The 72,089-nt window shown below is 45.9% G+C and overlaps 1 protein-coding gene across 1 annotated transcript; it reads right to left on the minus strand.

Moving 5' to 3' along the window:
* Positions 1 to 45,948: 45,948 nt before the first annotated feature.
* Positions 45,949 to 48,134, minus strand: LOC123100113 (uncharacterized protein At1g01500). The gene is made up of 3 exons (XM_044522093.1): positions 47,950 to 48,134; positions 46,557 to 47,311; positions 45,949 to 46,459 (listed from the first exon to the last, which is right to left on the minus strand). The coding sequence occupies exons 2-3, from the start codon at positions 47,211 to 47,213 to the stop codon at positions 46,208 to 46,210; spliced, it is 909 nt and encodes a 302-aa protein (XP_044378028.1). The 5' UTR covers positions 47,214 to 47,311; positions 47,950 to 48,134; the 3' UTR covers positions 45,949 to 46,207.
* Between the last annotated feature and the right edge of the window lie 23,955 nt (positions 48,135 to 72,089).

Here is a 72,089-nt window from a genome sequence, read left to right on the forward strand (position 1 = left end):
CTGCTGCAGGCCCTCCCACTCCTCCTGTTGGCGCCTGTACTCCCGCTCAGAGTCCTCCATGACGGCCTGCAGGAGCCGCTCCTCCTCCTCGTCCGTAATGGCGGGAGGCTGCGGGGGTGGCGCCAACGGGGAGGGAGGTGGCGTCGGCATCAGGCCGCGCACTCTTGGCGGGCTCGGTGCGCGCACACGGGGCGCACTCTGGGACACACGGGGCGGGCTACGACCACAACCGGCAAAAAAGGTTTGCCGACGCATGTCGTGCTGGTTCTGGAACCATGTGTCCCAGAAGGGCGAGTTGACGTCATACCTGCGGTCGGCGAGGAGCTAGTGCGGAATCCTGGTGCGACGACGGGCGATCTCCTGTAGGTGGGCACGGCCGCTCGCCGGGACGAGGGGAATGGGCACCAGATCCGGGCTCAGATGCCACCCATTGGGGAGGTGGGCATCTGACCACGGTAATGGGGTGCCGGTCTCCTAATACCGGCAGCAGACTTCGACCTTCACATACGGCCTGTAGCGTGGCACGACCGCCAGAGGGGAGATGGAGAAAGACGCCGGCGAGGTGGAGTGGCTGGCCGCACTTCCAGACGAGGCGGACAACAACCTCGCCTCGTGGTCGTGCTTGGTCTTCTTGCCGGGATGCCACTTGCAGAAGCCCATGGCCGGCGGGGAGCAAGGTCGACGGCAGCTAGGGTTTGGTGTCTCTGATGGAGGGGCAATGGTGGGGAAGTGGATGGGGATGGGAAAGTGAAAGTGACAGTGAAAGTCCACGGCTTCCCCATAAAAAAGGATGTGACCGGGGGCCTTCTAGGTGGCTGACTTGTGGGCCCAACCATCCGTGCTTATTGAATAGGGCCGGTGGGAGGTGGTTGGACGACCGGCACGCGGATTCGAGGCGGACACCGAGACACCACATGCAGGTCTGATTTTTGTCCGTGTAACCGTAAAGCTCGCTCAACTTTGTTCCTAAAATGGATCGAGCTGGACAAAAAACGTACACAAATTAAGAATGAGAATGCGGGTTGGGCAGGCTCGTCTGTCCGTTTGAGCCTAAACGGACGCGGCCGGCCTACTCGAGGGTCTGAGTTGGAGTTGGCCCTACTCCGGCGATCTTTCCTCTCCCGCGCATCAGGACGGTTTGACGGAGCGGTAAAACAGAGTGACAGATAACATATCAGGCCCCTGTGCATGCAAAGTTTGCTCTTGCTCTGTCGCTCTGCCTGTCTGGCAGCACACAAGAACAAGATGCATGTCTTTCGGAAGGGGGTTGCCATTGCTGGCTTATTTCTGCCGCCGGATCGATCTCTGACTCCTGTGCGCGCACGAAGACACACGTCTTTGCCGAAGACTCGAAGCAGCATCGTACGTGCATTAAAAGCGTCACGCGAGACTCGGATCAAGCGCACATGCATGGCATATCAGCCATGGCGGATGGCGCCGTCTCATCTGTTTACATGAGGATGGGGCGCGGCCTACTCCTGTATCAATTATCTGTCGTCCGTTCGTGTACGCACTCACTGTTCACACTGTCATCACCTTAAGCTTTGGAGTGCACAGAATGATATGTGCTCACTCCGTACTTATTTTGCTCCGTATGTAGTTCATATTGAAATATCTAAAAAGACTTATATTTAAGAACGAAGAGAGTAGATGAGTAGTAGCTTCAAGGTCAAGGCGAGGAGAGAGATTCCTGAATCCATCTTTTGGGGACATGTAACTCCCGGTTCTTGTTTTGTGGTCAAAATTCGGAGACCAATAAAGCCGCTTGTCGGGTCCAAGAAAAGCATTTGTAGAAGCCGTACTGGCATGATCAATTGATGAACTGCACCCGCCATGATCATTCGGTTGTTGTTGTTGTTTGCCTGCCCAACTAGCAAATAAATAGTGCTCAATCTGAGGCGTACAAGATACAACGTACAGCACGATGGACTAGGATCGTATCAATGGAGCTGTCGTTTCTCCTGGTCCATTAGATTAGATATATGGTACTATGTCTGTAGATGTATACTCATGCTCCTCGACCCCAAATAAGCAGAAGGACATCAACAGCTGTGCGTTAATTAAACCCTCATCTACCGTCCGAAAATAAAGTAGCCACGAGTCTAATCATGTTTCCTTTTTTCCGTTCAAATAGACCCATGTAGTTAAATGCGCCGTTAGATCTCGTGCTCCTAGCTTTGTCTACTTAATTAGCTGTAGCTAGCACTGCGTATGTACGCTTGCCCGTGATTGGATCCTTCTTTGCCCTAGCTTGGGATCCATGGCAAGCTATGCTGTTGAGATGTCGGTTTCAGATGTGCCTTTGCCTGGCTTGTCCAGATTGAGAACGGAGACATTCTCTGATGCGCACCACGTACTAGGGGCTTAATCTCCATCATTAATCAATTACAACGATTTATTTGGTGGCTGGGTAGTCATGATTGCTACTAGTTGTTTCTTAATTTTTTTCTCCTGATGTTTCTTTAGTATACCTAGTTTCCCTGGGGATGTCGCTGAGAGTGCAATAGTGGCAGCCCATCTAAATATAGCATTGGAATGTTTTTAGTAGGTATGAATGAAACATTCTTATCTCATACGACTGATACTGGCCTGGTTATGTCTTTATCTCATGCGATTGATATTGGCCTGGTTATGTATATCCTGCCAGAGGGAATGCATAGTTCGTATTATAAGGACCTATCCCGTTTCTTCTCGCAAGCGATGAAGGGCCGATAGAAATACCACATGGTGAAGTGGGCCGACATTTGCCTTCCCAAGGAAATGGGTGAGTTGGGTATTCTGGCCTCCAGTTGGATGAACGCCGCCCTCATGCTTAGGTGGGTCTGGCGGATCATTCGCGGGGAGGGGTGATTATGGCTGTTGCTTCTTCAGGCAAAGTACCTTTGGGGAGTGCCGCGTCTAGCTTGTGACCGCATGGAGGGCTCCTGGTTTTGGCTGTCAATCCGGAAGATCAAGCATGAAATTCACCTGGGGTTGTCCTTCTCGATTGGTAATGGCTGAGGGGGCATGTTTTGGTTAGATCGTTGGGTGGACGGAACTCCTCTTTGCACGGGTTCCCAGACTTGTTTGCCATATGTGTGAATCCGTTGCTATTGGTCTCTGAGGTTGTCCAAAATGGTCAATGGAACGTCTTGTTTCGTCGCTCGTTTGGCCCAGCGGAGGTGTTGGAGTGGTCCAATTTACAGGCAACCCTACCTCCCGTGCTCGCGAATGACCTGGATTCTGCGCAATGGATTCTTTCTCCCTCGGGAGAATTTTCGGTGGCTTCAGCATACCGTGCGTTGTGACGTAGGATGACGGTTGAGTGGATGATGCCCCTTTGGAAGGCGCCTCTCCCCTTGAAGATTATTTTTTTTGTTTGCCGACTGCTAAGGATCGCCTCCCTTCGAAGATGGAGGTGCTCAAGAGGCATGGCCCGGGTAATGGGTTGTGCCCATTGTGTGGTGTTCTACAAACTCGAACCCACATCCTCTTCTCCTGCACGACAGCTAGGTCGCTTTGGATCTTTGTCCGGGAGGCCCTCAGGCATGAGTAGGAAGTTGCGGATCTTGCCAGCTTCCTCCAGGCCAAAGCGGTGCGGACCGGAAGGCAAAGACGCCTCTTCTGGCTGATCTTTGTTGCGCTTACTCGGACGCTATGGACGAAGTGTAATAAGATGGTGATCGAGAGGGTCTTTCTGCAACGAGCCTATGGCTCTTTCGTCGAATTTCTTGTGTTCATGCAGCACTGGACCTGCTGGCTAGGCAACGGGACCAGGTGCGCCTGTGGTGGATGTTGGACGCACTACATTCCTTGGCGCGTGGACTAGCTTCTCCGAAAACCCCTTGATGTGATGCCACTTGGTGGCCTTTTTTCTTCCTTTTCTGTTATGTTTTTTGGGCTTGCTTGTGATGTGGCCCTAGCAGACTCTTTATGTCGGTATGTTGCTACTCGCTTTGTGAACGGGGTTGTTGCTTTATTTATAAAGTGGGACGAAAGTCTGTTTCGAGATATTGGCCTGGTTCAAAGGATAACAGTACATGAACGATCTAGTCCAAAACATAAAACTGGACCTCTTACCATGTCACCTAATGCTAATACTGCTTGGGATATAAAACAGGTTGCTAAACAACAAGTAGCAAAAGACGGTTACTGCTAGAGCATCTCCAACATTGCTCGAAAAATCTTTCTCAATAAGTGTTTATTAGAGGGGTCCCACTTGTCAATGAGATCTCTCTCTATCTCTATCTCTATCTTACTCTCTCTCTCTCTCTCTCTCTCCCATAATGGAAAACAACAGTGTGAGTGGTGGGCGGCGGTGGCGTGATGGTCTGACAGGCGGCTACGATGATGGCATGTGGTCATCAATTGAGTTGCTCAGGCGGCGGCGATGGCATGTTGGGCATTGGCAACGACGCGATGACATGACATGTATTGGGAAAGGTAGTAGGATAAGGCCAAATCTTCCTAAATATTGGGGAAGACGGGATGTTCTATTGGGACGTCCGAATGATTTATTGGAAATTGTGGAACTGTTGGAGCACGTGTTTTGGCCCAACTCCCCCAATACATGAATTTAATTGGAGATTGGGAATTTCAAGATGCTCTTAGAATTATCCCCATTTGGCAATCCATATGTTATTTGGGGTGTGCCATATGTGATTTTGGCCCATTCTAAATTCATGCCCCTGTTTTATTTTCTAAGTTTTTGAGGGAGAGGAATGAGTAGTTTTCTATTCCTCTTGTAATGGCTACAATCAAATAAAACAATTCTATTTCAAAAGCTCCAAAAATCCCAAAGAAAAAGGGGATCAAATAAATAAAGTTCAAGGAGCAATATTCCAAAAAGTAGCCATTAGAAGAAGAATGGGGATAAACATGTCTTCTTGTTCTTCAAATTCGGAAAAATAGCCTTCCAAAATACGGCGTCACAAGTTTTTGCCTGTTATCTAAATTAAACGCATGACAATCCCTGCTACCCTCTGTGAAGGGCCTTTCTATTTACTTTTGTGTTGTGTCGTCACCTTCCTAGAGCAAGTTTAACATGTATTCAGTCTAACATTATGTGATGCATGAGTAATGTGATGCCTTGTACTAAATCATAATAGCTAGTCCTTCTTCAACTTCTTTGGTGTCTTGCATTTATGTTTTGCTTCACAAAAAGACTGGCGGGATACCATGTTGTCATATTTGCATCATGTCCATTTTGATCATCTTGATGTTTGAGATGATTTATTATAACTTACTAATTGGTTGGAATCATACCATAGGAAGCATAGTTACTAAGTTTTTGTTATCTTGCGGTTATTTTTATCAGACATTTGAAAAGTGGTCACAGACTAAATTTTTGTGCATACACATAACAAAAAAAGGTAATCATAAAAGTTTTTCTTTGTTGCATCAGTTTGTCAACTAAAATGCTTGAGGGCATGCAATAAGCTGCTCAGGGAGCTGAAACGTCTCAAACGTATCTACTTTTGCTATGTTGTTGGCCTCTAATTTGTATAATCTGAATAAAACTAATCCAGATTGACATTGTTTTCAATAGAATTTTACCATGATGTTTTTTTTGCGCATAATTAGAGTTGTCTGAAAGCTCCCCAAATTTTTATTGAATTGTTTCCCGGAAGAAAGAGCCACGGAGCTAGAAGGGGGGGCGGAGGGGGGCATCAGGTGGCCACGCGGCCTAGGGGACATTGGGCCCTAGTTACCACCTTACGCCCTCCTTTAGACGATAAATATCTTTCGCCTCGAAACCCTCATGAAATTAATCTCCGAAGTTTTCGTGACATGGAGCCACCGCCACCTCTGTTCTTCTTTCGGAGGGCTAATCTGGAGGTTGATCTTGGCCTCTGGAGAGGGTATTGAGCACCATCGTCATCACCACCATCATGATTTCTCAATTCATGTGTGAGTAATATCCCATTCTCCGTGTAGGTACATAGGGTGGATGGGAATTGGATGAGATATATTATGTAATAGATGCCAGATTTGTTAGGGTTTGATGCTAGTACCCTGTATGTTATGAGATTGATATTGTCATGTCTTTGCTATTCTTAATGCTTGACACTAGGGCCCAGGTGTCATGATTTCCGACCTAAACTCTTTATGTTTCCATGAATATGTATATACGTGTTTTGGATCTTATTTGCAAGTTATGTGCATCTATTATGGTTCTGAACAATAGACCTTGAAGTGGCAATAATTAGGGTTATCGAAGGGGATGGCTGTGATTTGAGAATTACATGTGTTCAAAAATTGTTAATATTTGGCTCAGTGCTTTGTAAAAGTAGTGCTTTAATTACCATTAATTTCTATTAGGATCCTTTCGAAATGGGAGTGTAGGACAAAAGATATAGTGCAAATTCTTATTGTAAGCACATACAACTACACAACGAATACATGCTTACATATGATTGATGAATTGAGCCTGATTTGTTGTCACCTTGTGTTACAGTACAACTATTACATATTTTATTTCATCCTTGCAACGTCCATTATCCACTCCCATGCCTACCCGTTTCATACTTGTTGCTCTTTTTACATTACTTTAGTCTTGGCAACTGTTGGGAATCACTCTTTTGTTACCACAACTACGTTCACTACATCGTTTTTGCTACTAATAAATTCTGTCTAGCAAGTATTGTTTTCCACGTGTGGTTGAATTGACAATTCACCGGCTAAGGCTTATAAGTATTCTTTGACTCCCATCGTTTTGAATCAATAAATTTTGGTTGTAATACTTCTATTGAAGACTATTGCGATCTCCTACACTTGTGGGTTATCAAGCCCAAATCTTGCCGCCGCTGCTAGAGTGCTCTCACATGCCATCGCATTGCTCCCCCTCCTCTTTCCCGGCTGGTGGCCTCACCGTTTACAAGGGAGTGGGGACCCGTTTTTTCTTCTCAGGTTTTTGTTTCCCTCATGTTGGAATAAGGTCTTCGGGTCTTTCCTTACCTCGACAATGTGAGCGGTAGCGACCTGGGAGTTTGTCTCCTCGGATCTATGGGCTCTCTTCAGATCTCGGTAGTTGTTGTGTGATTCCTTTGCAAGATGGTTAATGCTCGTCTTTCTTCCTAACGGTTGCGGGCCAATGGATATCTCGTTGATCTAAATACTTTGCCATCACAATCAAGGTGTGTTCAGATCCCGGATAGCTCGAGTGGCTCAAGCAGCATAAAAAACCTCAAGTAGGATTCCCTTGGTGGAGTCCTTGTAGCGGCGCAGATGGTTCCTTGCTACAACGACGCGGCGCTCTTCTCGGTTTGGGTGATTCTCGTTAATGACAACTCTTTGATGTTAAGGGTTGTTATTTTTCTGTCTTAGAAAGTCCATTTATGTAAAAATTACAGTTGTCTCATTCTTATCTAAATAAAGTAGTTTATGTTCTAAAAATAACTTACTGATATCGCTTGAGAACACTATGAGGTGTCATATTCCAGGGGAGAGCCTATTTGGTGCAACAACGCATAGGGTCATTGCCCAGTTGGACCTTGGCCTAGTAAACCGCTCTCGGTCCCTGTTCACAGTTTTTTTTCTTCGATGGTCTACCGTTTTAGAAATAAAACGCTGCTTTCTAAGGCTAAAATTTAAACATTTGGTAAAATCAACAAATTTTGAAAAAAAAACACGAATTTGAAAAATGTTCATGCATTTGAAAAAAGGTTCACAATTTTTGAATTTTTTTGAATTTGAAAACGTTCATGATTAAAAAAATGTTCATGAATATGAAAAAGGCCCATGAGTTAAAAAATCACAAAATGAAAAAAGTATCGGGATTTGAAAAAAGTTCACATTTTGAGAATTAAAAAAAGTTCATGAATTTGAAAAAAAAAGTGTTCATGATTTTTCTTAAAAAGAAACCAAAATAAAAAAGTTAAAACCAAAACAAAAAAGAAGGAATACAGCCAAAAAATACAGATAAAACCCACATGAAAAACAAAAGAAAACCCGGTTGAAGCTTCTAGTAGCTTTCAAAAATTGATTTCTACATTGAGCTGTTTTGGGCCAGCATGTTTAACACTGCTCACTAGGTCTATATGCGCCACACACGACAAGAGTAATTTGGCTCGTTGAGGGCCAAATAGGAAATTCCAAGTTCCACGTCTGCATCTCATCAATTCAAATTGCTTGCATGTGAATGTGATTGAACCACGCCTTGGCCCAGTAAACATCTCACTTCATATTTTCTTTCGATGGTTTACTGTTTTAGGAAAAAACCACCACTTTTTTCGGCTAAGTTTATACATTTGGTAAAATCAACAAATGTGTATAGATTTTGAAAAAGTTCATGAATTTGAAAAATCTACATGAATTTAAAAAAGGTTCAAACATTCCAAAATAAGATTGTGAATTCTGCAAAAATATTCATGAATTTTACAAAAAGAAGAATATGTTAAAATCTTGTGAATTCGGAAAAAAGCATGGAACCCAAGAAAAGTTTGGGGATTTGAAAAATGTCATGAATACAAAAAGAAGTGAGCAAATTTTTAAAATTTTCATAGATTTTCAAATGATCATGTTCTTTTTTGTAAAAAAGAAAAGCAAAACATAAAAATAAAGAAAAAAGGTCAAAAACACAGTAAAAACACATAAAAAATAAAAGAAAACCATACGAAAGCTTCTAGAAGCTTTCCAAAAGCAATTCGCACATGAAACTGTTTTGGGCCAGCCCATTTAACAAATGGTCAGTAGGTCTGTGTGCGCCACATACTATTCGGCGTCTAGCAAATCCTATATGGTGCCATAAGCGTCGGATTTAGTATGTTTTACAAACCGATGCACACCCCCTCCACTCCACTAGTCGGTCCAAGTAGCTTTTTTTCACACAGGTTTGGATTCCGCGGTGATTTTCTAGGCGTTTTTTCATTTCGGTTTTTCATGCATGCTTTTCGCGTGGATTTTTATTATTCTATTTTTTATTTTCCATTTCTTTTGATGTTTCCTTTTTTATTTGTATTTTCTTTTTTACTTCTTTTTTATTTTATTTTCAAATACATTAGCTTTTTCAAATTTGTGAACCTTTTCTCAAATTTCATGAACACTTTCAGTTCTTGCTCGCTTTTTTAGTAAACTTTTTTCAAATTCATGAAATTTTTCGCTTTTCTTAACTATTTAGTGACATTTTTAGAATTCTGGCAAACATTTACTAAAATGTGTGAACTTTTTTCACAAAATTCTTGAAGTTTTTTTTCAAATCCGTGAACTTTTACAGTTTCGATAACTTTTTTAGTGATTATATTTCAAATTTTCGTGAACTTTTTTCTTAAATTCACGAAATTTATTTTCAAGTCCGTGAACTGTTTTTCCAAATCCATGAGCTCTTTTCAACTTTTATGAACTTTTTCCAAAACCTAATTTTTTTTTCCAAATTTGTGTTTTTTCCCTAAATCGATGAACCTTTTCCAATATTGTGAACTATTTTTTTTCCAAAATTGATGAAATTTCTCCAAAATCAATGATTTTTTTTCAAATTTGCGAAGTTTCTTTTTTCAAAATCGATGATTTTTTTCCCAAATTCATGAACCTTTAAAAAAATGATAAACTGTTTTTTACCAAATCGATGAACTTTTTCAAATTCGTGATTTTTTTTCACTTTCATGAAATGCACTGACTTTTCAAATCCATGTATGTTTTTCAATCTGCGACCTTTTTAAACTCGGGAGCTTCTTTCAAATCGTTATTTGTTTTGAAATTTGTAGTTTTTTTAGATCCATATTTAATTTTGAAAGGCAACCAGTCACTGGTTGAACGTTGGACGGTGAATCGAGCGTAGGACAGTCATTTGCGCGAGGCCGTGAGCAATGGAAAAGGGTGGAGTGAGCGAACGAAAGAGAGGGGAGAGCGACCAACTCGCTTGCTGGTCCGGCTCACGCGAGACGGCTGCGTGAGCGACAGCTTAGCGAGTTGCACAACGCCTATATCTCGCATTAAGCGAGTCGCTAAAGAACAGGAAAGGCGAGAACCAAGGATCAATCCCTGGTCGACAGGTATATCAAGCGCGCTGCTAGCCAATCAATCCAAGTCCCATTCATGGTTTGTACTACGGGCATGCCCTACTTAATGCCATTTAAGTCGTTTTTTTTTCTTTTTTCATATTCTTTTATTTCTATTTTTTTCTTCTCCTTTTTTTCATTCTTCTGCATTTTGTTTCTTGCGGTTTACTTTTCATATTTTTTCGGTTTATTTTGTTTCTTTTTGGGTTTTTCTTTGTCATTCCGGTTTTTATTTTACACTTTTTGTATATGGCAACAACAAATTTCTAATACACGTCTAACATTTTTCCAATACAAATTTAACATTTTGTAATACATGGCCAACATTTTTTCTATACACATTTTCAACATTTTTCAAATAAAAGATTGACATTTTTTGAATACATGGCCACCATTTTATCTATAATATATGAATATCAAGGTTTGAAATTGCTGACCATTGCAATTGAAAACTCCAACAGAGCTCTATTTGAACTTGAAAATAAAAGGCGCCTCACCACCCCTGAAGCAAACTTTCGCCGAATACTCAAAAAGCACATTCTGCGACTTCTGGCTTATCAGAAAGAATATTGGAGGAAAAGATGCACTATTCTTGGGTCAAGTTTTGGTGATGAGCAACCTAAATTCTTCCAAGCAATGGCTTCAGAAAGATATAGAAGGAACAATATTGCCTCACTTATCACCGAAGATGGTTACTGTGTGGAAGATCATGCAAGGAAGGAATCAGTTATTTTTCAATCCTTCAAAAAGCGGCTAGGTTCATCGGCACAACATGAAATGAAGTTTGATTTAGCCAGAATCATCAAGAGGATAGAAGACCTAGACCAACTCATAGTGCCATTCACTCACAAAGAAATCGATGATGTGATCAAATATATGCCTGCAGATAGAGCTCCAGGACCGGATTGTTTTACTGGACAATTCCTTAAAACTTGTTGGCACGTGATTAAAGAGGATTTCTACAAGCTATGAAATCAATTCCATGATGGGAATCTGAACCTTGAAAGCATCAATGAGGGTTTCATAACCTTAATACCAAAAATTAATGCACCCACTTCTGTCAATGACTTCAGACCGATCACTTTACTTAACTGCTGTCTCAAGGTAATCACAAAGTTACTTGCTAATCGGCTACAAAAGCTCATTTTAAAGATAGTGCATCGAAATCAATACGCATTTTTGAAAGGTAGATCCATCCAAGATTGCCTGGCATGGGCATTCGAATACATCTATCAATGCCAAGCCTAAAAAAACCAATAGTTCTGCTTAAGCTTGACTTTGCCAAGGCATTTGATACAATTGGACATGAGGCCATGTTAGATATAATGAAGCATATGGGATTTAATGATAAATGGCTAGACTGGATCAAGGCTATTCTCTCATCTGGAAAATCTTCAGTTCTGCTTAATGGTGTACCGGGGCGACAGTTTCACTGCAAAAGTGGAGTGAGACAAGGCGATCCATTATCCCCATTAATCTTTGTGCTAGCAGCTGACTGATAATCCCCAAGTGCAGGAAATCATCATAGCAATTTCCAAAGGTGGAAGTGATAAGTATGGAGTGTCGAACCCACAAGGAGCTAAAGGTAAGATCAATATTCTCTCAAGCCCTATCTGCCACTGATACGACTCTACGTGTACCGAACGTTTGCTTCCAACTAGAAACGAGAAATAAAACTACGTTGTGGGTATGAAGAGGATAACTTTGCATGGTATCGGAGAGCTAAAATATAAAAGTAGGTGCTGTTATCATAAGGTTAGAATATATTACCAAAATATTATAAATAGCGAGTGTGGAATAATGGTGGATCGGTGTGCGGAATTGTCCTAGGCAATCGTTAACAAGACCGATAGTCGTCATTGCAATTTCATATGAGGGAGAGGCATAAGCAAACATACTTTCTCTACTTGGATCATATGCACTTATGATTGGAACTCTAGCAAGCATCCGCAACTACTAAAGATCATTAAGGTAAAACCCAACCATAACATTAAAGCATCAAGTCCTCTTTATTCCCATACGCAACAATCCCTCTTACTCGGGTTTGTGTTTCAGTCACTCACCAACCCACTATAAGCGAATCATGAACGTATTGCAACACCCTACAGCGGGAATCCCTCACGCTTGCGCGACACGGAGGGCATCATAGGACAACACTAAATAAAACATACAACTCGTACCAATCTATATCATCAATCATCCCAAGGACAAAAGATATCTACTCAAAACATCATAGGATGGCAGCACATCATTGGATCATAATATGTAGCATAAAGCACCATGTTCAAGTAGGGATTACAGCGGGGTGCGGGAGAGTGGACCGCGTAAAAGAGATGAGGATGGTGATGATGATGGTGATGTTGATGAAGACGATCACCGTGGCGATGATTCCCCTCCCGATGGCACTCCGGCGCCACCGGAAGAGAGGAGGAGAGGTTCTCCCCCTTGTGCTTCCTCCTCCATGGCCTCCACCCTCTGGTTCTTGGCCTTCATGGTGATGATGGCCCCTCCGGTATACTCCTCCATGGCCACCGGTGATGATGGCCCCCTCTAGCAGGGTGCCGGAGAGGGCCTAGATTGACTTCTCGTGGCTATAGAGGCTTGCGGCGGCGGAACTTCCGATCTAGGTTTCTTTCTGGAAGTTTGGGTATATATACAAGAGTTTTGCGTTGATTTCACGTCAGGGGGGTCTCCGGGCTGTCCACGAGGCAGGGGGCGCGCCCCAGGGGGGTGGGTGCGCCCCCACCCTCATGGGCAGCCCGGGACTCTTCTGGCCTGCTTCTGGTACTCCGTGGGCTTCTTCTGGTCCAAAAATGATCTCCGTCAAGTGGCACGTCAATTGGACTCCGTTTAGTTTTCCTTTTCTGCGATACTCTAAAACAAGGAGAAAACAGAAACTGGCACTGGGCTCTAGGTTAATAGGTTAGTCCCAAAAATCATATAGAATATCATATAAATGCATATAAAACATCCTAGAAGGATAGTATAATAGCATGAATACTTCATAAATTATAGATACGTTAGAGACGTATCAGCATCCCCAAGTTTAATTCATGCTCGTCCTCGAGTAGGTAAATGATAAAAGAAATAATTTATGAAGTGTGAATGCTAGCAAGTGCATAAGTTTGATCAATGATAATTCCAATCACTTTTTCTAGCATCATTATATGTCATAACAATAGCTCATCTCATAAAACTTTTCATGATCAAGTAACAAGCAAATCACATGTTTAAAGTATAGATCATAAACTTTCTTGAAAACTAACAAACAATATTCTCAATCATCAAACAATTGTAATTCATCTTATTTTCAGGAAGAGTCTATGTCAGAGCTTTGATTTAGCAAACTCCACATACTCAACTATCATTTAGTCTTTCACAATTGCTAACACTCGCGCGATATTTATGGGTTCAAAGTTTTAGTCAGACACAGAGAAAGATAGGGGCTTATAGATTCGCCTCCCAACCTTTTACCTCAAGGGTAATGTCAACAATAATATTTCATGATGCCTTACATCCAATTAGATATATATATCAGAATCTTTCCAACACAAGGTGCTTGCCAAAGGATAAAATGTAAAAAGGAACGGTGAAAATCACCATGACTCTTGCATAAGGGTAAGAGATAAAAGTAAAAGATAGGCCCTTCGCAGAGGGAAGCAGAGGTTGCCATGCGCTTTCAGGGTTGGATGCACAAAATCTTAATGCGAAAGAACATCACTTTATATTGCCACTTGTGATATGGACCTTTATTATGCAGTCCGTCGCTTTTATTTCTTCCACATGACAAGATCGTATAAAGCTTATTTCCTCCACACTAGTCAATCATACATATTTAGAGGGCAATTTTTATTGCTTGCACCGATGACAACTTACTTGAAGGATCTTACTCAATCCATAGGTAGGTATGATGGACTCTCATGGCAAAACTTGGTTTAAGGATATTTGGAAGCACAAGTAGTATCTCTACTTAGTGCAAAGAATTTGGCTAGCATGAGGGGGAAAGGCAAGCTCAACGTGTTGGGCGATCCATGACAATATACTTTATTTCAGATATAAGAAAACATAACCCATTACGTTGTCTTCCTTGTTCAACATCAACCTTTTAGCATGTCATATTTTAATGAGTGCTCACAACTACAAAAGATGTCCAAGATAGTATATTTATATGTGAAATCCCTCTCCCTTCAATATTCTTTCATGAATTGTTCAAGTGACCAATTCTACGTTTGCTAACTTTCAATAAGTTTACTACCTATACTTATTATGTGTGAAGTCATTACTCCCCATGTTATAAGCATACGAAACATATAAATTCAGATTTATGACATTCAATTTATTCAACCATTTACTCATAGGATATACATGAAGCACATGAGCAAATGACAAACTACTCCAAAAGATATGAGTGGAGAACACTGAGTAGTCAAATAATTAACTAGCCATGGGAGGATTCTTTTTCATTCAATAATTCAGATCCAATGATTTTATTCAAACAGCAAGTAAAATTGAAAATACGCTCCAAGCAAAACACATATCATGTGACGAATAAAAATATAGCTCCGAGTAAGGTATACTGATAGTTTTGAAGACGAAAGAGGGGATGCCTTCCGGGGCATCCCCAAGCTTAGGTACTTGAGTCTTCCTTGAATATTACCTTGGGGTGCCTTGTGCATCCCCAAGCTTAGGGTCTTTCCACTCCTTATTCTCCTCATATCGATATCTCACCCAAAGCTTGAAAACTTCAATCACACAAAACTTAACAAAACTTCGTGAGATAGGTTAGTATGATAAAGAGTAAACCATCCACTTTGGTACTGTCTAAGACAAGGTTCGTAATTATTCCCACACAATGTCTACTGTACCATATCATTTCTACAATTTATATTGAGAAATATAAGTCATAGAAATTAGAAAACAAGCAAACTATGCAATGAAAACAGAATCTGTCAGAAACAGAACAGTCTGTAATGATCTGAACATAAACCATACTTCTGCTACTCCAAAAATTATGAAATAAATTGGTGGACGTGAGGAATTTGTCTATTAATCTTCTGCAAAAATAATCAACTCAAAAGCACTCCTCTGTAAAAAATGACAGCTAATCTCGTGAGCGCAAAGTTTCTGTTTTTTACAGCAAGATCACATTAACTTTCACCCAAGTCTTCCCAAAGGTCTTACTTGGCACTTTATTGAAACAAAAGATATAAAACATGATTACTACAGTAGCTTAATCATGTAAACACACAAAAACAGTAAGGGTAAATACTGGGTTTTCTCCCAACAAGCGCTTTTCTTTAATGCCTTTTAGCTAGGCATGATGATTTCAATGATGCTCACATAAAAGATAGGAATTGAAGCACAAAGAGAGCATCTTGAAGAATATGAGTAGCACATTTAAATCTAACCCACTTCCTATGCCTAGGGATTTTGTGAGCACACAACTTATGGGAACAAGAACCAACTAGCATAGGAAGGCAAAACAAGTATAACTTCAAGACTTTAAGCACATAGAGAGGAAACTTGATATTATTGCAACTCCTACAAGCATGTATTCCTCCCGCATAACAATTTTCAGTAGCAACATGGATAGCAACTTTGTTCTCATACTCAATTGGAACCTCTTCCGAAATAGTGGAATCATTACTAGCTAAAGTTGACACTCTTCCAAATCCACTTTCATAAATATCACACTAAGATTCAACACCCTCCAAAATAGTGGGATCACTAATTCCTAAAGTTGACACTCTTCCAAACCCACTTTAAATGACAGTATTATTCATACTCCAAAAGATATAAGTGAAGTTCATGGAGCATTCCACAATTAATATAGACTAACCAATATCCAAACTCAAAATGTATAAGTGAAGCACACGAAGCATTCTATAAAACCATACTCAAAAGATTTAAGTGAAGCACAAGGAGCAATTCTATAAGATCATACTTAAAAGATTTAAGTGAAGCACATGAAGTATTCTATAAATTGATGAAGGGACATCTCATATTAGCATGGTTCTTAAAGGAAAAACAAAAACACAAAGGACACAAATCATGTGAACAAAACAAAAACCAAGGTATACCGATATTTGTTGAAGAAGAAAGATGGGATGCCAACCGGGGCATCCCCAAGCTTAGATGCTTGAGTATCCTTTGAAATATTTACTTGGGGTGCCTTGGGCATCCCCAAGCTTGAACTCTTGCCTCTCTTTATTCTTCTCATATTGATAGCTCCTCGACCTTCGGACACTTCATCCACACAAAACTTTAACAAAAACTTGTGAGATCCGTTAGTGTAATAAAGCAAATCACTACCTTTAGGTACTGTAATGAACTCATTCTTTACTTATATTGGTGTTAAACCTACTGTATTCCAACTTCTCTATGGTTTATAAACTATTTTACTAGCCATAGATTCATCAAAATAAGCAAAAAACAGAATCTGTCAAAAACAGGACAGTCTGTAGTAATCTGGAAGTTTAGCAAACTTCTGTAACTCCTACAATTATGAAATAAATTTGACAATTTGAAAAATTTATACAGAAGTAATGTGCAAAAAGTTTCAGACCCATTTTACCTTCCAGTAAAAAATGTAAATTCATGCACTACAGCCAAAGTTTCTGTTTTTGTTCTGCACATAGTAAACAAGCAATCTAATCATCCTAAAACCAAAGCTTGGCACATTATTTTTATAATACAATGGATATATACAAGGGGATAATTACTTACAGAGAATCTTCCATGAAAAATTCTACATTGTTTCCGTAAGCATGAGCACAAGTGCTCAAGGTCGACCCTCACTTCTTCAATGCATCACTTTCCAATCACTTCTCTTTTTGAAAAACTTTTTAGGCATGAGAGGCAAGTAAATTTTTTTGTATTTTCATTCTTTTAATTTTTGTGTATGTTTTACCCACAACTAAACAGAAACAAAAAAGAAAAAAAATCTACTTAGTGAAGAAAGCAAACAAGCACACACGAGAATATCAACCCCACGCTATTGCTCCCCGGCAACGGCGCCAGAAAAGAGCTTGATAATCCCCAAGTGCAGGGAATCATCGTAGCAATTTCCAAAGGTGGAAGTGATAAGTATGGAGTGTCGAACCCACAAGGAGCTAAAGGTAAGATCAATATTCTCTCAAGCCCTATCTGCCACTGATACGACTCTACGTGCACCGAACGTTTGCTTCCAACTAGAAACGAGAAATAAAACTACGTTGTGGGTATGAAGAGGATAACTTTGCATGGTATCGGAGAGCTAAAATATAAAAGTAGGTGCTGTTATCATAAGGTTAGAATATATTACTAAATATTATAAATAGCGAGTGTGGAATAATGGTGGATCGGTGTGCGGAATTGTCCTAGGCAATCATTAACAAGACCGATAGTCGTCATTGCAATTTCATATGAGGGAGAGGCATAAGCTAACATACTTTCTCTACTTGGATCATATGCACTTATGATTGGAACTCTAGCAAGCATCCGCAACTACTAAAGATCATTAAGGTAAAACCCAACCATAGCATTAAAGCATCAAGTCCTCTTTATTCCCATACGCAACAATCCCTCTTACTCGGGTTTGTGTTTCAGTCACTCACCAACCCACTATAAGCGAATCATGAACGTATTGCAACACCCTACAGCGGGAATCCCTCACGCTTGCGCGGCACGGAGGGCACCATAGGACAGCACCAAAATAAAACATACAACTCGTACCAATCTATATCATCAATCAACCCAAGGACAAAAGATATCTACTCAAAACATCATAGGATGGCAACACATCATTGGATCATAATATGTAGCATAAAGCACCATGTTCAAGTAGGGATGACAGCGGGGTGCGGGAGAGTGGACCGCATAAAAGAGGTGAGGATGGTGATGATGATGGTGATGTTCATGAAGACGATCACCGTGGCGATGATTCCCCTCCCGATGGCACTCTGACGCCACCGGAAGAGAGGAGGGGAGGTTCTCCCCTTGTGCTTCCTCCTCCATGGCCTCCACCCTCTGGTTCTTGGCCTTCATGGTGATGATGGCCCCTCCGGGATACTCCTCCATGGCCACCGGTGATGATGGCCCCCTTCGGCAGGGTGCTGGACAGGGCCTAGATTGACTTCTCGTGGCTACAGAGGCTTGCGGCGGCAGAACGTCCGATCTAGGTTTCTTTCTGGAAGTTTGGGTATATATAGAAGAGTTTTGCGTTGATTTCATGTCAGGGGGGTCTCCGGGCTGTCCACGAGACAGGGGGCGCGCCCCAGGGGGGTGGGCGCGCCCCCCACCCTCGTGGGCAGCCCGGGACTCTTCTTGCCTGCTTCTGGTACTCCGTGGGCTTCTTCTGGTCCAAAAATGATCTCCGTCAAGTGGCACGTCAATTGGACTCCGTTTAGTTTTCCTTTTCTGCGATACTCTAAAACAAGGAGAAAACAAAAACTGGCACTGGGCTCTAGGTTAATAGGTTAGTCCCAAAAATCATATAAATGCATATAAAACATCCTAGAAGGATAGTATAATAGCATGAATACTTCATAAATTATAGATACGTGGGAGATGTATCACTGACCTCCTTTAAGCTGCGATTAATGATGCTTTTGCTCAAGGCGCAATTCAACTTCCTTTTCTGTGTGCCACCCAAAAGGACTATCCGGTAATCCAGTATGCCGACGACACAATTCTGGTCCTTCCTGCATGGAAGCACAAGCAACAACGATCAAGAACATCTTGTCTGATTATGCCACCTCCATTGGACTGAAAATCAATTTTCACAAATCAACTCTTATCCCAATCAATTGCGATGCCTCCCTAAGTAACAACATTGCCCAGATCTTTGGTTGCATGATTTGTAAAATGCCGTTCACTTATCTTGGGCTACCTTTGGGATCAACAAGGCCCTGATACGTCTCCATTTATGAAGTATTCATGCTATTATATTGTCCATCTTAGATGTTTTATATGCATTTATATGCTATTTTATATGATTTTTGGGACTAACCTATTAACCTAGAGCCCAGTGCCAGTTTCTATTTTTTCCTTGTTTTTTGAGTTTACAGAAAAGGAATACCAAACGGAGTCCAATTGACGTGCCAATTTTTGATGATTTTTTATGGACCATAAGAAGCCCACGGAGCATCGGAGATGGACCAGAAGAGTCCCGAGCCGTCCACGAGGGTGGAGGGTGCGCCCTACCCCCCTGGGCGCGCCCCCTATCTCGTGGACGACTCGGAGACCCCCCTGACGTGAAACCGACACAAAAATTTCCTATAAATATAGAAACCGCCAGAAAATAACCCAGATCGGAAGTTCCGCCGCCGCAAGCCTCTGTAGCCAAGAGAAATCAATCTAGGCCCTCTTTGGCACCCTGCCGGAGGGGGCCATCATCACCGGAGGCCATGGAGGAGGATCCCGGAGAGGCCATCATCTCCATGAAGGCCAAGATCCAGAGGGAGAACCTCTCCCCATCTAGGGGGGAGGCCATGGAGGATGAAGCACAAGGGGGAGAACCTCTCTTCCCCTCTCTCGGTGGCGCCGGAGTGCCATCGGGAGGGGAATCATCGCCGCGGTGATCGTCTTCATCAACATCACCATCCTCATCTATTTTACGCGGTCCACTCTCCCGCACCCTGCTGTAATCCCTACTTGAACATGGTGCTTTATGCCACATATTATGATCCAATGATGTGTTGCCATCCTATGATGTTTCGAGTAGATATCCTTTGTCTTTGGATTGATTGATGATCTAGATTGGTACGAGTTGTATGTTTTATTTTTGGTGCTGTCCTATTGTGCCCTTCGTGTCGCGCAAGCATGAGGGATTCCCGATGTAGGGTGTTGCAATACGTTCATGATTCGCTTATAGTGGGTTGCTTGAGTGACAGAAGCATAAACCCGAGTAAGGGGGTTGTTGCGTATGGGATAAAGGGGACTTGATGCTTTAATGCTATGGTTGGGTTTTACCTTAATGAGCTTTAGTAGTTGCGGATGCTTGCTAGAGTTCCAATCATAAGTGCATATGATCCAAGAAGAGAAAGTATGTTAGCTTATGCCTCTCCCTCATATGAAATTGCAATGACGACTAACGGTCTTGTTAACAATTGCGCACACCGACCCATCATTATTCCACACCCGCTATTTATAATATTTAGTAATATATTCTAACTTTATGATAATAGCACCTACTTTTATGTTTTAGCTCTCCGATATCATGCAAAGTTATCCTCTTCATACCCACAACGTAGTTTTATTTCTCGTTTCTAGTTGGAAGCAAACGTTCGGTGTACGTAGAGTCATATCAGTGGCAGATAGGACTTGAGAGAATATTGATCTTACCTTTAGCTCCTTGTGGGTTCGACACTCCATACTTATCACTTCCACCATTAGGAATTGCTACGATGATTCCCTGCACTTGGGGATTATCAAGCTTTTTTCTGGCGCCGTTGCCGGGGAGCAATAGCGTGGGGTTGGTATTCTCGTGTGTGCTTGTTTGCTTTCTTCACTAAGTAGATTTTTTTTCTTTTTTGTTTCTGTTTAGTTGTGGGTAAAACATACAAAAAAATTAAAAGAATGAAAATACAAAAAAATTTACTTGCCTCTCATGCCTAAAAAGTTTTTCAATGAGAGAAGTGATTGGAAGGTTATGCATTGGAGAAGTGAGGGTCGACCTTGAACACTTGTGTTCGTGCTCATGGAAACAATGTAAAAAAATTCATGGAAGCTTCTCTGAAAATAATTATCCCCTTGTATATACCCATTATATTATAAATATAATGTGCCAAGCTTTGGTTTTAGGATGATTAGATTGCTTGTTTACTATGTGCAGTACAAAAACAGAAACTTTGGCTGTAGTGCGTGAATTTAAGTTTTTTACTGGAAAGTCAAATGGGTCTGAAACTTTTTGCACATTACTTATGTACAATTTCTTTAAATTTTCATATTATTTTTAGATTTTTTTGGAGTTACAGAAGTTTACTAAACTTCCAGATTACTACAGACTGTCCTGTTTTTAACAGATTCTGTTTTCTATGTGTTGATCGCTTATTTTGACAGATCTATGGGTAGTATCGGGGGGGTATGAACCATGGTGAAGTTGGAATACAGTAGATATAGTTCTAATATGAAATTGGAATAAGTTTGCAATAGTACCTAAAGGTAGTGATTTGCTTTGTTATACTAACGGATCTCAGAAAAGTTTTTGTTAAATTTTTGTGTGGATGAAGTGTTTGAAGATCGAGGAGATATTAATATGAGAAGAATAAAGAGAGGAAAGAGTTCAAGCTTGGGGATGCCCAAGGCACCACAAGTAAATATTTCAAGGATACTCAAGCATCTAAGCTGGGGGATGCCCCGGTTGGCATCCCATCTTTCTTCTTCAACAATTATCGGTATACCTCGGTTTTTGTTTTGTTCACATGATTTGTGTCCCTTGTGTTTTTTTTCTTTAAAAACCATGCTAGTATGAGATATCCCTTCATCAATTTATAGAATGATCCATGTGCTTCACTTATATCTTTTGAGTATGACCTTATAGAATGCTCTTTGCGCTTCACTTAAATCTTTTGAGTATGGTTTTATAGAATGCTTCGTGTGCTTCACTTATATATTTTGAGCTTGGATATTGGTTAGACTATATTAATTGTAGAATGATCCATGAACTTCACTTATTTCTTTTGGAGTATGAATAATACTATCATCTAAAGCGGGTTTGGAAGAGTGTCAACTTTAGGAATTAGTGACCCCACTATTCCGAATGAGAAGAATTTTGCTCATGTGGAGAGAGATCATGAAAATAATGCTTTATGTGATGGTTATATTGATGAATTCATTCATGATTCTACTAAAAAATATTATGAGGGAGGAATATATGCTTGTAGGAGTTACAATAATATCAGGTTTCCTCTCTATGTGCTTAAAGTTTTGAAGTTATACTTGTTTTGCCTTCCTATGCTAGTTGATTCTTGTTCCTATAAATTATGTGCTCACAAAATCCCTAGGCATAGGAAGTGGGTTAGATTTAAATGTGATAGTCATATTCTTCATGATGCTCTCTTTATGTTTCAATTCTTATCTTTTATGTGAGCATCATTGAAATCATCATGCCTAGCTAAAAGGCATTAAAGAAAAGCGCTTGTTGGGAGACAACCCAATATTTACCCTTACTGTTTTTGTGTGTTTACATGATTAAGCTACTGTAATAATCATGGTTTATAGCTTTTGTTTCAATAAAGTGCCAAGTAAGACCTTTGGGAAGACTTGGGTGAAAGTTAATGTAATCTTGCTGTAAAAAATAGAAACTTTGCGCTCACGAGATTAGCTGTCATTTTTTACAGAAGAGTGATTTTGAGTTGATTCTTTTTGCAGAAGATTAATAGACAAATTCCTCACGTCCACCAATTTATTTCATAATTTTTGGAGTATCATAATTATGGTTGCTGTTCAGATCATTACAGACTGTTCTGTTTCTGACAGATTCTGATTTAATTGCATAGTTTGCTTGTTTTCTAGTTTCTATGGCTTATACTTCTCAATATATATTGTAGAAATGATATGGTACAGTAGGCATTGTGTGATAACAATTATGAATCTTGTCTTTGACAGTACCAAAGTGAATGGTTTACTCATTATCATACTAACCCATCTCATGAAGCTCCGTTAAGTTTTGTGTGATTGAAGTTTTCAAGTTTTGGGTGAGATATCAATACGAGGAGAATAAGGAGTGGAAAGACCCTAAGCTTGGGGATGCCCAAGGCACACCAAGGTAATATTCATGGAAGACTCAAGCGTCTAAGCTTGGGGATGCCCCGAAAGGCATCCCCTCTTTCGTCTTCAAAACTATCGGTATACCTTACTCGAAGCTATATTTTTATTCGTCACATGATATGTGTTTTGCTTGGAGCGTATTTTTAATTTTACTTAATGTTTGAATCAAATCATTGGATCTGAAATCTTGAATGAAAAAGAATCCTCCCATGGCTAGTTAATTATTTGACTACTCAGTGTCCTTCACTTATATCTTTTGGAGTAGTTTGTCATTTACTCACGTGCTTCTTGTACATCCTATGAGTAAATGGTTGAATGAAGTGAATATCATAAATCTGAATTTATATATGTTTCATATGCTTATACCATGGGGAGTAATGACTTCACACAGAATAAGTATAGGTAGTAAACTTATTGAAAGTTAGCAAACGCAGAATTGGTCACTTGAACAATTCATGAAAGAATATTGAAGGAAGAGAGATTTCACATATAAATATACTATCTTGGACATCTTTTGTAATTGTGAGCACTCATTAAAATATGACATGCTAAAAGGTTGATGTTGGACAAGGAAGACAACTTAATGGGTTATGTTTTCCTATATCCGAAACGTTATATTGTCTTGGATCATCCAACATGTTGAGCTTGCCTTTCCCTCTCATGCTAGCCAAATTCTTTGCACCAAGTAGAAATAGTACTTGTGCTTCCAAACATCCCTTAAACCAGTTTTGCCATGAGAGTCCACCATACCTACCTGGGGATTGAGTAAGATCCTTCAAGTAAGTTGTCATCGTTGCATGCAATAAAAATTGCTCTCTAAATATGTATGATCTATTAGTGCGAAGAAAATAAGCTTTATACGAACTTGTGATAGGGAAGAAATAAAAGCGACGGACTACATAATAAAGGTCTTTATCACAAGCGGAAATATAAAGTGACGTTCTTTTGCATTAAGATTTTTTTCATCCAACCATAAAATCGCATGACAACCTCTGCTTCCCTCTGCGAAGGGCCTATCTTTTACTTTTACCTTCTACCCTTATACAAGAGTCATGGTGATTTTCACCTTTCCTTTTTCACTTTTTCCTTTGGCAAGCACTTTGTGTTGGAGCGATCCAGATATATATATATATCCCCTTGGATGTAGGTTTTCATAAAGTATTATTGTTGACATTACCCTTGAGGTAAAAGGTTGGGAGGCGAAACTATAAGCCCCTATCTTTCTCTGTGTCCGATTAAAACTTTGAACCCATAAATATCACGTGAGTGTTAGCAATTGTGAAAGATTAAATGATAGTTGAGTATGTGAATTTGCTAAATCAAAGCTTTGACATAGACCTTTCCTGAAAATAAGATGAATTGCAATTGTTTGATGACTGACAATATAGTTTGTTAGTTTCAAGAAAGTTTATGATCTATACTTTAACATGTGAATAGCTTGTTACTTGATCATGAAAAGTTTTATGAGATGAGCTACTGATATGACATATCATGATGCTAGAAAAGGTGATTGAAATTATCATTGATCAAACTTGTGCACTTGATAGCATTCACACTTCATAAATTATTTCTTTTATCATTTACCTACTCGAGGACGAGCAGGAATTAAGCTTGGGGATGCTGATACGTCTCCAACGTATATATAATTTATGAAGTATTCATGCTATTATATTATCCATCTTATATGTTTTATATGCATTTATATGCTATTTTATATATTTTTGGGACTAACCTATTAACCTAGAGCCCAGTGCCAGTTTCTGTTTTTTCCTTGTTTTTGAGTTTTACAGAAAAGGAATACCAAACGGAGTCCAATTGACGTGCCAATTTTTGATGATTTTTGATGGACCAAAAGAAGCCCATGGAGCATCGGAGATGGACCAGAAGAGTCCCGACCCGTCCACGAGGGTGGAGGGCGCGCCCTACCCCCCTGGGCGCGCCCCCTATCTCGTGGACGACTCGGAGACCCCCCTGACGTGAAACCAACGCCAAAAATTCCTATAAATATAGAAACCTCCAGAAAATAACCGAGATCGGAAGTTCCGTCGCCGCAAGCCTCTTTAGCCATGAGAAATCAATCTAGGCCCTATCTGGCACCCTGCCGGAGGGGGCCATCATCACCGGAGGCCATGGAGGAGGATCCCGGAGAGGCCATCATCTCCATGAAGGCCAAGATCCAGAGGGAGAACCTCTCCCCATCTAGGGGGGAGGCCATGGAGGAGGAAGCACAAGGTGGAGAACCTCTCCTCCTCTCTCTCGGTGGCGCCGGAGTGCCATTGGGAGGGGAATCAACGCCGCGGTGATCGTCTTCATCAACATCACCATCATCATCACCATCCACATCTATTTTACGTGGTCCACTCTCCCGCACCCCGCTGTAATCCCTACTTTAACATGGTGCTTTATGGCACATATTATGATCCAATGATGTGTTGCCATCCTATGATGTTTCGAGTAGATATCCTTTATCTTTGGGTTGATTGATGATCTAGATTGGTACGAGTTGTATGTTTTATTTTGGTGATGTCCTATTGTGCCCTCCGTGCCGCGCAAGCGTGAGGGATTCCCGCTATAGGGTGTTGCAATACGTTCATGATTTGCTTATAGTGGGTTGCTTGAGTGACAGAAGCATAAACCCGAGTAAGGGGGTTGTTGCGTATAGGATAAAGGGGACTTGATGCTTTAATGCTATGGTTGGGTTTTACCTTAATGATCTTTAGTAGTTGCGGAGTTCCAATCATAAGTGCATATGATCCAAGAAGAGAAAGCATGTTAGCTTATGCCTCTCCCTCATATGAAATTGCAATGACGACTACCGGTCTTGTTAACAATTGCCTAGGATAATTCCGCACACCGACCCATCATTATTCCACACTCGATATTTATAATATTTAGTAATATATTATAACTTTATGATAACAACACCTACTTTTATGTTTTAGCTCTCCGATATCATGCAAAGTTATCCTCTTCATACCCACAACGTAGTTTTATTTCTCGTTTCTAGTTGGAAGCAAACGTTCGGTGTACGTAGAGTCGTATCAGTGGCAGATAGGACTTGAGAGAATATTGATCTTACCTTTAGCTCCTTGTGGGTTCGACACTCCATACTTATCACTTCCACCATTGGGAATTGCTACGATGATTCCCTGCACTTGGGGATTACCAGGCCCTCAGTTCAAGATCTAATGTCAATGGTATGTAAAGTGGAAAGACATCTTACGGCTACTCTCAACATGATTTCTTATGGAGCAAAACTCTCACTACTCAATTCAGTGATCACCTCATTGACAATCTTTGCACTATGCACACTCAAACTACCAATAAGTATCATTGAGCTACTAGACAAGATCGGGAGGAAATGTTTGTGGACCAAAAAGACAGAATAAGGAGACTCATGCAACTCTCTGGCAGCTTGGAGCATGATTTGCAAACCAAAGGAATGTGGAGGTATCGGTATAGTGGATCTTAGAACACAAAGTGATGCCCTGTTGCTCAAATACTTACACAAATTCTGTAATCATAGGGATCTACCTTGGGTGGAACTAATCCGGAACACATACTTGAAGGAAATATGCCCTAGAGGCAATAATAAAGTTGTTATTTATATTTCCTTATATCATGATAAATGTTTATTATTCATGCTAGAATTGTATTAACCGGAAACTTAGTACATGTGTGAATACATAGACAGACAGAGTGTCCCTAGTATGCCTCTACTTGACTAGCTCGTTAATCAAAGATGGTTAAGTTTCCTAACCATAGACATGTGTTGTCATTTGATGAACGGGATCACATCATTAGAGAATGATGTGATGGACAAGACCCATCTGTTAGCTTAGCATAATGATCGTTTAGTTTTATTGCTATTGCTTTCTTCATGACTTATACATATTCCTCTGACTATGAGATTATGCAACTCCCGAACACTGAGGAACACTTTGTGTGCTATCAAACGTCACAACGTAACTGGGTGATTATAAAGATGCTCTACAGGTGTCTCCGAAGGTGTTTGTTAAGTTGGCATAGATCGAGATTGGGATTTGTCACTCCGTGTATCGGAGAAGTATCTCTGGGCCCTCTCGGTAATGCACATCACTATACGCCTTGCAAGCAATGTGACTAATGAGTTAGTTACGGTATAATGCATTACAGAATGAGTAAAGAGACTTGCCAGTAACGAGATTGAACTAGGTATGATGATACCGACGATCGAATCTCGAGGAAGTAACATACCGATGACAAAGGGAATGACGTATGTTGTTATGCGGTTTGACCGATAAAGATCTTCGTACAATATGTAGGAGCCAATATAAGCATCCAGGTTCCGCTATTGGTTATTGACCGGAGATGTGTCTCGGTCATGTCTACATAGTTCTCGAACCTGTAGGGTCCGCACGCTTAAAGTTCGATGACGATTTGTATTATGAGTTATGTGTTTTGGTGACCGAAGTTTGTTCGGAGTCCCGAATGAGATCACGGACATGACGAGGATTATCAAAATGGTCGAGAGGTAAAGATTGATATATTGTAAGGTTATATACGGACACCGGAATGGTTCCGAAGAAGATCGGAGATTTTTCGGAGTACCGGGAGGTTACCGGAACCCCCCGGGAAAGATAATGGGCCTATTGGGCCATAGTGGAGGAGAGGAGGCAGGCCATAGGAGGTGGCGCGCGCCCCCCTTGCCCTGATCCGAATTGGACAAGGGGAGGGGGCGTGGCCCCCCTCTTTCCTTCTCCCTCTCCCCCCTTTCCCCTTTCCCTCTCCGTTGGAAGGAAGGAGGGGGGGGGGAATCCTACTTGGACCGGGAGTCCAAGTAGGACTCCTCCCTTGGCACGCCCTCCTTGGCCGCCGGCCTTCTCCTCCTCCTCCTTTATATACGTGACCAGGGGGCACCCCAAAGGCACAACAGTTGTTTCTTAGCCGTGTGCGGTGCCCCCCTCCATAGTTTACCACCTTGGTCATATTGTCGTAGTGCTTAGGCGAAGCCCTGCGCGGATCGCATCACCAACACCGTCGCCACGCCATCGTACTGACGGAACTCTCCCTCGACCCTCTACTGGATCAAGAGCTCGAGGGACATCATCGTGCTGAACGTGTGTTGAACACGGACGTGCCGTACGTTCGGTACTTTGATCGGTTGGATCGTGAAGACGTTCGACTAGATCAACCGCGTTACTAAACGCTTCCGCTTTTGGTCTACGAGGGTACGTGGACACACTCTCCCCTCTCGTTGCTATGCATCTTCTAGATATATCTTGCGTGATCGTAGGAATTTTTTTGAATTACTACGTTCCCCAACAGTGGCATCCAAGCCAGGTCTATGCATAGATGATATATGCACGAGTAGAACACAAAGAGTTGTGGGCGATAATAGTCATACTGCTTACCAGCAACGTCTTTGATTCGGCGGTATTGTTGGATGAAGTGGCTCGGACCGACATTACATGACCGCGTTCATGAGACTGGTTCTACCGATGTGCTTCGCACACAGGTGGCTGGCGGGTGTCTATTTCTCCAACTTTAGTTGAATCGAGTTTGACTACGGCCGGTCCTTGTTGAAGGTTAAAAAAACACACTTGACGAAAAAATTTTGTGGTTTTGATGCATAGGTAAGAACGGTTCTTGCTAGAAGCCCATAGCAGCCACGTAAAACTTACAACAACAAAGTAGAGGACTTCTAACATGTTTTTGCAGGGAATGTTGTGATGTGATATGGTCAAGACGTGATGAGATATAAATTGTTGTATGAGATGATCATGTTTTGTAAAAGTTATCGGCAACTGGCAGGAGCCTTATGGTTGTCGCTTTATTGTATGAAATGCAATCGCCATGTAATTGCTTTACTTTATCACTAAGCGGTAGCGATAGTCGTAGAAGCAATAGTTGGCGAGACGACAATGATGCTATGATGGAGATCAAGGTGTCAAGCCGGTGATAATGGAGATCATGACGGTGCTTTGGAGATGGAGATCAAAGGCACAAGATGATGATGGCCATATCATGTCACATATTTTGATTGCATGTGATGTTTATCCTTTATGCATCTTATTTTGCTTAGTACGGCGGTAGCATTATAAGACGATCCCTCACTAAATTTGAAGGTATAAGTGTTCTCCCTAAGTATGCACCGCTGCTGCAGTTTGTCGTGCCGAGACACCACATGATGATCGGATGTGATAAGCTCTACGTTCACACACAATGGGTGCAAGCCAGTTTTGCACGTGCAGAATACTCGGGTTAAACTTGACGAGCCTAGAATATGCAGATATGGCCTAGGGACACTAAGACCGAAAGGTCGAACGTGAATCATATAGTAGATATGATCAACATAGTGATATTCATCATTGAAAACTACTCCATCTCACGTGATGATCGGACATGGTTTAGTTGATATGGATCACGTGATCATTTAGATGACTAGAGGGATGTCTATCTAAGTGGGAGTTCTTAAGTAATATGATTAATTGAACTTTAATTTATCATGAACTTAGTACCTGATAGTTTTTGCATGTCTATGTTGTTGTAGATCAATGGCCCATGCTACCGTTCCCTTGAATTTTAATGCGTTCCTAGAGAAAGCTAAGTTGAAAGATGATGGTAGCAACTACACGGACTGGGTCAGTAGCTTGAGCATTATCCTCATTGCTGCACATAAGAATTACGTCCTGGAAGCACCGCTAGGTGCAAGACCCGCTGCAGGAGCAACTCCGGACGTTATGAACGTCTGGTAGAGCAAAGATGATGACTACTCGATAATTCAGTGTGCCATGCTTTACGGCTTAGAATCGGGACTTCAAAGACGTTTTGAACGTCATGGAGCATATGAGATGTTCCAGGAGTTGAAGTTAATATTTCAAGCAAATGCCCGAATTGAGAGATATGAAGTCTTCAATAAGTTCTATAGCTGCAAAATGGAGGAGAATAGTTCTGTCAATGAACATATACTCAGAATGTCTGGGTACCACAACCACTTGACTCAACTGGGAGTTAATCTTCCTGATGATAGTGTTTTTGACAGAGTTCTTCAATCACTGCCACCAACCTATAAAAGCTTTGTGATGAACTATAATATGCAAGGGATGGATAAGACAATTCCCGAGCTCTTCGCGATGCTAAAAGCTACGGAGGTAGAAATCAAGAAGGAGCATCAAGTGTTGATGGTTAACAAGACCACTAGTTTCAAGAAAAAGGGCAAAGGGAAGAAGGGGAACTTCAAGAAGAATAGCAAGCAAGTTGCTGCTCAAGGGAAGAAGCCCAAGTCTGGACCTAAGCCTGAAACTGAGTGCTTCTACTGCAAAGGGACTGGTCACTGGAAGCGGAACTGCCCCAAGTATTTGGCGGATAAGAAGGATGGCAAAGTGAAAGGTATATTTGATATACATGTTATTGATGTGTACCTTACTAATGCTCGTAGTAGCGCCTGGGTATTTGATACTGGTTCTGTTGCTCATATTTGCAACTCGAAACAGGGGCTACGGATTAAACGAAGATTGGCTAAGGACGAGGTGACGATGTGCGTGGGAAATGGTTCCAAAGTCGATGTGATCACCGTCAGCACGCTACCTCTACATCAACTGTCGGGATTAGTTTTAGACCTAAATAATTGTTATTTGGTGCCAGCGTTGAGCATGAACATTATATCTAGATCTTGTTTAATGCGAGATGGTTATTCATTTAAATCAGAGAATAATGGTTGTTCTATTTATATGAGTAATATCTTTTATGGTCATGCACCCTTGATGAGTGGTCTATTTTTGTTGAATCTCGATTGTAGTGATACACATATTCATAATATTGAAGCCAAAAGATGCAAAGTTAATAATGATAGTGCAGCTTTTTGTGGCATTGCCGTTTAGGTCATATTGGTGTAAAGCGCATGAAGAAACTCCATGCTGATGGACTTTTGGAATCACTTGATTATGAATCACTTGATGCTTGTGAACCATGCCTCATGGGAAAGATGACTAAAACTCCGTTCTCCGGAACAATGGAGCGAGCAACTGACTTATTGGAAATAATACATACTGATGTATGCGGTCCGATGAGTGTTGAGGCTCGCGGTGGGTATCGTTATTTTCTGACCTTCACAGATGATTTGAGCAGATATGGGTATATCTACTTGATGAAACATAAGTCTGAAACATTTGAAAAGTTCAAAGAATTTCAGAGTGAAGTAGAAAATCATCGGAACAAGAAAATAAAGTTTCTACAATCTGATCATGGAGGTGAATATTTGATTTATGAGTTTGGTCTTCATTTGAAACAATGTGGAATAGTTTCGCAACTCATGCCACCTGGAACACCACAGCGTAATGGTGTGTCCGAACGTCGTAACCGTACTTTATTAGATATGGTGCAATCTATGATGTCTCTTACAGATTTACCGCTATAGTTTTGGGGTTATGCTTTAGAGATGACTGCATTCACATTATATAGGGCACCATCTAAATCTGTTGAGACGACACCATATGAACTGTGGTTTAGCAAGAAACCTAAGCTATCGTTTCTTAAAGTTTGGGGCTACGATGCTTATGTGAAAAAGCTTCAACCTAATAAGCTCGAACCCAAATCGGAGAAATGTGTCTTCATAGGATACCCAAAGGAGACTATTGGGTACACCTTCTATCACAGATCCGAAGGCAAGATATTCGTTGCTAAGAATGGATCCTTTCTAGAGAAGGAGTTTCTCTCGAAAGAAGTGAGTGGGAGGAAAGTAGAACTTGATGAGGTAATTGTACCTTCTCCCGAATTGGAAAGTAGTTCATCACAGAAATCACTTCCAGTGATTCCTACACCAATTAGTGAGGAAGCTAATGATGATGATCATGAAACTTCAGATCAAGTTACTACCGAACCTCATAGGTCAACCAGAGCACGATGCGCACCAGAGTGGTACGGTAATCCTGTTCTGAAAATCATGTTGCTAGACCGTGATGAACCTACGAACTATGAGGAAGAGATGATGAGCCCAGATTCTGCGACATGGCTTGAGGCCATGAAATCTGAGATGGGATCCATGTATGAGAACAAAGTATGGACTTTGGTTGACTTGCCCAATGATAGGCAAGCAATAGAAAATAAATGGATCTTCAAGAAGAAGACCGACGCTGATGGTAATGTTACTTTCTACAAAGCTCGACCTATTGCGAAAGGTTTTCGACAAGTTCAAGGAGTTGGCTACGATGAGACCTTCTCACCCGTAGCGATGCTTAAGTGTGTCCGAATCATGTTAGCAATTGCCGCATTTTATGATTATGAAATTTGGCAAATGGATGTCAAAACTGCATTCCTTAATGGATATCTTAAAGAAGAGTTGTATATGATGCAACCAGAAGGTTTTGTCGATCCTAAAGGTGCTAACAAAGTGTGCAAGCTCCAGCGATCCATTTATGGACTGGTGCAATCCTCTCGGAGTTGGAATATACGCTTTGATAGTGTGATCAAAGCATATGGTTTTATACAGACTTTTGGAGAAGCCTGTATTTACAAGAAAGTGAGTGGGAGCTCTGTAGCATTTCTAATATTATATGTGGATGACATATTGTTGATTGGAAATAATACAGAATTTCTGGATAGCATAAAAGGATACTTGAATAAGAATTTTTCAATGAAAGACCTCGGTGAAGCTGCTTATATATTGGGCATCAAGATCTATAGAGATAGATCAAGACGCTTAATTGGACTTTCACAAAGCACATACCTTGATAAAGTTTTGAAGAAGTTCAAAATGGATTAGTCAAAGAAAGGGTTCTTTCATGTGTTACAAGGTGTGAAGTTGAGTCAGACTCAATGCCCGACCACTGCAGAAGATAGAGAGAAAATGAAAGTCATTCCCTATGCCTCAGCCATAGGTTCTACCATGTATGCAATGTTGTGTACCTGACCTGATGTGTGCCTTGCTATATGTTTAGCAGGGAGGTACCAAAGTAATCCAGGAGTGGATCACTGGACATCGGTGAAAAACTTCCTGAAATACCTGAAAAGGACTAAGGATATGTTTCTCGTTTATGGAGGTGACAAAGAGCTTGACGTAAATGGTTACGTCGATGCAAGCTTTGACACTGATCCGGATGACTCTAAGTCGCAAACCGGATACGTATTTATATTGAATGGTGGAGCTGTCAGTTAGTGTAGTTCCAAGCAGAGCGTCGTGGCGGGATCTACGTGTGAAGCGGAGTACATAGCAGCTTCGGAAGAAGCAAATGAAGGAGTCTGGATGAAGGAGTTCATATCCGATCTAGGTGTAATACCTAGTGCATCGGGTCCAATGAAAATCTTTTGTGACAATACTGGAGCAATAGCCTTGGCGAAGGAATCTTGATTTCACAAGAGAATCAAACACATCAAGAGACGCTTCAATTCCATCTGCGATCAAGTCAAGGAGGGAGACATAGAGATTTGCAAAATACATACGGATCTGAATGTTGCAGACCCGTTGACTAAGCCTCTTTCACGAGAAAAACATGATCAGCACCAAGACTCCATGGGTGTTAGAATCATAACTATGTAATCTAGATTATTGACTCTAGTGCAAGTGGGAGACTGAAGGAAATATGCCCTAGAGGCAATAATAAAGTCGTTATTTATATTTCCTTATATCATGATAAATGTTTATTATTCATGCTAGAATTGTATTAACCGAAAACTTAGTACATGTGTGAATACATAGACAAACAGAGTGTCCCTAGTAAGCCTCTACTTGACTAGCTCGTTAATCAAAGATCGTTAAGTTTCCTGACCATAGACATGTGTTGTCATTTGATCAACGGGATCACATCATTAGAGAATGATGTGATGGACAAGACCCATCCGTTAGCTTAGCATAGTGATCGTTTAGTTTTATTGCTATTGCTTTCTTCATGACTTATACATATTTCTCTGACTATGAGATTATGCAACTCCCGAACACTTTCTGTGCTATCAAACGTCACAACGTAACTGGGTGATTATAAAGATGCTCAACAGGTGTCTCCTATGGTGTTTGTTGAGTTGGCATAGGTCGAGATTAGGATTTGTCACTCTGTGTATCGAAAAGGTATCTCTGGGCCCTCTCGGTAATGCACATCACTATAAGCCTTGCAAGCAATGTGACTAATGAGTTAGTTATGGGATAATGCATTACGGAACGAGTAAAGAGACGTGCCAGTAACGAGATTGAACTAGGTATGACGATACCGACGATCGAATCTCGGGCAAGTAACATACCGATGACAAAGGGAATGACGTCTGTTGTTATGCGGTTTGACCGATAAAGATCTTCGTAGAATATGTAGGAGCCAATATGAGCATCCAGGTTCCGCTATTATTTATTGACCGGAGATGTGTCTCGGTCATGTCTACATAGTTCTCGAATCCGTAGGGTCCGCACGCTTAACGTTCGATGATGATTTGTATTATGAGTTATGTGTTTTGGTGACCGAAATTTGTTTGAAGTCCTGGATGAGATCACGGACATGACGAGGAGTCTCGAAATGGTCGAGAGGTAAAGATTGATATATTGGAAGGTTATATACGGACATCGGAATGGTTCCGAAAAAGATCGGGGATTTTTCGGTGTACCGGGAGGTTACCGGAACCCCTGGGAAAGTTAATGGGCCTATTGGGCCATAGTGGAGGAGAGGAGGCAGGCCACAGGAGGTGGCACGCGCCCCCTTGCCCCAATCCGAATTGGACAAGGGGAGGGGGCGCGGCCCCCCTCTTTCCTTCTCCCTCTCTCCCCTTTCCCCTTTCCCTCTCCGTTGGAAGGAGGGGGGCCGAATCCTACTTGGATTGGGAGTCCAAGTAGGACTCCCCCCTTGGCGCGCCCTCCTTGGCCGTCGGTCTCCTCCTCCCCCTCCTTTATATACGTGACCAGGGGCACCCCAAAGGCATATAACAGTTGTTTCTTAGCCGTGTGCGGTGCCCCCCTCCATAGTTTACCACCTTGGTCATATTGTCGTAGTGCTTAGGCGAAGCCCTGCGCAGATCACATCACCAACACCGTCTCCACGCCGTCGTGTTGACGAAACTCTCCCTCGACCCTCTACTTGATCAAGAGCTCGAGGGACGTCATCATGCTGAACGTGTGCTGAACACGGAGGTGTCGTACGTTCGGTACTTGGATCGGTTGGGTCGTGAAGACGTTCAACTACATCAACCGCGTTACTAAACGTTTCTGCTTTCGGTCTACGAGGGTACGTGGACACACTCTCCCCTCTTGTTGCTATGCATCTTCTAGATAGATCTTGCGTGATCGTAGGATTTTTTTTGAATTACTACGTTCCCCAACAATACTATACCACAAAAATCCCACATGCAACTAATGCATGTGGTTCCTTCTGGTGGAGAGACGTCACAAAGCTCATGCTTATCTATAGAGGCATAACCAAAGTCACAATTCAGGATGGGCACAACACTTTGTTATGGAAAGATCTCTGGGTGGATGATGTTCTTGCTAATAGTTCCCATGGCCTTCTCTTTCACAAGAAATGAAGACATCTCAGTTCAAGCTTTCCTAACGGCTGAAACGCTGGGGGAAACGTTCCAACTACCTCTATTAGAACAAGCACATGCAGAATTGCTTGAGCTACAACAAATGATGGCACCTATTAACTTGACCCAAGGGGAGGACAAATGGACATGCATTTGGGGCAAAGGAGAATAGACGGCCAAACAGTACTACTCACACTACTTCAGAGAGATCAATGCCCACCAATCTTACATGTGGCTTTGGAGATCAAGGGTAACCATGAAACTCAAGGTGTTTGGCTGGCTTCTTCTATCAGACAGACTCAACACAAGGAATATGCTCAAGAGAAGGCATTACAACATTGGAGATAATCACACATGCCTACTATGTGACTCAAAAACCGAGGAAACTTTGGAACACCTCTTCTTTACCTGCCCATTCAGCCAAGAATGCTGGTCACACCTTAACATCGGATGGATATCACAAGGCACAAGACTACAATGGATAGAAAAGGCAAAATCTACATGGAATAGGCCAATGTTCATGGATATTTTTCTGCACACCGCGTGGAGCATATGGAAAGAGAGAAACAACAAGCACTTCAGAGGGATCATACCCTCGAAAACCTCCTGGCTGGCTCGGTTGAAAGAAGACCTCTCCTTACTTTGCTATAGGGTGGGAGAAAAACACAAACCCTTTTTGAGCTCTTTTTTATCTAGCATCTAGCATCTCATAACTTAGTTCCCTTTTATTTCCTTTTACCACGCCCTCCCCCAACTTCATCATGGCAATGCATGTAAGGTTATGAACTTGTAAGACCTTTTTGATACTCTAATTAATATATACAGTAGGAGCCTCTCCTACTGTTTCAAGTGTAAAAAAAACCATATCTATAAACACTTTAAAACTTTTCAAATTCTTGATTAACATTTTTCAAATAAAAGATTAACATTTTCTGCTACATGGTCAACATTTTTTTGATGCACATTTTAACATTTTTTTAAAATGCTTGATTAAATTTTATTAAATACAATATTAACATTTTTTTGACACATGGTCAACATTTTTTCTATACACATTTAAATTTTTTTAATGCTTGGTCAACATATTTCAAATACTTTTTCAACATTTTTTTCCAATGCTTGGTTAAAAAAATGTATACATGACAAAAAAATCATCATTTTTTAATAGATGGTCAACATTTTTTTTATGCACATTCAACATTTTTCAAATACTTGATGAACATTTCTTATATACTTGTTCAACATTTTTACAAATGCTTGATTAACATTTTTATATACATGATCAAACTTTTTCATCATTCTTTTAATACATGGCCAACATTTTCTCTATACACATTTAACATTTTTTAAATACTTGTGCAACATTTTTTTATCAAATTTTTGGTTAATATTTTTATATGCATGATCAAATTTGTTTCATCATTTTCTAATACATAGTCAACATTTTTCCTATACACATTTTACATTTTCCAAATGCTTGCTAAAAAAATTTCAAACACTTGTTCAACATTTTCTAAAATGCTTGATTAACTTGTTTTAAATACATGATTAAATTGTTTCATACTCATTTTTGTATATATTTTCGTCTATGTGATAAATATTTTCTCTATACACATTTAACATTTTTCAAATGCTTGGCCAACATTTTTCAAATATTTTTTATGAAGTATGATTTTTGTAATATACATATTTAGAATATTTAAAAGTACAAACAAAAGCCAAAAAAGAAAGCAAAAAATGAAAACAAAAAATGAAAAAAAACATGAAAAAACAGAAAACAACGCCGGAGTTTCCCGCACGCCTGGGCCAACCCAACTGGCGACTCCCTTCAGCGAGGGGTTCCCTCATGTCCCGCTGAATGAGAGACATAGGAGCGCCCCGAGCTGGCACCTGATGCTAAAAAAAAGAGCTGGCACCTAAAGCGCTAATTAGGAGGTCCCATGGCGTCTTGAGGGCCAAATAGGCAAATCCATGTTCTACGTCTACACCTCATCAGTTCAAATGGATTACATGTCAGTACGATGTAACATAAGAGCATCTACAACCGTGGTTGTCTAATTTGAGGATGTCCGCCCCCAAATTCATATAAAAGCTTGCAAATCAGATAGATGAACATACAACGTATAAAACTTATCAATGGAACATAGATAAAAGATCAAAGTTTAGTACAATCCGATCCAAAAGAGCCGCCAGAGTTCATGACTTAACCAAAATGATAGATTAAAAGTAACTAAATGGACAAGGCCGTCGGAATGCGCCGCTCGTCAAAAAAGCTGCACCAACTCAGCTCGCTCCTGCTAAGTAGCCACCCGCTCGCTCCTGCTAGGTAGCCACCTCCCCCGCGCCCAGCATGGGCGCGCCACCCCGACGCGCTGCCGCCGACTCTGATCCGCAGGGCTACGCGCCGGCTGGCTCAGATCCGCGGGGCAGTCCAGTTCCCCCACTTCCCGCCCCGTCCGAGATCCCGGGCCCTGCTGCGCATTCAATCCCGGATCCGGCGGCCCCGCCGCGCCTGCTGCTGCGTGGTCAATGCTCCAAGGCGGCGGCCTCCGAAGACCCGGCGGATCTCTCCCCTCCCCCAGCCCGACGACTGCAATCCATCATCGTCGTCCCATCCCCCGCGGTCGACCATTCCTCTTCGGGAATGGATGGTGGCTAGACCGAGGTCACCTCGCGCAAAAACCGCAAGGCCGCCCTGGATCTGCCGGTTTCTCCAAGGTCGAGTGCAGCCCTCGCTCGGACCGTTGACCGGTCAATGCGGTGGGTGGCCGGGAGGCCTTCTTAAGCCGCTTCCGCGGCCGCTGCTTCCGCTGCCTCAGCAAACACCACCGTAGAAAGGACTGCTGCGACCCCCTCCGCTGTGTGATCTGCGAGCTCTTCGGTCATTTTGCTAGGGAGTGCCCCCAGAACCCTCGCAACGGCCATGGCGGCCCTGTCTCCAGTAGGATAGGCCCGCTCCCTCCACGCACGCCGGCGCACGCTCGCCTCCGCTTCCCTACACCGCCACCTCCGCCAACGCCACCCCAAGCAACGCCTGCGGCCGACATGGCTGAGCTTAGCCTGGTTGATCCGGCCAGGCGCCCGCGCTCGAGCCACAAGATCGGCGAATCCACCCCGGCCATTGAGCAGAGCATCTTCTTCCTCCGGCGGCATGTTGTTACGCTGCGCGCGCTCGATGGGGTCAGCGCCACCTCGCCCATGGCGGTGGGCCGTGCGTTTGAGGCGCAACTCTGCGTCCCACCGCACCATCTGCGGGTGACGGCGCACAACCCGGAGGAGTTCTTCGTCATCTTCACCCAGCCTGCCCACCGCGACAATGCGGTGCGCCGCGGCACCCTGCGCGTCGACGGCGTCAACTTCGTCATCGCACCCTGGAGAGAAAATGACCACGCCGGCCACGGTACCTTCAACCTCCACGTCCGCTGCATCATCGAGCATCTGCCGCAGCAGTACTGGACCCTGGAAGGGGTCCAGGAAGTGTTCGGCGACAAGGTGCGCATCGACCGCCTCGACAGCCGCACGCTTGAGCGCGACCACACCAAGCATTTCGCCTGCTGGGTGTGGGTCTGGGACATGGTTTTCATCCCCACCAGACACACCTACTGGAAGCTTCCCCAGGGCGCAGGTCGCGTCGAGGAGATGGAGGGCTACTCGCCGCCTGACCGGCGGGTCGCCCTGCCGCCCGGCACCGAACGCTACGATCTGCTCACCCACGTCGACAGGGTGGAGGACTGGTCCCCCCGCTCGCCGCGCTCCTCGCACTCCGCTCAGAGCGGCTTGCCCTCCTCCGGCTCAGAGCATGATGACGACCTACCGCGCACCTTCCCCGGCACCTGGGTCATGCACGTGGAGGACGGCCAGCCCAAGGAGCGCCACCGCCGTCAGCAACGCGCGCTGGTGGTTGACACTGGCTGCCGGGGCCTCCCTCGCGGTGACCCACGTCGCGATGATGATGGGCGGGGTGGCGGCGGCGGCCGCCGCCGCTCTTGGAAGGACACGCTGTTGGGACGCGGGCGCGGCTCCAACGCCTTGTCAGGTGCGGACGGGGCCACAAGCAGAGTACGCCAGCGTAGCCGCTCTCCTCCGCCCCGGCGCGCGAGCAGTGGCCGGCATGGAGGCCGTGACCGCTCCTCTGCCCAAGCGCACCCAAGCAAGAAGAAGGACGGCAAGCAGCGCCTGGCCAGCCTGGTGCACGTGCCCACGCCATCCACGACCGCGCGCATGCCCGCTCCCGCCACCACCCCCACACCAGACGGCGTCGACGAGTTCCTCACCACGGCAGACAAGGTGCTGCTCGCCCCCATGGCTCCTGGCGACGGCGTCGCGACCCAGCTCGATGAGGTGATCACGGCCTCGACGGCCGTGCCGCTCGATTTCGAAGAAGAAGCAAGGAAGTCGAAGGGCAAGGAATTGATGGACATCCCGGACGTGTTCAACCCAACACTCTCAGGTTCATGCCACAGCCCAGCGCTCCTCAGCTGCCAGACCCCGACGGCTGCGGCCATGGTTGCTGTCGAGCTGGGGGCAGTCACGCAGCAAGTTCAGCTTCTGGAGATTGCTGAGTCTTCAGCTGCGCCTCGACGCCTCTTCTGCGAAAAACCGACTCCCCTGCTCGGCCTGCCCTCGTCCAAGCGCAGCTCTGCTCCCCCCAAGACGCGTGCCATGTCCGTTCCCCCACCACAGCAGAGCGCGCGCCAGGCAGCCCAGAACTGCAAGGTGCCAGTTGCTCAACGCGGCACGCTCCGCCTGGTTCAGGGCCTTGGCCTACTTGGACCAAAAGAGAAGATGACGAAGAAGGCGGCGGAGGCACTCGTGCGCAGTTTCGACGAGCCGCTCTCCGAAGAAGACATCGCCGTCATCACCAAGCTTACCAGAATGGGCACGGAGGCCCTACGCATCGCCGCCGGCCTCAACGGGCCTGAAGGTGTCGCCGAGGAGGCCATGGTGTAGTCATGTTAGGGCGCTTTATTTGTTGTAGTAGTAGCTGTAGTCTCCGGTGGCGGCCAGCGCTCGGCTGGTCTGAGTTAGGTTCGTTTCCCCCTGTGATCGTAGTAGTGCGAGGTCGAGCTGGCGCCGTCGTAGTTTGGGGCCTATTGGTGGACGACGGCGCTCCCCGGATTGCTCGGTGGTGTACCTGTGTTTTCTTAGTATGTGTAGTCGCCGGAGAAACAACCAGTGTCCTCATGAATGACGAACCCACCACACCCCCGATCATGAGCTGGAATGTTCGAGGCCTGAACTCGTCGGCGAAGCGAGAAGCGGTTCGCGAGGTTGTTGATGCGCATCGCAAGCCATCTTGTGCTTGCAGGAGACCAAGATCGACGAGTGGACGCCGGCCCTCGTCCGCGACATTGGCGGCCAAATCCTGCGGGGATGCGCGGTCCTACCCGCCACGGGCACTCGCGGCGGCATCGCCATTCTATGGAATCGGGACCTAGTCGACGTAGTCACTCATGCCGTTGGCCAGTTCGCGATCACCGTCAAAGTTAGCTTAGCTAGGCACCAGACATCGTTCTGGTTAACTACAGTCTATGGCCCGACCGACGACGCAGGCAAAGAGGCCTTCCTAGCCGAGATCACAAACTCCGCCCCGCCTTGCTCTGAGCCATGGATTATCAACGGTGACTTCAACCAAATTTACGAGGCTAGGGAGAAGAACAACCTCAACCTAAATAGGAGGCTCATGGGACGCTTTAGGGCCGCCTTAGATAGAGTCGGACTACGCCAAATCAAATGCGGAAACCGCAAGTTCACCTGGAGCAACGAGCGCGACAACCCAACAATGGTGGGCATCGACAAGTTCTTCTGCAATGCACTGTGGGAAACTTTGTTCCCCCTAACAATGCTGCTGGCTGCTTCCACGGCATGCTCCGACCACTGCCCGCTACTGCTCTCAGACGTGGTGGGCCCTCGCCGCTGCAGGTGTTTCAAATTTGAATCGTTCTGTCCCCGCTTCCCGCGCTTCCTGGACACGGTGACCGCGGTCTGGGCGCGGCCAGTCGCAGCCTCCTGTGCATTCGCTCGCCTCCACGTCAAACTAGCCCGCACGGCCAAGGATCTACGCATTTGGAGTCAGAGTCTCTTTGGCGACGCGAAGCTGCAGTTCCACATAGCTTGCGAGGTCATTTTGCGCCTTGATGTAGCCCAGGAAAGACGCCAGCTATCGCAGGCCGAGCATGAACTACGGAAGGGCCTCAAGCTCAGGCTGCTGGGTCTGGCAGCGATCGAGCGCTGCAGAAAGAGGCAGGCCTCTAGGCTCACCTGGCTACATTCTGGCGATGCCCCAACAAAATTCTTCATGGCCAAGATTTGCTCGCGAAGGAGGAAGAATTTCATTCATGCTCTGACCATCAACGACACGGTAACCACGACCCACAGCGACAAAGAAACGGCCATCCATAGCCATTTCGATGCCATCCTTGGGACTGCAAGCCAACGGACATCTACGATCAACTGGAGCCAGATCAACATGCCAACGATCCAAGGAGGGGGGCTGGACAACCCCTTTACTGAGCAAGAGGTGTGGGCGGCAATCCAGGCCACGCCAGCAGAAAAATCGCCGGGGCCGGACGGCTTCAGTGGGCTATTTTTCAGATCGTGCTGGGAGATTATCAAAGAAGACGTGATGCAGGCCTTCAACCAATTCTACAGCTTGGCTGGCAACAATTTTGGGTTGCTCAACTCTGCGATCGTAGCCCTAAACCCTAAAAAGGACGGCACGAGCGGCATTGGCGACTACCGCCCAATTAGCCTGATCCACTCCATCGCCAAGCTAGTCTCCAAAGTACTATCAATCAGGCTGGCTCCAATCATCCAGAACATCATCTCGCCGGCCCAGACATCGTTTCTAAAGTCCAGATGCCTCCATGATAGTTTCGTCTACGTGCAGAACTGTGTTAGGGCCCTGCATCGTCGGAAAACGCCGGCGGTACTCCTTAAACTAGATATCTCTAGAGCCTTCGACAACGTCTCATGGGAATACCTGCTCGAGCTCATGGTAACTTTATCCGTCTCATGGGAATACGCTAGATGGCGTGATTGGATCACCATGTTGCTTGTCACTTCTTCATCCGCCTTCCTCCTCAACGGCATCCCCGGCAAATCCATCCTTCATCGACGCGGCCTTCGTCAGGGCGACCCTCTGTCGCCGCTTCTCTTCATCCTAGCAATAGATCCCATCCATCGCTTGCTCAAAGCGGCTGAGGAAGAGCTTGTTATTTCGCCGGTGCCTGGCAGGGAAATCAAATTCAGGGTTAGCCTCTACGCAGACGACGCCATCATCTTTGCCAACCCGATCAAGGAGGAGATCGACCACCTCATGGACATCCTCAGAAGCTTTGGCGACGCAACTGGCCTGAAGATCAACAACGCCAAATCCACGGCGACTCCGATTTGCTGCAGCAACGTTGACCTCAACATAGTGCTTCAGTCGCTTGGAGGGCCGACTACGCAGTTCCCAATTAGATACTTAGGGCTCCCTCTAACGATGGGCCGTCTCTGACTCGTTCACCTTCAATTCATCCTCGATCGAATTAGGGCTAGGCTTGCAGGCTGGAAAGGGAAAATGCTGACCATCGCCGGCCGCAGAGTTCTCGTCAGATGCGTCCTTACAGCCATGCCAACTTTTGCCCTCACGGCGCTGCGCTTCCCCGCTAAGCTTCTCAAGGAAATTGACAAGTGTAGACGACGTTTCCTATGGGGCCATGATCAGGAGCTCTCTGGCGGCAGCTGCAAAGTCAGCTGGGGATGGGTCTGCTCACCGATCGAGCATGGAGGGCTCGACATCCTCGACCTGACGAAATTCAGCCACGCCCTTCGGCTTCGTTGGCTCTGGCACGCCTGGAAAAGCCCGGAGCGGCCGTGGGCGGGGACGGCACCACCCTGCGACGCCTCCGACCACGCCCTCTTCAGCGCGGCCACCAAGGTAATGGTTGGCAACGGTGAGATGGCCAGTTTCTGGCATTCGGCATGGATCGACGCGACACCGTTGAAGGCTCTCCACCCCACCCTCTACAAGCTCTCCAGATGGAAGAACAGGTCAGTTGCGCAAGCACTTATCAAAGATCGATGGATCACCGACCTGGCACACGGCGACGCCAGCTCAATCGCCCCGGAGGTGCTCAACCTGCACAGGCGGATTCACCCGCGTCGCCTGGCCCTCCAGGAGGCCATCCAGGACCACATCACATGGAAAATCGCCGCCTCCGGGCAGTACTCCGTGCGATCGGCGTACGGTGCTTAGTTCCAGGGCTGCGTGAAATCCCGTTTCCGCACGGTGATCTGGGACACTTGGGCGCCTTCAAAGCTAATTTTTTTTGCATGGCTACTCCACCAAGACCGGCTCTGGTGCAACGATAGGCTACAGCGTAGAGGTTGGATCAACAGCTACTTCTGTCAGCTTTGCCTCCGTAACCTGAAAGCTCCGACCATCTGTTCTGGCAATGCCGCTTTGTGACTGCAACCTGGACAAAAATCTCCACCTGGCAGTGCTGCCAGGCCATGCGCCAAGAGACTTGGATCGGCAAGCACAGCTCTTTGGACAGAATACAAGCTATGATCGAGGCCACGCCACCAAAATTCGGGAAGGGAGTCAAGGCACTCGCGATGCTTGCCCTTTGGGAGATATGGCAGGAGAGGAACAATTGCATTTTTAGGGCAAAAGTGGCCAACGTGGAAGATGTGCTTCTTGCGATCAGAAGAGGCTTAAACCTCTGGCAACAAGGCGGCGCCAAGATCATCCAGAGCCCCCTCGGGGATCCGCCAGGAGAGTAGGCTAGCTGTTGGTGCCGTAGGCACCGTGTTTTCCTTTTTGCTTCTTCTTCCTTCTTTACTTGATCTCCGGATCCCTGCCTTGTCATTTTGTCATCTGCTCCCCGCTCAATATCAATGAAACACCAGCCTAGGCTGGTCCTTCAAAAAAAGGCCGTCGGAATTTACTACTTCCTCGTCGGGCGCTTCCCCTTGGGGTCTTGGGAGCGATAGCTGCCGTCGGCGTACGCGTCGGCGGCGGGGAGAGTGTCATCACCAGTAGTGGCGCTCTCTAGGAGGGGGAAGAGATGATCCCCGTCATGTGACGGGCGGTGCGAACCTGCTCCCTCGCAAGCCGGGTGGCTTTCTCCGCCACCGCCACCTTCTACCTTGCCACCCGCTCGGACTCCTCGAGCCTAATGCTGAACACCGTTGCATCTTTGTGGCGTTGACAGCGGGCGTCCGTCTCCTGTAAGGTCTACGAGCGGCGGATGACATCGTAGGAGGACTTGTCGTCGTCCCTGGCGGGCGGCAACGGCTCCGGCGCGGGTCTGCAGGACCTGCGGCCAGAGCAGTTGGAGGTGGCCTGAGCCGCCCTTTGCCTTGTACGATGATTGGCGTGCGCCTCGGACTCCAGCAGCCGCGGGCGCTGCTGCTGGCTCGGAGGTGTGGCACTAGGACCCGTCGCTGTCTGGGAGGAGTAGGGGTTGGTAGTGCCGGGGAAGGCGCGGACGGCATAGGACGGTTGCAGGGCGGAGTGGAGCTGCACCTACCCACCCGGGCCACCGACACATCGAGGTGGAGCTCCCGCCCTTGTCCATATGCGAGTGGCGGAGGGCAATGGGGACCGCGAGCTCCTTATCGTCCAACACGGAGAAGCTCAAGTCCTCCTGGGCGAGCGCCGCCCAGTCGATGCCGTCAGACAAGCTGACGGATCCGTTCCTAGCCATGCTAGAGGGAAGTTGGAGAGGAAGGGGAGGCGAGCGAAGAGGGCGAGAGAGTGAGGTTGACTAGGGTTTGCCATCCGAGGAGGAGGAAGTGTTTGTGGGGACAGGGGGTGGGGACATCGTGAGTCAGCTTGGGCCAGTCCGATGTGGCAGAGTGTCTGAACGCGTCCGGTCCACCCAGACATGAGCTGAGTATGGAGGTGTTGGTTAGCCCGAACATTTGGACTGCGTTTGTGGTGGCCGGTTGAGTGTCATTTTTTCCTGTCTGGACAGTGAGATGCCCGGATCCCACCACCAACACAAGCACACACACAAATAGCGATGGAAAATGGAACAACTGAACAAGATCTATGAAAGAACCACTATACAAACCAAATGTTTTTTTTTTTCATTTGAATGGACTTCAAAATCCACGCACACACATATCCTGAATCAGATGTCTCTCCAATACCTTAATCAGCCAGAAAGAAAAAACGACGTCAGCTAGCACCAGCCCTGCACCGGCCACCGGTCGTCTGGGTCCGGCCGCCACGACGACCGCCTCCTCTCATTCCTCAACGCCGGTGCCGGCGCCGGCACCGATTCTTCGTCCTCGGCCCTCCACCTCCAGACGACACGGGTGAGTATCCCCCAAAGCATCCTGACCGCTTGCGGCAGGCACGCCCACGACCACGCCCTATAGTCGCCGCTGTCGTCGTCGGGGAAAGTCGCGTCACACGTGGTCGACAGGCGCTCGTACCCGGGGAGCATCGCCATCTCCATCTCACTGGCGCTTCCACCGGCCACGGCAGCCAACACATACGGCGACGACGACATCGACCCCGTTGTGATGGCCCGGCGAAGGGGCGTGCTCTCCTCCTCCTCGACGTGCATCGCCATGATGAACCGGGCTAAATAATGGATGATATTGCATTTGTTCTTGACAGCACCATCGATGGTCTCGTACACAGTATATAGCAGTATACGCGGGCGTGGCAATTGAGGACACGTTTGTCTGCATATATATGTAACAAAGCAGCGGCCTCGTAGTTGCCGGAAGTGACAGCACAATATTAACTGCAGCATGCTTCTATATAGTACTTCCTCCGTGCGGAAAAGCTTGTCCTAATCTTGTTTTTTAAATAGATGTATCTAGCACTGACGCTAGATACATCCATACGAAGGAGAAGTTTTTTCGGACGGAGAGAGCAGTAACAGGCAAGAGGATCTACAAACACATCCAGCAGAGTAATCTCAGGCGCGTCACGTCTGGCGAGAAGCAGAGTTGCTGTGCCCTGGCTCTGTGACATGCTGCAATGCTACCGTTCAGAGTCAGAGCAGGCCGGAGATGAGCCGCCGCCTCATACTCCTGGAGGTGGACTGGTAGGAACGGGCCAGGAGTCCAGCGCCGATGCCGACGCCGAGGAAGATGCCCAGGCTGATGCCCACGCCCACTCTGACGCCGGCGGTGAACCACGAGAGCTCGCTGTCCTCGCCGTCCAGGCCCGCCGATCTCGTGTACAAGCTGTCGTAGTCGACGTCGTCCATGCCCGGCTCCGGCCTGTAGCACCTGTACTCCGATTCCTGCGCGCAAGATGCAGTTCATGCGTTTCAGCAACACCGATGCAATCAATCAATCCAGGATGAAACGAAAAAAATAAATTTGTGACGCGTTACGCACCTGTGGATCATGCTTCTGGTCAGGCGGCGTTTCTTTCGCGTCGTCGTCGGCGTGCTCGCCGCACTCGGGGATGGGCTCCATGAAAGGCGCCTTGACCTGGCGCGTCCTCCTGAGCCGCAGCTTCATCGCCTTGGTGAACACGACCGGGCTGCCCCGGAACAGGCTCGCCACGTACACCTCGACCATGGGCGACTTGGCGCCCTCCTCCCCGCCGCCTTTCACGAACCCTGAGCACCGCTGCATGGCGACCTGGCACTTCATGACCCACCCCTTCTTCTCCTCCGCCACGTCGCACATCTCCATGATCCCCACGAGGAGCCTCTCGCGGCCGCCGACGCGGACCTCGAAGCGCACGCTCCCGGCCATCCTCACGGTCGCCGTGCTGACGAAGGAGGCCTCCCGCGACGCCGCGTCCACGCGGTCCCTGCGGAGGGGGCACGAGACGTGGCCGTGGTGGTTGTCGGTGCTTCTTGGCCTCTCGCCGTTCACTTCCAGGACGGTGTCGGAGGTGAGCGGGGCGTGGGTGATGGTCAGGGAGTCCAGCATGGACTCGTCCACCTCGCACCTGCTCAGCCGCAGGTAGAAGACTCTCATGCTGAGCCACGTCGATGGCTCCGGCGTGGGCTTGGGAACCTCTGGTTCGGGAATTTCGCCCATGTCTCCGAGAATTTGCGCCGAAGTTGCTCAAATTCGATGTCAGGATTATATGGAGGATTTTGAGCAGCCAGGATGTGGGCGTTTCAGAGTGTTCCGTTCTGCAAGAACACAGTTAGTAGCTTGTAAAAAACTGCACCATGGAAAATTTGCATTTGGGTATATAGTTGGTGCATCTCAAGACTGATAATTCCATGCAAAGGGATAATGGATGGATGAACATCTATCATATCACTGAGAGGTAAACATCCAAGAACTTCTCAAACGCATGCCCCCCGCAAAAAAAAAAAACTTCTCAAAGGGAACACATAAAACTTCACTAGTTGTCTAGTTCCTCAATTTAACCCAGACTCCCACAGGGTGCGCTCTACAGGTTTCTTTCTTTGAATTCCATTTTTCCATAGGCTAAACTACTGTTGAGCATTAGTGAAGATTTTTATAACATAAAACATGGCTTCTTTTGAAAAAAAAGGAAGACAAGAACATAGAACAAGACTGAAGACGAGCTCAGACAAATTTTCCTACTCCCATACTCAAACGAACAAACAGAATCACAAAGCTCCACTAACATGGATGAGGACCAGCTTTTGGAGAATCAAAGAACAAGAAATTGATTTGAGGTTCGGACTCAACTCTCGCAAAATTTGAGGCCATGACAAAATGATGAAACCTCTGTATTTCCCAGAACACCATTGAAGAACTCAGAGTGGACTTACATGGAGAGGGTAGGGTCACTTACCAGATTCAGCTCCTGGGACCCAATTGCCTCTCCCTCCGTCCTTCTTTCTCGTCCGGCACGAGCTGCACTGTGCTAGCAGGATATATATGAGCGTGGAGGAAGAAGCTTCCTCTCTCTCTATTATACGAACTCATTTTCGGACGGAGCTGAGCCCCCCGTAAATCCCTCCAACTGACACCTCATACAATGGGCGCCAACGTCCAAAAAGCCACCTCCTCATGCATGACTGCATAATTCCGTTCGGCGACCTAGGGAAAATGAATAAATAAATGGAAAATAAACTTGTTTTATTCCCATTATTGCTTTCGTTTTGCATACGTTGCTCTTTAGTAACGCTGTGGATAAATGCCCTCGTGTAACTGCCATTTTAATGTGGGTTCATTTCCCTTTTACGTACGTTCATAGTATGTTCAAATTTGCATTTCGTTGAAATAATGCGTCCAGCTACTCTGGCTAATAACATGGCAAAGGAATGATTTACCGATTGTGTACTTGGTACATGTGAAATTGGTTGCGGTGTCGTTTAAAGTGGCGCGCAAAAAAAGATGTGGATCTCCGGCACGTAGAAAGAGAGATGAATTTGGGTGGCCAGAAACAGGAGCATGCATGGCCGCCCAGTTGGCCACATCGTCTTCAAGATCTCAAACTAGGCAATGGTGGCCTTACAAGTCAAAATCAACTACCTATAGCCACATATATCTTGCCCTGATACTTATATATAAACTAGTTGACCAGTTGCGCCAAATGGCGCAGAGACCCGCTGAAGACATGTTGTCGATCAAAATAGTTTCATGCTGCAAGAACCTTGAACTAAACCATGGTATTTTGTAAACATGTTAATTGCGTTGTTAGATAATAGTCTGGGAAAAGGGAAATTTTGCATAATATGAATATGTTCAATCTGAAAAAATGGCCACTATGATGAGGTAGTAAAGTTGGCATGGTTGTATTTTTTTAGCAAGTTTGAAATGATGGTTATCATGATGAAAAATTTGTGCATGCATATATTTCTTGGGATGATGAGAGAGTAAAGCTGGCTTGGCTGTATTTTTTTAGCAAGTTTGAAAACATGCAGTATGATGAGAAAGCAAAGTTGGCATGGTTGTATTTTTTTAGCAAGTTTGAAAACATGGTTATCATGATGAAAAACTTGGGCATGCATATATTTCTTGGAAAAAAGGAGGGGAAAAGATAAGAAACCTAAGGAAAAAAGATATAATATAGTCGGTTTATCTTAAAATAGTTGATTTATTTTAATAGCATAGAGTGAAAGCCGAAGCAAAAAAAATATTCGTTGGTATGAAAAAAGAAGATAGAAGTGTTTTGAAATGTTGTCTCTCTCGATAAAAATCTGCTGTACCAATTACTGAGGCATATATGAATATAGTTGATTTATTTTAATATACTTGGTTTATTTTAATAGCATAGAGTCAAAGTTGAAACAAAAAAATAGCCGTTGCTATGAAAAATTAAAATAGAAGTGTTTTGAAAAGGTTGTGTCTCTCAATAAAAAACGGTTGTACCAATTACTGAGGCATATGCATGTATTATGTGGACTGAAAGTTATGTGCCTGTTTCGCCTAAAAAAAGAGGTATGTGTCTGTTTTCTTTTAGAAGCATGTCTAATATTATTTACAGAGTATTTAAGGTTTACTGGGCTGGCCTGCTTGTTGTTTGGCCCACGGGCAATTTTTCTGCCTGGCCCGCTCGCTGTAGAATATCAAGCGGCAGGCATCGGTCCCCTGCTATTCCTCTTCCTCGGCATCTCCGTCCGGTGGTCGAACCCTTTGTTGAGAGACGAACCCTAGCGTTTGCGTGCTGGTGAGATTTCTTCCCCTTTCTGACTGGTTGGGGCTTATTTGAAACATGGATCTGGTCCGCATTCATTTGGATTTGGCAACTCCTTTCGTTTTCAGCCGACTCCTACTCCATTGCTGTCTTTTTTCAGCACGATGTTTTCTGCCTGTTTCCACATAGTTTGTGCCGATTGAAAATCTTTGCTGTTTAAGGTTTGAAGGCATGAGGGGAGATCGCATCAACGATCCTGTGAACATTAGCTCTGATGAGAGCGCGGACAGCAGCTCTGATGAAGCTCTGGACACGAGCTCTGATGAACCCGCGTACACCAGCTCTGATGAAGCTGTGGACACGAGCTCTGATGAACGGGCGTACAGCAGCTCTGATGATGGCGTGGACACAAGCTCTGATGAAGGTATTTTTAGTAATGGTAAACATCATACATTTAACCTAATAAAATGTGGCCATGATCTGTATTTTAATCATTTGCGCTTATAGGCCATTTGTTTGTTGAATTATTGAGGCATGTGCTACCATATGAAGAAAAAGAAGCTTCAGAAGACATGCAAGGATGTGTGTGACTACCCTAGGGACTATTCAGTTGGTAAGGACTAATGCTAGATAATCCAGAGTGTTTCTTTCTATAGATAGGAAATTGATTATTTTACTTTTGTTCTTAGGATATGATCCTAATTCTGAAGCCGACTGGATGTATTCAAAGAAATTTATGATGTCAAAGTGTGCTCGAAAGCGTCTTAGTTGCTATGTCCGTTCTGTTAAGCCTGCTATTAGGCACTATGTGTGTGAGATGAACAAGACTTTTACCAAAGCTGGGCAGAGAATGGTGAGAAGCGAATTTATTTGCCTATATGTGTATTTGCCTACTCTATCAATCATAGTGTATAACTATAAGTCTGTTGAATGCTTGTAGTACTTCTCTACTTTGTTCACTGAGAAGCACCTGATGAAGTTTCTCTCCAGTCCGGTCGATCGAATGTGGATTAAGCTTTCTTCTAGGCGTTGTTTAACCTATGTTCGACTGATGAAAGGGGTTGACAAGAGGGCTGCTATAACACATAACTGGAGCCGCTTTGCGGAAAGAGCGAAGCTGAAAGAAGGGGAAATCTATGTCTTTTCTCTCCGACATTGCAAGGGGGTGCCAGTGTTCACTGTGCACAAAATCTGAAGAGGTTGGTGTATGAAACAGAATTTTATTTCTGAAAGAAATATTTAGTTTATTTCCTGGTCTAAGTAAGTATGTGTTTCTGTAGGTTTCTGTGATGCAGTTTGGAAGGAGGAAGATGGGAAGGTGTTCTGCAAGGACATGTAGATATGTTCTCTAGTATGATGGTATGCCTATGTTTAGTAATGTTCAGTCGTTCAATAGACTGCGGTCGGGTTTGTTGGGTCAAGGGAACCAGGATGCTTTTCTTTTGGCACTAATGTATCCTCTATGCTATCTATGTAATGCAATGATGATGAAGACTCTAAACTATTAGTGAGCTATATGCTTTTGCCTAACATTGTAATTCTGTTTGTCTGAAGTAATTAAGCGTACGCACATAGATATAGCATAGTCAGTACATAGGATTTCATAAGATAGGATTAAAGTTTTGGCCGCATGAAAATACTCCGCACGAAGGATAATAAGTTTTGGTAATGCCTTTGAGCTAGCTTTCAAAAGTATCCTGGTCGACGTTGTTGCTTTGGTTTACAGCTCATTGCCATGGTCGAACAACGCTCTCTTTGCACTTCTTTTTTCAGACACCCTGCACACAGTGCTTTGTTGGTTGGTCAAAGAGGAAGATAGTTGATTTAGTAGGTTTTTCTTGTGAGTGTTTTACCTAGTAGTTCCGTTGCCTGCGATTTCTGGGTCCAGCTTGCTGGTGGCAGGAAAGAGGTTAGAGATCACTTCAGCTGGCGGTGTGTTCGTTGCGCTGCCATTAAACTGTGGTTCTGCTTCAGGTGTTGGAACCAATTCATCGTCGGGTTCCTGAAACTTGTTATGAGATATACATGGTCTATTTTTTGTATGTGTAAAACTGGTACACAAACTAAGACAAAAGTATGTCTAATATACCTCAAGAAGTGGTGTATTTGGACTGTCGTCATCGGATGAAAGCAGCAATGTTAATGGTTGCACCCTATCTCTTTCCATGGCTTCGACTTGTTTTTTAAGCTGCATAGTAGATTGCTCAAAACCCCCTGACCAGGATGTTGCTTGTAGAAGTTCTCTTCTGCATTTCTTAGGGGTTGTAGGTTTGCATCATCAAATACTACTATGTTGCTTTCTTGTAGATAGCTTATTGCAGCTACATTAGCTGATTCAGCAGCTTCGATGGGATGTACTTTTGAAATCCCCATAATATTTTTTGGGTTCTGTGGCTGCCCAGCCTCTATGAGGTGGTAAATTGATTGAAAGAGAATCAATTAGGCCATGCTCTCCCATGTCAAGTATGTCATGGTTAGTGATTTGCAGCTTAAGAGTGTTCGTGGCTTGCTGAAGAATGTAACGTTTGCTTATGTTGACATGGGTTGGCGACATCTGCAAGTTGTAAATCATGCATGCATCACGCAAATGGACAAAGATGTCGTTGCACATATGCTTTAATCGGCTATATAAACAGGAAGTAAATTACCCAATTGTCTTGAGGCACGTACCTGTGGAAGGCCCCTGACCATGAGTTCTTCGTCCAATGGAGAATCCGGATCCTCGCCCGCCATATCCTTGCACTAGATGCGTGATTTACGGAGTTGGAAGATAGAGGTGGCTCGGGGGGTGGTAGATCGAACTGGAAATGGATGCGGCTGATAGAAACCCTAGAATCTGTGAGTTGGAGCCAGTGTGCTTGCTGTATATGGACTGTTGTGGGCTTGCCAAGGGTTTTCAGTGTGGCCTGATATGGACAACAGGCCCAAGGATTTATTCATTTTTTTAGCGCGTGTATTTTAGAATATGAGCCCACTCTCATAGCCGTGCGATCGCATTTTCACAGGCAGATAGAAACGAGCTATTTTGCACTGCATTAGCGAATTTAGCTTTGCTGTCTACAGAAACAGGAATTGTATACGCAATAGGAATCCTGAAGTATATTGATGGCCTTGGCTATGCCAGTTATAGAGACATAAATGGCACTAAAAATTAAATAAAAAGCCACATAGACATAAACGGTATAAGCAACAGAGTCTTAACAGGGCCATCATTAGTTCTTACACACAGTCTTGGCAAGTCTTACACAGACAGAGAAATATAATTATACATTACGGTTAATCTATGCGGTTAAACAAAAGGATCGAAATAGACTACAATTCTAAAAGGTCTGGTTTAGGATCCATTCTTGTAGAACAGAACTCTAGAAACCTCTCCTGATGCTTTTTAGTTGCTTTTCTGATTTGAGCACCCTGCGCTTGAGCCTTTCTGCTATCTTCTCAATGTTGTTAAGAGGTTCGTTCATAAGCTGATCCATGGGTTCTTTCCCAGATGATCTGTTGAGCGCTGTCACATTGCATATATGATCAGATAATCCATGCATGTATCTTGTAAGAACGAACCAGCCCATAGCATTTTTCTTGTTCTTATACCTAGCCATCATTAATTTGTTCTTGATGGATCTGGTCTTCGCCTTTGTTTTCTGCTTGTTATACTTTGCCACTGCTAGCTCATGCTTTAGAGACTGATTTTCCTCATCCAGTTTCTTCATGTTGATGTAATTGTAGTCTCTTAGTTCAGTCTTAACCATGCATTTTATGTATCCAATTGCTTCCATGGCAGCTGTGTCCTCTGACATTGCATGATCGATACACTGTACCCCGGGAATAGCCATACGACTGCCATGATCTTCAACATATGATGTGGGCGTATGGAAAAAACAGTGACACATACTCTACCGCCATCACATGCTTTGCTTCGATATTCAGCTGCTGGAAGTTCTAAAGTCTCTAAAAGAACATCCAGCATCATCCTGTAAGGGATTTTGATCATCGGTGGTATGGCCTGTGATTTTAAACGGATGTCATTAGGCGCGAGGGCATGAATCATATTTTGGCAGGTAAAAGCTTTTAGAAGGGAAAGTGTACTTTGAATAACCCAAGCAGAACTAACACCATATTAGTTTTTGCTATGGTAACAGCTGGAACGAAGATAACTAATTTATCCTGGACAACTTTATGCACAAGATGTTGATGAAGGTAAGTTTGTATATGATCACTTGTATAAGCATAAGCTATGCATCGACGGTGTAGACCACAACATTCACTACCTGGTAGGTTCTAATTATCACAAGTATGAACTGATGACTATCACAAGTGTGAATTGAATCCTGAATGCAATGTATAAACAGGAGTATTGCGCCTGTATGAAACAAAAAGACACACATCCAACACTGAAACAATGCAGGAAGCTCTCTAGTACTGTGCCTATATGAAACAAAAAGACTTTGGTGTGTGTGCTTGTATGGAAGTATTTGGTGTATTTTTTCTAGATGACCACAGCAGCATTGGTTTTCGTGGTTCAAAATTTGCCTTGCTGAGTGGTGTCAGTACAGGCATATCTTTTTGCCTGCTTAAAACTTCATGACATTAAGAAATAGTTTTCATAATAAGCCCACGAAGCTTAAACTATGAATCTTTCTGAGAGGAAATAGGCATAGAAAAACTATCCACAACAGATAACTAAAGTATCAGTTGTTTTCTACTATATAACCACCAACCTCACAGCGGGGCTGCGAATTCTCATACTGAGTGTAGGCCTCTTCCATGCCTGGCATCTCCTCCTGCATCAAATATTCGGAACAGCTTCAGTGCATACCAAGGAAAATCATTCTGGTCAAAGGAATGCTTGTCTATTTTTCTGAAAGAAAGCCACCTCAAGCAGCTGGCCTTCAGATTGGTTATTGTTGGAGTATTCTTCATCCGGAGAAAACCTGGCATGTATCTCCTCTGCATCCAGTGGCATCTCCTCTGAAATTAGGTAGATAGATTAAACACCGACCACAGCTGCAAGCTTAATCAGAAAGAGGGCACATAGATCTGCGGCTACATCACTGAATCGTAAGGGTAGTTACCTGTGGTCCTGGTGAGGAGTTCTCCGGGCATCCGGATGCTGAAACACATGGAGAAACAGCGGTTAGCAATATTGACTGCGCTCGCGCCGGTGTGGTCATTGTTTGGGAGCTAGGCACTGTACGTGCGGGAGAGAACACTCTGCAGATCTATGGTTTCATCTGGCTGCCTTCATAGCAATATATGATATGTCTATGGGCCTTTTGGCTGGGCTATTGTCTCTGGGCCCATACACCACAACTTCCAAGGGCCTCCATAGTAGTTGGAAAGGAAAAATGCGAATAGAAAGGTACATAGAGGGCCACTGTAATTGTTGATCGCAGGTAATAGAAAAGAGAAGCAGGTAATACAGGTCTTAAACTGGCGTTACAGTTTGAAATTAAAAACACACTCGTGGCATAGTAAGGTTGCTTGCTAATAAGACATTTGTAATAGGTAGTTGAAGTTTTCGATCTTCTCCCCTATTTGATGTACATCAGTTTGCTGAGAGAGCAGAATACATCAACTTTTGTAGGTTTCATCACAACAATATTCCTATGGGAAATGAAGAAATAAGTTAACTGTTATATCATAGGACCTTGTCAGTATGTGTACATAAATTGACTCACACATATAGTATACCTTAGTTTTCCAGCATAATTGGAGATCGAACCGTTATCTTTGCCTGTCGCGTGTACAGCGGCATGTAATGATGTCCTGTATGCATATAGTCTGATTCGCATCCACGTGGCGTTATGTAGATGGTAATATAATCTGGGATATCAATCACACTGTCAACCCAGCCAAAACAGTCATATCTATGTGTATTTATGAAGCCCTGTCCAGGCAAACCATTCTCTTCAACCAAGACAAACGAGCTCAACAGCTGGCTTGCTATCTCGTGTCGGAGGATTCCAGCCGGAAGTTCACTTATACTCACACGAATAAATCGGGTAAGTGAAATTTGATGGCTACCATAAGAAGAACACCAAGGAATAGCCTTGAAGATGTGGCCGCCTAGCTCAATGTGTCCCTTGCCAGAACAGTTGATCTGAATGCCGCAAATGTAGCAAACTGAACATCCCCTTGATAGTATACAAGAAAAGCATCAAAGCTAATTGGCTTCACCATGACGTATCTTGACGCTGGTATATACCGAATGACCGCAGAAAATATTTCCTTTGTGTCTATGGGTTCAACACCATCTTCTCGTTTGAGGATTATAGAATGTGATAGCTCCTGGAATCTATCGGGGTCGACCTCCGTGTCTTGAAGAAAACAGTGTGGGGCAGCAGCATCGACGGTGATGTCCCGAGCATCTGGCACAGGTGGTAATGGCTCAATGGGCCTCATTATCTTGCTGAAAGGGTTGTTAACACACTAATAAGCACAGTGAACATGTCCAGGTGGATCCCTATTGCTGTGTTTGCTCGATCCCTAAACCTACGTCTGATCTTGATATTCATCAGCAATGGCACATTTTCTGGCACGTCTGTCCAACAGATGCACCGGAACGCGAGAAGATCATTGTAGGTGATTGTGTCAGGGTAAAGCTCAGAGACGACACAATATGGATGTAGCATAAAATCCACTGTCTTGAATGTCCAAAGATGCAGCGGGAGGTTTGTTATTTCAACTGAAACCTGGGATCCGGCATGGTTATCATTGAAATCATAGGCTGGTGTGCCACAAAATGTTGAGTTTTCATCTGCACAGAGAGTGGTAAAGTATATATTACCCAGGTTAAGCCTCTGTTCGGACTGAAGGAACTCGACTGCTTGTCTGTTCTGCTGCTTGTTTGGGATGCTAATTAAGAACTCCTGGTCAGGAGTATCAATAGTAAAAATTTCATCGCATTCAAGCTGAAAAGCTTTAGCCAATGCATTATCAAAGTGCCTTCGTGGAGTTCTACTATCAAGAGAGAAAATGATTTGGAAATGGTAGTGTGTCCGGATCTCTGGGCATTTTGTTTCACCATAAGAAAGAAAAGCTCTTGTAATATTTCTTCTGGAACAGACAGCCGAGGACGAAATACCTAGCAAGATTATAAAATAGTTTAGGCTATCCGCCAGCTTAGGCGCTGAGAAAGGACGACTAGATCTAAGAATACAGGGGCAGCGGCTCAGCTTAGAGGAACAGGGAAAGAATGGAATCTACCTTGAACTGAAACGACAGTATAGGGTGCAGCTTCATCGTTTGAAGAAGATGCCATAAGCCCAGGGCACCAAGATGTAGCGAGGGAAGAAACCCTAGAAATGGATGCGCGGAGAGTGTGACGGCGGGATTGGTGGGGTGGAGTAAGAGAGCGTGCAGGTTATGGGGGACAGCACATAGGCCAGTCCTCAGCCACACAACCTGTCTGGATATGAGGCACGGCCAAGAACGGGCCTACTGGGCCGAAGTAAAAACAGGAATGGGCCAGAGCCTTAAAGGCTATGAAAAAAGGAGATGACTAGAGTCTAAAACAGAGGGGAGACAAAATCATCTATGAAAAGAAGAAATCATCTGCAGACTATGGGGCAGCATATCACGCATAAAAAGGCAAATGATAATCGAACAGCACACACATAATAGGCTAGAGTTCACTTGATTATATAGAGGAGTTTTTTGTTTTGCCGTGCTTTGACACTGCTACTTGAGCAGCCAAAGACTTTTTAGCACACAGACATATAAATAGAGGAGTTTTAGACATGCTTCGTAAGAAGCATACAACCACACCAAGGTCTATGCAAGAAGCATACACGGCAACAGACTCTGCTTGTAGCTGGTCAAAGAGCATTGTGATGGAGCGTTGTCGAGAGCGAAGCTAGATGCATAAACCGCCATCTTTCTCCTTCGATCTTGCTGAGGAGAAGCTAATGTACATAGGATAGATAACCTACAACTGAATGCAAAGTTTCAGAAATCAGTTCCAAGTATGAGAATGGCAAAACAAGTCCAAGAATAGTAGTATATAGGGAAATTGTGGTGTACCTATAGATATTTTAAGGTTGCATAGGCAGGGCAAAGGAGTCACTGCTGCTTTGTTTTCTTCCCTCCTCCAGCTCCTTTTCCAGCAACGGGGTTCCTTTATTTCAAGGTGTGTTAGTCAAAAATAAATAAGCGGAATGCTATACACAGGTTTGGAAACCAGCTATATTAGTGGAATGTAAGAAGCAGTACTTCTTGTTTTTCTAAAGTGGACTCTTATCATCTTTTGCATTAGCAGCACCAGAAGGATCTTCAGCCTTTTCATCATCGTTCTCCTGGAGCACCCAACATATACATAAGCTTGATAATAGAGAGACATAGCATATTGATATTGGATGGTTATTAGGCTATACAATAGTAAGATTTTGCCTTGACACCTGTGTATTAGCGCGTGACCATGCTGCTCATTTACTAAATGTACATGCGTGCATTTATAGTATTATGCGTTAGTTAGCACATGTGTGTTAACAGGTATCTCAGGCGGAGCAGAGAAATATTTACCGCGGCTATTTCATCACACTTCTTTGGAAGATCCTCTGCCAGAGGGAGCTTCTTGTCATTGCCGATAAATAAAGCACGCCTGGTCCTGCTGGGTGGGCATGGTGATTTGCTAGAAAAGAAAATACGATCATAAGAGCAAGCAAGCATTAGAAAATACTGCAGTAGTCCTTTCTAAAGAGGCATACCCTGGAGATGCAGATGAAAGGAGACCAACACTGAGCTTTGAAGTTGGTGTCTGCGCCTGAGTGTAAAAAAGGAAATGAGAAGAACTTAATTAGTTTTCGGGCATCTTGATTGAATAAATCGACCGAGAGATGGTAGACTAAGAAAACAACACACCGCGCCTGTAGGTGATGGAAAAGTTATAGCAGGGCTCCCTGAGGAGCTGCCAGGCTGGGCTTGCTTGATGCTTGGGGTACTGGGTGTAAACATCGCAGAAGGTACTGGACTGTCAGTGAGGGAAGCAGAGGATGATGCTCCAGATGATCCAGGGACACAGTCAAAGGCAAATGAGCTTAACTCGGGCTTGTAGGTTTCCATAATTTTCACAACTTGAAATGATAACTGTGTGCTTGTGGTTGCAAAGCTTCTCTTTGCAATGACACAGGAAGTTTATACTTCTTCCCAATAATCTGGGTAACTCTGGTGGAGCAATCCTATCAACCATCGGTACATGAGCTATCTCTGGTATGGTTGGAAGTCCCAGGTTTCTAAACTTCAGTAAATTGAGGAGTGGTTTTCCAACAGCAGCTTTTCCAACTTTATCAAACATGGTGAACTCAGCCTCACTGCCGGTGTACAAAAAGAGGGGTGCGTTTTTGTACCCCTATACCTATGCACGGGCAATCGGAGCCGCGCCTACGGTCACGCCAAGCAGAATAGGGGAGGTGAGCCAAGGTAAGACCGAAGCCCAAGATAATCAGAGCAACGCCAAGCCCAAGACCACAAAGAGCAGAGGGACGAAGCAGGTTCCCCCGGCAAGACCCTTGCCGGGGCAGCCTCTTGCCGGGGCAGCTCGCCCCACACCAACAGAGCGAGCCGCCCTTGAGCCCACGGTCCCCAACGCCATCATCCACGTGGGGCCAGGGCTCGGGAAGGCACCTCTGTGGTGGCATGCAGATCTTTGTGAAGACATATTCAAGATCAGATGAGGATTAGAAGACGACGATCCTCGGCAAGATCCTTGCCGAGGAAGGCCACCAGACCCCCGGCAAGGCCCTTGCCAGGGACGACAGTGCGCCACGGCGAGACCCTTGCCGGGCCACATGGCAAGACCCTTGCTGGACCACCCGGCAAGGCCCTCACCAAGGCGCCAGCAGGGCCACCGCCAGGCCCACGCCAACCAAGCTTCCACCGCCGTTCACATGCAGCTGCCAGCCCAACCAGCTGGGCAGGCACCAGCGTGGCAACATGCAGCCCCCAGGCCAACTCATCGAGCGCCTGCGTGGCGGCATACAAATCTTCGTGAAGGCTCCACCACCGTGCCACCTCAGCTGCCTGCCTGCCTACATGGCGCTGCACGCATTGCTGGCCAGGGCGCGTGTCAAAGCGAGGAGGAGCGGCGACGGACGGGACGGGCCTCGCCCCCGTCCCCAATAAAGCAAGGGGACACCTAAGCTACGCATTAAATGCGTCTTGTCCTGTAATACGAGCGATAAGCTCAGGGCACTGTACGCCTTTCCACCTCCAGTGTGCCACTGTGGCAGCCCCTTTCGACTATAAAAGGAGGCCCATGGCATACTGGAGAAGGATTCGGCTCTTTCGAACCACGCACTCACCACAACTAGTTCGAGAGCTCAAGAACTCTCTGAAATACACCCACCAAAGCAGGACTAGGGTTTTACGCATCCTCGCGGCCCGAACCTGGGTAAACGATTCTTGTACTGGCTACTGATCCTGCTCTTCTTGCAACCCTGTGCCCCGGCAACTGTAGTAGGGATTCTTGTGATCCCATAGGTGTTGTTCCGCACCGACATATTTGGCGCGCCAGGTAGGGGGCGCAATTGTGAGAATCTGGTCTAGTAGTTAGCCTAGCAGTTCTTCGTCGCCTTGGCTCCTGAGAAGAAGGCGGCTGGAGGAACGATGCCGGCTCGGCAACAGAAAAGCTAAGTTATTCAGAGCTTTGAGTTATTTCCTCCTATACATAAGGTTATCGTCCTCGGAGATCTCGCCTATGTATGAGAAACCTGCACGCAAAGGGGCCCTCCCGCAATTGGCAACGCCCTTGTTCTGTTTCGAGTCCGCTCAACAGCTCAAAGCGGCCGCGTCGAGAGTGGCGGGGTAGCCTTACACACTTGGCAACGCTCCCGACTCTGATTTGAGTCAAGCTCGATAGTTCGGGCGGCCGCGCTAAGGGCGGCAAGGTGGTTCGCCCGGCAGCAAGCACACCCAGCAGGCCAATGGGGATCCATCCCCAAGACGCCGCCTTGGGTTTACGCGCCGGCGAGCCTACCCAGTAACGTAGGGAGGACATACAAAGGAAAATCGAACAGGAAAATAACATGCATAATACTGAAAGTGCTGCGGAGTTATATTACATCGAATTGTTGCTGCGGTTCTAACTAGAGATAGCGATTGTCTTGGTTGTGAACGTGCAGCGGCGATAAAGAATGGGATGCCTAATCCCGGCGCTGGCCCTCCACCCTCTGGATTTCGCCGACTCGGCTGATGATGGGCTTGATGCGCTCCCTGAGCGGCGCGAGGTCAGTACCCTCCGGCAAGCTCTCCAGCGTGGCGTCGAAGTCGAGGTCGGGGTACCAGTGCGCCACCTTGGTGAGAACCTTGGTCATGGCACCCTGGCAAAGCCTCCGGGACTCGTCGGCCAGTGAGGCCGCCCAGTTGGCGTGGAGCCGCTCCAGAGCGCCGACGACCTTCTCAAAGAACATGGTCAGGCTGCAATTGGCGCTCACACTCCGCTCCGGGACATACCTCACGTCCGGCATCCCCATGATGGCTAGCTGCGCGGCGGCCTGGTTGGCAACGGTGGCGAGGCGATCGAGCCAACGGTTCTCGCCCGCCACGTGGTCCGCGAAGTTGAGGCCCTCGTTCGTCTGCAACTGCTTCTCGGCCTCCAGCTCCTTGGCCAGGGTCCCCTCTCGGGTTTTGGCCTCCGACAGCACCTTCTCGAGACCCTCCAGTTTCAGCTTGAGGTCTTTGATGGAGTTGTTGGCCTCGGAGAGCTCCCCAGCCTTGCCGACGACCGCGCCCTGCGCCTTTGTCAGGGCACTGTTAAGCGTGTCCCTCTCCTGGGACAGCTTCAGGGCCTGCTCCTTCAGCCCGTCGCGCTCCGCCTCCAACTCCTCCACCTTGCCGGCGTGAACCTGGGCCGGGGCATTGAGTGCCTCTTTGTGCCTCTGCTCTAGCTCACTGGTCCGCTGCAAGACAAGCTTCTCCACCTCTGCATCCTTGCTGCGAAGCATGGCGGCAAGCTTCTCCTCACATGTAGCGAGATCCTCCTCCTGGGAGTTCAGCGCGGCCTCGTGCTGGGTCCGGGTGGCCTCGGCGGCCGCGGCCAAGTTCCTCGCCGTCTCTCGACATCGGCGAGCTTCATGGTGAGCTCCACGTCGCGCTTGGCCAGCTCGCCCTGGGCAGCCTTGAGCTCCTTGTGGGCCTCGCGGAACCAGTCCTGCGTCTCGGCAATGCACTTCTGGAGGTACGCCTCCGCCTTCTCCACCACCGCCGTCCTGGACTTAACCTTGTCCAGGCGGGCGCGGTGGAGTGCCTGGAGCTTCCGGAAGCTGGCGCCCATGGCGTGGAGGCGCCACTCTTCCTGCGAACCGTCGCCGCCAACGATCGGCTCGTCGACAACTTCAAGCCCGGCAGCGGCAAGCACTTCGTCGTCGAACACCTCTCCCTCAACGGGTGTCCTGGTGCTCGACGCGCCTGGAAGGTGGACGAACAAGTCGTCGCTCACCCTTAGGTACTTGCCGGAGCCGGAAGCAGCAGAAGAGGAAGGCCGGTCATCAGCCACCTCCTCCTCCTCCTCGGCAGCGGCCCCGCCGGCCTCTCCGGCAGGCCCCTTGCCGGTCTCCTCAGCGGCAGCCTTGCCGGCCTCCCCGGTAGGCCCCTCGGTGGCGTCCTCAGCAGCACCCTTGGCGGCCTCCTCGGCGGCGATCTTCTCGGCGTCCGCCTCGGCGGCCTTGGCGACGTCCTCGATGACGGCGTCCACGTCCTTTGGGTTCACCGAGGAGGAATCTGGATGCCGAAGAAGGGGATGAAGCAAGGCCAGGACCAAGAGCCAGAAAGAAAAAGAAGCAGGGACGGACGGCAGACGACTTACCTGTGCCAGTACCCGGCTGGGAAACGGAAGTCCCCTCCCCGCCAACATTTGGCGTCGAGGCAAAGCTCCCGGCGCCCAAGTTCTCCTCCTCCTCCATGTGCGTGGGCCCGATGCCTGGCGCCCTTGCCGGGGACGCCTCTCGGGGCGGCGTGGTCGATGGGGGCAGCGTGTTGGGAGTAGCCCTCTGTGGCTCCTCCTGCTGCTGCTCTCCTCCTGCATACCTGGCAAGGTCAGCACCAAAGTGTCGTGCCCCTGATACATGTTGATGAGGGAAGAGTGATGAACTTACACCGGGGGCTGTGTCGGGGCCTGCTGTCCGGGCTGCTCAACACCACTAGTGGCGCTCCCGAAGTACCAACTAGGGACTGGCCACCCGCCGAGACCTTGGCCCTCTTCACTCTCTGGGCCAGCGTCTCCACGTCCCTGCAAAGATGAAAACAAGTCAAGACAAGCAACACAGATTAAGGAGGCAGAGATAACGAAAAGGAACCAGATACTTACTCGTCGTCCGCCTCCTCCTCTGCTGTTTTCCTCTTCCTCCTTGGGCTGAGGGATCCATAATCGAAAGTAACCTCCGTATCAACACCCACCGGAGGAGGAGAAGGAGGTGGTGTCTGGACACATGTGGACGAAGATGGGGCAGCTGTCTTCTTCTTCACCGCGGCCTTCGTCGGCTTCTTTGCCGCCGCGGCCCTTGTGTGGCGTCCGGACTCCTCCAAGGTCAGCTGTGGCCGCGCAGCCCTGCCGGGCCGGACCGGCTCGCCAGAACTGGCCCGCCGCAGGACTCGCCCTCTCCCATAGCCGGCGTCGGGCCTGCGGTCTCGTCCTCCTCCGACGACGACTCGCCGGTCACATCTTCAACCAGAGGAGCCTCGGTGCCGGCGCTGGTGGCTCCCTCGGCGGCCGCCGCCCACCGGGCGAGCTCCTCCTCCTCCGCGGCCATCGCGGCCTTGTCCTCCACACCGCCGGCGCTGCCGGCCTCCTTGGCAAGCTGTGCCTCCCTCGCCCTGGTGGCGATGTAGTCCAGCTCCGCCTGGGTGGTGTCCTGGACAAGCAGCCGCTCGGCGTCGGCGTTGATGTACCCCTCGTGCAGAGTGTCAAAGAACTGCTGCACCTCGGCGTCCTCCGGCTCCTTCGAGCTTGGGTCAGGACCATGCGCGTTGCAGTCCGGCATCATGGCAATGATCTTGGACCGGCGCGAGTTATTGCACAACGGGACCACCCCCGTCGGCAGCTTGAACAGAGGCCCCTTGAGGACCTTGCCGGCCTTCGCGGCGACCCTCGCAACCTTGCCGGTCCGCTCGACCTCGCGGTCGCGGCCCACGTCAAGCTGGAAGAGCCGCTGGCAGAAATGGGCGTGCCCCATCACTGTGAAATTGTGGTCGAGGCCGGGACGAAGCCGCATGATGTCGGCGGGGTTTGTGAAGAGCCAGGCTGGCCTCCCCTTGTTATGCAGTGGAGCGATCTGGCGGCGGATGAAGTCCGCCCCGATCATCTCAAGGGTGAGGCCGGCCTCGGTGAGCCGGAGGATCCTGGTGGTGGCGACCATGAGCTTCTCGTCGTCAGCATCGACGTCACTCCAATCGCTTCTGCGGACCAGCGGCGCCCGGCAAACTTCGCAGAACGCCGGCAGGTCCTTCTCCTCGATCCAGCACCACCGGCCCCGCCATTCTTCCCACCTCTCCTTCATGGCGCCCTCTGGATACGCCCCCTTGGATCTTGAGACCCAGGCGATGCAACCGGAGATGGCGCCCCCTGGTTGGATCCGAGGGGAGAAATAATGGCGGAAGAGCGCCGTGTTGGGGTGCACCCCGGCGAAGCCCTCGCGGAGATGCGTGAAAAGGGCCATGCACGCCACCGCATTCAGAGTAAAATCTAGGAGGCGGAAGCCAAAGGTATGCATGACGTCGCTAAAGAAATCGAAGAAGGGAGGACAAAGCCCGCAGGAAAAATAATCGACAAAGAAGGGGTACCAATTTGGGGCAGCCTCGGCGCAGTCGGCAGGGATGACGCGCGTGGCTGGATGCCCTGAATCCCCCCCCCCCGTCTTCACTCCCCACAGGGGCCTGAAGGAGTCCCGAAGCTCGAACACGTCAACTGTCGAGGGGAAGAAGGCGGACTGCGTCCGCTGCACCGCCATCGCACTCTCCGGCGGCTCCGAGGCTCCGGCGTCCTTGGCCACTCCCTTGCCCTTGGTGGATTTTGGCGCCATGGCGGCTGGGGGAGGAGGGCAGGACAGAGGGCGGCGGAAGCGCAACGGCGGCGAGCAGGAACGAAGCTTGGAGAAGAAGAGGAAGGCAGGCGGAGGTTTCCGAGATTGGGGTTGTGCGAAGGGTAAAAGGAACAGTGCGCCCGCGGTTATCCCTTTTTATGAGGAAGCCGTGGGGCGCACTCCCCATTTACTGCGATGTGACGCATGCGTGTGGAAACCGCCCCACGCATGCCGCCCACATCACGCACACCCCTCCACGCCACGCCGCGCGCGCGGGTCGTGGGAAGCGCAACGCGCGAAAAGTTTTACCGCGGTAAAAACCGCCCCACCTGCCCGCGCACCGTTTTGGGCCTGGCCCAACAATGTGTCGTGCTTATGTGTGGCCCAGGCCCGGGGGCTCCTGTCGGTGTACAAAAAGAGGGGTGCGTTTTTGTACCCCTATACTTGTGCACGGGCAGTCGGAGCCGCGCCTACGGTCACGCGAAGCAGAACAGGGGAGGTGAGCCAAGGTAAGACCAAAGCCCAAGATAATCAGAGCAACGCCAAGGCCAAGACCACAAAGAGCAGAGGGACGAAGCAGGTTCCCCCGGCAAGACCCTTGCCGGGGCAGCCTCAGCAGCCCCGGCAAGACCCTTGCCGGGGCAGCTCACCCCACACCAACAGAGCGAGCCGCCCTTGAGCCCACGGTCCCCAACGCCATCATCCACGTGGGACCAGGACTCGGGAAGGCACCTCTGTGGTGGCATGCAGATCTTTTGAACACTTATTCAAGATCAGATGAGGATTAGAAGATGACGATCCTCGGCAAGATCCTTGCCGAGGAAAGCCACCAGCCTTGCCGGGGACGATAGCGCGCCACGGCAAGACCCTTGCCGGACCACCCGGCAAGGCCCTCACCAAGGACGCCAGCAGGGCCACCGCCAGGCCCACGCCAACCAAGCTTCCACCACCGTTCACATGCAGCTGCCAGCCCAACCAGCTGGGCGGGCACCTGCGTGGCAACATGCAGCCCCCAGGCCAACTCATCGAGTGCCTGCGTGGCGGCATACAAATCTTCGTGAAGGCTCCACCACCACGCCACCTCAGCTGCCTGCCTGCCTACATGGCGCCACACACATCGCTGGCCAGGGCGCGTGGCAAAGCGAGGAGGAGCGGCGACGGACGGGACGGGCCTCGCCCCGTCCCCAATAAAGCAAGGGGACACCTAAGCTACGCACTAAATGTGTCTTGTCCTGTAATACGAGCGATAAGCTCAGGGCACTGTACGCCTTTCCACCTCCTGTGTGCCACTGTGGCAGCCCCTTTCGACTATAAAAGGAGGCCCATGGCATACTGGAGAAGGATTCGGCTCTTTCGAACCACGCACTCACCACAGCTAGTTCGAGAGCTCAAGAACTCTTTGAAATACACCCACCAAAGCAGGACTAGGGTTTTACGCATCCTCGCGGCCCGAACCTGGGTAAACGATTCTTGTACCGGCTACTGATCCTGCTCTTCTTGCAACCCTGCGCCTTGGCAACCGTAGTAGGGATTCTTGTGATCCCATAGGTGTCGTTCCACACCGACACTCACCTACGTCATCACTCGCAAATACCGAAATACAGTACCTGCACATGGCATGAATAGAATGAGGATTGTAGGAAAGGACTAATAAAACATAGAAGAGGCATGTCTAAATAAACCAGGCAGGAAGCCTGAGGAAACAAACAACACAAAACAAAAGAAACAGGAGACAAAGGTCTAGGAAGGCACATACGTTTCCTGTGCTGCTATGGATGAGCAGTTAGGATTGGCGCATCGGTAGTTCGATGCGACTATTGTAGAGGTCTTGTTGCAGGAGGAGCAAGAGAAGAACCACCAGCGCTGATCAGGATTGAGCCTCTGGACAGTAACGATACATATGAACCGTTTTTCCTGTCGAAGTAACATAACTTGCCGTTGAGCACATGACCAGGAAAAGTGGGAACAACATATAGAGGAAAAGACAGCGAGGATACCTCGTTTTCGTAAGGGTTTAGGCGGAGGAGCTCTGACACGGTCTTTTCAACTGGATCAGTGTAGATACGGGTATTAAATGCACCCTCGGTCAAAGCAGCATCATTATCAATGGGTTTGAAATTAGTCCCCAACCTATTTTAATACGCAACAGGGGAGATAGTTAGCAGCGTGACAATGAAAACAACACTGTCTTCATATTCATGGTTAAAGCAAGAGAAGCCAATTAGAAGGCATATAGAAATCACCTGTTGCGGAAGTCATTTATCACTGGGAGATCCTCGTCAATGTACCAACGGCAAGCAGAACTACCACTAAGTCCTTGAACACCTGCATAGTTATTGAACAATATAGAGGGGTAAGAGGCTGCATTGAACATAGGATGAAAAGGCTGTACAATACAGAATGCATAGATGTATAAGATGCAATAGGTTGACCACCTTGATTTATTTTAGGTAGTGTTCCTACGAAAATTGCAATCACAGCTTCCTATTCGTCTCTTGCCCGCACTGCTTCTTCTTCAAATTCAATCGCTCAATCACCCCAGAGGACCAGCCTTAGCTCCTTGCCCCTATAGGTTTCATATGGTGAACAAATCAGTAAACAAACGAACGAGCAGGTGGCCTAGAATGGTGCATGCATAATAATAAGCAAATCACACTTACTGTAAGTCAGTTAGGATTATTGTCCTTGTGTTTGATGGCTCTGGCTAATGCATTGATTGGATATTGACCACATCAGAAACAGCAGTTATTCTTCCAATGACATCTTCAAAACCATAGAATTTGCAAGAGCATCAGACTCCAGATATTTGACAAGTGGTTTTTAATGTACTTAGGCGTGCAGTGACACAACTTACCAAGGAAACGAGGCGGTGGCCCACATGGCCTGGGGATGTCCTGAAATGGGATCAAATTGTAGGTGCAGAATGGGTAATCTGCTTCCAAGCTCGGGCGTAAAACAACATTGCTAAACCTGGTGAACTGAATCATGAAGCGACTCTCAACAGGTCTATAAGTTGTCTTTGCTTCAACGCAGTTGAAGCTGCTCATCATGTAGACCTTTCCTTCCTGCAGCTCATCCTTTAGTTCTTCTGCTTGCTGAGGAGGTATCTGCACATACATATGGTTGCCCTGCCAACAAAAACAGCAATCAGAAAGGTATCCTAGGCCAAATATGGACAGTTGGCGTTGAGCTAGCTATGTAAAGACAAACCTGGCTATCAAGAACAACTAAGTCCATGTGCTGGATAGGCCCATTGTCAGTCCCCCCATGATAAAACCACAGGCGCGAGCAAGGACAGAGACAACCCACTTCCTACTGTGGTTGTGTATCTCAGAGAGCATCTGATGCGCCATCTGGAAACACAAAGACACTTTTGCTTAGGAAGGTAAAAATACACAAAGAAGCAACATATTAGGTTTTGCAATATGATAGGATACCTAATCGAAGTCAAGTGAACAGACATACTAAACGAACTACCAAAATACCTTTAACACGTACATACATGCACAGAAAAGAACAGTAGACGCTATCTTAGGTAATGAGCAGCAACAGATAAAACAACATTTACAGCCTCAAATCTTATTCAAAAGGGAGTAGACAATCGAAATACTTCACCAAATTAGGAAGCATACAATAATAAAGACTAAGAGGCAGCAAGTAGTAGTGAGACCAAAAGCAGCTCGCAAAATAAAGCGCGACGTAAGTATTATTCCAAAGACTCAAAGATCTCAGAGAAAACTATGTTTCTAGTCTGAGATCCAAGTGTGCCATCTTTGTTCTCGATAAGTATTTTCAAGTTTTTCTTGGAAGTCACACGTGAAACCGCCACGTAAAGCTGGCCATGAGTGAAAACAGGGCTTTTCAGGTATAATCCAACAGCTAAGAGAGTCTGTCCCTAGCTCTTATTGATAGTCATGGCATAACAAACCCTGACTGGAAACTGGCGACGATGTAAAGTAAATGGCCATTTAGGATCCTTGGTAGTGAGGCAAATCCTTGGAATGTACACAACATCCCCAATATTAGAACCAGTCATGATAATAGCCTCAATGACTTTCTCACCAAGTTTAGAGACAACAAGACGAGTACCATTACAAAGACCAGTTGCCTGACTCAAATTTCTAAGGAGCATAATCGGCACGCCTTTTTTCAATAGCAACTTGTGCTGTGGGAAATTGTTAATTTTAATTGTATTGAGGTACTCGATAGGATAAAACACATCCATATTACGCATTGAGTCAGCAGCATTTCCTATAGAATCATAGCTTAAGTACTCTCTCTCAGCAGAAGGCATTAAGGCTAGCACATGGTCATTCACTTCTTGAGCTAGATCATTTGTTGTTGTTAAGATAGCCCTTTGGCACAAGTACTTTCGATTAGAACATTTTTTAGCAAAGTTTGTATATACAACATTAACAATAGCGCCTATTCTATTTTCCTCAGAATGGATCAACATATCATCAGGAATTGTTACCCAACTTGGCTCACACTCCCCTTGTCTAGTAACACAAGGCGCTGTACCATCACCAATACTCAAGATCCAACCAGCAAAAGAAGCTATCTCAGCTTGTAAAACAGGATCTGTTGTTTGCACAGCCAAACGCATGTTCACGTTAAGATGTAGAACTTCTATAAAAAGCCATAGAGGTGAATTTGTTATAGCAGCATTTATAACCTGTGAGCGAGTCCCACCCTCAATGACTGGTAAAATCTGTCTCAAATCGCCACCCAGAACCATAACCTTACCACCAAAAGGCATGTCAGCTATAGAAGGATCGTCGGCAGACAGAATATCACGTAAGCTATGATCCAAAGCCTCAAAACATCTACGATGCGTCATTAAAGCCTCATCCCATATTATTAGGGAGGCTGATTCGATCATCTCTGCTAATTTGCTAGATCTTTTTATATCACATGTTCCATTGTCATCTAGACTGATTGGTATTTTAAACCTAGAATGAGCAGTCCTACCTCCAGGCAAAAGAAGTGATGCAACCCCAGAAGATGCAACTGTGAGAACAATCCTTTCTTTACCTCTAAGATAAGCAATTATGGAACTCCAGAGAAAAGTTTTCCCAGTTCCACCATATCCAGAAACAAAGAAAAAGCCAGGTTTTCCAGACACAACTCTGTCGATAATATTCTTATAAGCTAGGAGTTGATCTGGATTTAATTGGTTGTACATGGTTTCTGCCTTTAGTAGTTCACTTTTAGGATCAGCAGATAGTTCATCAGTTATCATGTCATTGTCATCAGAGTTATCATCATATGTAGTCTTTAATGGCAGCCTGTGGTCTAGAATATTAGAACCATTTTTACTAAATAGAGATGTCAACTTATCAAGCAAGATGTCTCTCAGCTCATCAGGAGGTACAACATGATTATCATCACGAAAAGAGCGCTTGATATTGTACTTAATATCCTCAGCTAAGTGTGACCAATATTTTTCGAAGAAAGCATTTTCATCGTTAACACCACAATGAACAAGGATTGTAACAAAAAGCCTGTGCAGCTAATCTCCCATACCCTAGGTCAAAGCCTCATCAAACGCACTATACCATTCAAGATCATCTCCAAGCAAGCCCCTAGCAGCACATGCCTCCTTAAAGGTTTCATACACAATCCCATTATAAGTTCTAACATCCGCATAAGACATGGCACCTTTGACAACCATCAAGAGCATTCTAAGATAGAAAAGTTCTCCCGTTGTAGGGTGAACAGAATAAATTCTACCAATCCTATAACTCGAGGTCTTAGGAATCCATTGTTTTTTGCTTGCTAGCCAAGTCCATTTGGTTGGGAAGTCACAATAAGTAAGAGACCTAGCATTTGCATGGCATCTATTAGCTACAAACCACTCGGTTAACATTGTTCTCTGTAGCCACTCATCGTCGGCAACTGACTTCAGGTTTGCTTTAACATTGAAACGCACCATGTGTTTATTTAATAAATGAACATGCAATCTTTCAACAAAAGGCATCTTACTGTGTATATCAAAGCCATATATCCTCCAGCAACCATCTTTATCACATATGTAACGACATTGTCTATATTCCATGATCTCATCAATCTCAATACCATGCTTGTTTTTGATGCTTTCAAACAAAGTTTTTGAAAAATCAGGACCCTTGTAACATACTTATAAAGATACTTGATGACATGGATTTTATTGCACCACTCAACGTTAATATGCGCTTGGTATTTTTTTAGCATGAGCAGATTATAAGGAACAACATGCCTATTATCAAGCCTGACCTTTTTTTAACTATAAAACGGCCGTTGTCTGGGCGACTATACACAGGGAATCCACTATCATCTAGAGAGGTCTCGAGCTGAAATGACTTGGGAATTTTTTTTGAACACAATCCATCTTTCATGCAAGGACATTTAACACCATCTTCCCCGCAAGGGCCGTGCATCATGTGTTCAGAAACAAGAACGTATCCAAGAGGATCCGCAACAGGATCAGGGATGGAAGCCAATATAAAAGAGTCAATTAAAGCAGGACTAACCTCCCGTTTTTTTCCTATCAAGCCAGATCAGGATATGGGCATGAGGAAGCCCTCTTTTCTGGAACTCCACAATGTGCAGTACTGTGAACAAAGGGATAAAAAACAATCACGAGCTGAGGTGGATAAGAACAGAAGAAAAGAGATGAGAGGAATCGCAAAGCACGTTTTACCCGCTACGACAGGACCAAAGGCCTCCCCACTCTTAATATCATGAATATAGTCATTGAGATTCATGTGATAAACCCTGACCGGAAGATCCGCCCTGTCTGAAGGCATCTGGCCAGGCTTAGAACACAGGGCTTCTGTTATCTCAGGCCACTTGGGATTACAGGTAAAGGTGGTGAAAAGGTCCGGTGGGCCAAAGACACGTGAAATAGCTACTGCGTCCTGGAAGTTCTCAATCATATAACGCCGGCCACCGGTAAAAGAGGATGGAAGTATGTTTTTTTTGCCAACAGAACTTGCATCTGTCTGCCCTTTTCCAATAGCATCAGTGACTCCTTGCAAGTTCTCTGCTCTAAGATCATTATTATCCTTGATGATGAAATGCAGCCTCCACTCGTCTATGCAAGCGCGTGCATCTAAAATGGCCTGTGAGGAAAGCAAACCACAACAAAGGTATGGATTATGCTGCTCTGGTCTATAGTGGAGACAATAGGAATAATAGTCCTGCATAGTGGGCCTGGTTCTTTTGCTAGTATCTAAAGGGTCTGAACTAATATATTTAAGCCCGAGCTGAAACCCACGTTCTGCATAGGGGAAGAGAAGAGGATACTGCAAAGGCATATATGAAGTTTGCAAAGAAGATATTTGCTGCAGATTGTCATTT

This window comes from Triticum aestivum, chromosome 4D, assembly GCF_018294505.1.
Source record: "Triticum aestivum cultivar Chinese Spring chromosome 4D, IWGSC CS RefSeq v2.1, whole genome shotgun sequence".
NCBI classification, from domain to species: Eukaryota; Viridiplantae; Streptophyta; class Magnoliopsida; order Poales; family Poaceae; genus Triticum; species Triticum aestivum.

Excerpts from the sequence above, each read along its gene's own strand:
- LOC123100113 (XM_044522093.1), bottom strand. The coding sequence starts at position 47,213 with ATGGGCGAAATTCCCGAACCAGAGGTTCCCAAGCCCACGCCGGAGCCA. Across the intron at positions 46,460-46,556 it reads ACCAGAAGCATGATCCACAG|GAATCGGAGTACAGGTGCTA; the intron begins GTGCGTAACGCG and ends TCTTGCGCGCAG.